This window comes from Nicotiana tabacum, chromosome 22 (genome assembly GCF_000715075.1).
Source record: "Nicotiana tabacum cultivar K326 chromosome 22, ASM71507v2, whole genome shotgun sequence".
Lineage (NCBI taxonomy): Eukaryota > Viridiplantae > Streptophyta > Magnoliopsida > Solanales > Solanaceae > Nicotiana > Nicotiana tabacum.
Genome location: NC_134101.1, coordinates 215,936,723 through 216,008,811, shown reverse-complemented (window position 1 = coordinate 216,008,811; position 72,089 = coordinate 215,936,723). Strand labels below are relative to the sequence as shown.

At 40.9% G+C, this 72,089-nt stretch overlaps 3 protein-coding genes across 4 annotated transcripts; all 3 read left to right on the top strand.

The window, feature by feature from the left end:
• Positions 1 to 14,700: 14,700 nt before the first annotated feature.
• On the top strand, positions 14,701 to 17,095 carry LOC107788853 (polyubiquitin). Its single transcript, XM_016610584.2, has 2 exons — positions 14,701 to 14,975; positions 15,503 to 17,095. The coding sequence occupies exon 2, from the start codon at positions 15,503 to 15,505 to the stop codon at positions 16,850 to 16,852; it is 1,350 nt and encodes a 449-aa protein (XP_016466070.1). The 5' UTR covers positions 14,701 to 14,975; the 3' UTR covers positions 16,853 to 17,095.
• Positions 17,096 to 26,133: 9,038 nt separating this feature from the next.
• On the top strand, positions 26,134 to 36,945 carry LOC107788854 (pentatricopeptide repeat-containing protein At5g66520-like). 2 transcript variants are annotated; one of them, XM_075244648.1, is made up of 3 exons: positions 26,134 to 26,781; positions 28,273 to 29,603; positions 35,800 to 36,945. In XM_075244648.1, the coding sequence occupies exons 1-2, from the start codon at positions 26,243 to 26,245 to the stop codon at positions 29,099 to 29,101; spliced, it is 1,368 nt and encodes a 455-aa protein (XP_075100749.1). In that variant the 5' UTR covers positions 26,134 to 26,242; the 3' UTR covers positions 29,102 to 29,603; positions 35,800 to 36,945. The 2 variants fall into 2 exon arrangements, with proteins under 2 accessions (XP_075100749.1, XP_075100750.1); XM_075244649.1 differs by having other exon boundaries at positions 26,141 to 26,781; positions 35,874 to 36,945.
• Positions 36,946 to 44,093: 7,148 nt separating this feature from the next.
• Positions 44,094 to 45,732, top strand: LOC107797736 (uncharacterized). Its single transcript, XM_016620660.2, has 2 exons — positions 44,094 to 44,272; positions 44,709 to 45,732. Exons 1-2 carry the CDS (start codon positions 44,130 to 44,132, stop codon positions 45,499 to 45,501), a joined length of 936 nt encoding a protein of 311 aa, XP_016476146.1. The 5' UTR covers positions 44,094 to 44,129; the 3' UTR covers positions 45,502 to 45,732.
• Positions 45,733 to 72,089: the final 26,357 nt, after the last annotated feature.

The window sequence follows — 72,089 nt, the reverse complement described above, 5'->3', positions numbered from 1 at the left end:
TCCCTGTACTATGTGTGCAGATCCAGGGGTTGCTGGATGTGCTAGCGAGCGTTGATTACATTCACCATGGATCTGTGGAGTTAGCAAGGTAGCTGAATAGCGATTGCAGCCTTGCTCTTCTCCCTCCTATCTTTCTTTAGATATTATTAGTTGTTTTCCAAACTGTATTAGTCTTAGTTTTTATTAGACAATCCTTGGTAGATGCTCATGACTTGTGACATCCCGATGTCGGGCTTTTCATTCCGCACTATGTTATTCGGGTTTATTTTATGAAGTTTTATTAATTAAATAGCTTGAAGAAATCCTTATTTTTAAATAATGGGTTGTTTTAATAATAGAATCGGCTTTCGTAGTTCCACGTTATGCGCCATCACGACATGGTAGATTTGGGTCGTGACAAGTTGGTATTAGAGCCTAAGTTTCATAGGTCGCATGGGTCATGAGCGAGTTTAGTAGAGTCTTGCTGATTGGTACGGAGAGGTCTGTACTAAACTTCAAGAGGCTGCAGAACCTTTAGGAAAACTTCACATCCTTGAATTCTTTTCGTGCGAATCTGTTGATTCTGGTAACTAAACTTTTATTATTCCATTCTCTTACAATTGGTGAGGACACATGCTACCGGTCTGGATGGACGGCCACCAGTTACTAGTTGGGGTCGCGAGAGGCCGAGGTCGAGGTCCAGGCCGTGGTAGGGGCAGAGATGTAGCCCCCACAGCATCTAGGGAAACACCTGCAAATCCACCAGCCGCCCCAGTTCATGATCAGGTCCCAATTGTGGACGCTCCAGCAGGACCAACTCAACACCGGTTATGCCTATTGTTATTCTAGGTCTTCAGGAGACCTTAGTTCAAATCTTGCCTATGTGCACCAGCCTTGATCAGACTGTTGTTGTTTCTACTACAGCAACTACTTCCAAGGCCGGGGGAGGGACTCAGACTCCCGCCTCCTGTACACCCGAGCAGGTTGTTTAGGGACTGCAGATACCGAAGGCACCACCAGCCCAGCTGGTTGCACTTGCTCAGGATTTTGTAGTACCAGTCATGCTTGATGACAAGCAGTGTAGATTGGAGATGTTTGGTAGAGTTCAGCCTCTAACTTTCAGTGGTACAAAGGGCATGGATGCCTAGGGTTTCTTGAACAAGTGTTAGAGAATTCTTCGTATGGCGGGTATTCTAGAGACCAATGGGGTCTCGATCACTACTTTTCAATTTTCTAGAGTTGTCTTTACTTGGTGGGAGGTTTATGAGAGGTATAGTCCTGTTGGTGCAACGCCCTTTACCTGGCATCAGTTTTCCGTTCGATTTCTGGAGAAGTACGTGCTGCAGTCTTGCAGAGAGGAGCTGCATAGATAGTTCGAGCAGTTGTGTTAGGATGATATGACTGTGATGTAGTATGAGATGAGGTTCTCCGAGTTAGCCCATCATGTTATTTGGTTGGTTCCCATAGACTGGGCAAGGATCAGGAGGTTCGTTAATGGCCTCTCATATCAGTTACAGATTCTTATGACCAAGGAGAGGGTGTTCGGTGCTTCTTTTGAGGAGGTGGTTAACATTGATCGAGAGATAGAGTCAGTTTGCCGCTAGGAACGGGTTGAGAGGGAGGCCTAGAGGCCTTGGGGATTTGGTAGTTTTGGTATTGTTCCTCCTGGAGGTCAGTTTCAGCATGGTAGAGGCCGTCCATTCAGGCATGCTCAGTCGGCTTGCCCAGTTCACCGTGGGGCATCATTAGGCCATGGTTCTCACAGTTCACATCAGGGCCACTCATTTCTCAATACCCTTCCAGCACAGAGCTCTCATCATGCCTCGTCTGCTCAGGTTTCTACGGGTAGTTCCACGGGGTATCAGGAGCAGTAGTTCCATGGGAGGAGGGGTTGTTTCGAGTGCGGGGATCTTGGTTATATCAAGAGAGACTGCCCCATCTTGTTGAGTGGGACTCCGCAGAAGAGAACTAGGCCATCGACTTCAGCACCAATTACTTTACCACCGCCCAGTCAGCTACGGGTATGGGACAATCAGCTAGGGGTCGCCCTAGAGGGGGAGGTCGATCAGGTGGTGGTCAAGCCCATTTCTTTGCACTCCTAGCCAGACCTGATGCTATTGCTTCAGATGCTATGATCACAGGTATTGTCTCAGTTTGCCACAGGGATGCCTCTGTAATATTTGATCCTGGTTCCACTTTTTCATATGTGTCATCATATTTTTCTCATTATTTGGATAAGCCCTGCCAGTCACTTATTTCATCTGTTAGTACATCTACTCCGGTGGGTGATACTACTGTTGTAGACCACATATATCGGTCATGTGTGGTGATTGGTGACTATTGAGGGCTTGGAGACCCGAGTGGACCTTTTATTTCTTAGTATGGTTGATTTTGATGTGTTATTAGGCATGGATTGGTTGTCTCCATATCATGCTATTTTGGGTTGTCATGCTAAGACAGTGACATTGGCTATGCCGGGGGTGCCACAAATTGAGTGGCAAGGTTCGACGGATTATGTTCCCAGTAGGGCGATTTCATTCTTGAAAGCCCAATGAATGGTTGGGAAGGGTTGTCTTTCTTATTTGGCTTTTTTAGGGATGTCAGTGAAGAGACTCCTTCCATTGATTCAGTTCCGGTAGTGAGGGACTTTCCGGATGTGTTTCTTGCAGACCTGTCGGACATGCCACCGAACAGGGATATTGACTTCAGTATTGATTTGGTGCCGGGCTCTTAGACCATTTCTATTTTACCGTACCATATGGCACCGGCGAAGTTAAAGGAATTGAAGGAGCAGCTTCAGGAACTCCTTGATAAGGGGTTTATTCGGCCTAGTGTGTCACCTTGGGGTGCGCATGTCCTATTTGTAAAGAAGAAGGATGGCACAATGAGGATGTGCATTAATTACAAGCAGTTGAACAAAGTCACAATCAAGAATAAGTATCATTTGTCGTATTGATAATTTATTTGACCAGCTTCAGGAAGTGAGGGTGTTCTCCAAGATTGACCTCAGGTCAGAGTATCACTAGTTGAAGATCAGGGACTCAAACATTCTTAAGACAACTTTCAGGACCCTATATGTTTATTATGAGTTCCTTCTGATGTCTTTTGGGCTAACCAATGCCCCAACAGCGTTCATGCATTTGATGAACAACGTATTTTAGCCTTATCTCGACTCGTTTGTTATTGTTTTCATTGATGATATTCTGGTGTAATCGCATAGCCAGGAGGAGCACGCTAAGCATTTGAGAGTGGTATTGCAGCGGTTGAGGGAGGAGAAGCTTTATGCAAAGTTCTCCAAGTGTGAGTTTTGGCTCAGTTCAGTGGCGTTCTTGGGGCACGTGGTGTCTAGTGAGGGTTGATGATAGACTATAATTACGTATTTTAGTAGCTTATTACACTCAAATTTACTGCACTTTAATTGATTTTGAGCCTTAATAGCTAGTGTCTTGCACTAATTGTATGTTTTACGCCTTGTAGGAGTGATTCCGAGCTATATAGATGTTATGGAATGAATTCAAGCGATTTGGAGCTTTGAAGTCTAAGTGAAAGCTCAAGAAATTAAGCTAGGATCATGTTCGGGGGTCAACGGATGATAGTTAGAACAAACGAAGAATCGAGTAGGAATATTACGCACTGTCTAGTAAAATGCACATAACATTTTACTCAGAACTCCATTTGGGATCCACAATATATTGTTGGAAAACTAACTCAAAGGGATACAACTTTCATGTTTTATGTTTCCAAATACCAAACGGAACAGGGTGAAAAGTGTGCCTCAATAGTGCAGCCGCGCTCATCAGGCAGAATACTGGGCAATATGTGCGGCCACTAAGCGGTGACGAGCGCGGCCGCGCTAGTCAAACCTGGAAAATGTGTCATTTTTCGCATAGAAGAAGGTGTAATTATTTGGGCCCAACCCTACTTGGTATATATACATGGAAAAACAGAATTTTGAAGACCTTTGACATACTTTTGACATATTTTCGACCTAAGGAGGCAAAGACACAATAGGAGCAAGGCGGGAAATTCTTCTACGAGTTTTTCCTTCCTCTTACTATTTTTCATTGTTGGTTATGACTTTTAGTATTGTAGTTTTACATATTATTATGAATAGCTAATTTATTATCTAGGGTTTTGATGGAACCTTTTGTGGGATAAATTCTTGTTATATTTTTTATATAATTGAGCCGTAGTATTTTCTCTATTTGTTCAACTATATTATTCTTGTAGTTGATTGAAGGCCCCTCAATTAGCTTGCCTATTTAGTATGTATTACTTAGGAGAGGGTGCATATTTAGGTAGTTGTTGAACAACATCACTCCCGACGTATGTGATGAATCAATAACCAAGGGTTTAAAGGTGGGATTAGGGATAACGAAACCTTGGGTGCGATATAAGTGAGCTGTAATTAAAGCTAGCTAGCGTAACTCAAGAGAGTATGTCTAGTTAATTATTGTAATTACTCGGGAGAGAATTATAACACACATAACGCTCATGATCGGTAGAGAATACTTAGGCGAAACTATAGAAGATATAGCGGGAAGGATTCCGACAATTGGGGAAATCATAACTCTAGACCTCATTAATCTTTTCTCTAACCTGTAGCATCCTTAGTGTTAATTTATTATTTTAATTTGTTAGTTAGTTAGTTAAATACAAGAATTTGAATATCTATAAGTTAGGAATTGTTCAAGCTTGTATTCTTGGTGATAGTAAACAACTGTAGCTAAGTCTTAGTTCTCTGTGGGATTCGACTCTGGACTTGTAAATCGGATTATATTTACAATGACCGCTTTATCCTTTTTATAAGGCATAGTTGGGCGTGATAAAGGGTATTCAGGTTGATCTGAAGAAGATAGAGGCAGTCCAGAGTTGACCGAGACCGTCCTCAGCCACAGAGATTTGTAGATTTCTTGGGTTGGTGGGTTATTACCGTCGGTTCATTCTGGGATTTTCATCTATTGCATCACCCTTGACCAAATTGACTCAAAAGGGTGCTCATTTCAGGTAGTCAGATGAGTGTGAGGCGAGCTTTCAGAAGCTTAAGACTGCCTTAACCACAGCTCCAGTGTTAGTATTGCCATCAGCTTCAGGTTCTTATACGGTATATTATGATGCTTCTTAGGTTGGTTTTGGGTGTGTGTTGATGCAGGAGGGAAGAGTGATTGCTTATGCTTCTCGTCAGTTGAAGCCCTATGAGAAGAACTACTATGTTCATGATTTAGAGTTGGTTGCCATTGTTCACGTGTTGAAGATTTGGAGGTATTATCTCTATGGTGTGTCTTGTGAGGTATTTACTAATCATCGTAGCCTCTAGCACTTGTTCAAGTAGAAGGATCTCAATTTGAGGTAGTGGAGATGGTTAGAGCTGCTAAAGGACTATGATATTACTATTTTGTACCATCCAAGAAAGGCCAATATAGTCGATGCCTTGAGTAGAAAGGCAATAAGTATGGGCAGTTTGGTATATATTCCTATTGGGAAGAGACCTCTTGCAGTTGATATTTAGGCCTTGGCCAATCGGTTTGTGAGGTTGGATATTTCGGAGCCCAATCGGATCCTAGCTTGTGTGGTTTCTCGATTTTCCTTGTTTGATCGTATCAGAGAGCGCTAGTACGATGATCCTCATATGCTTGTCCTCAAGGATAGAGTTCAGCACAGCGATGCTAGAGATGTGACTATTGGTGATGATAGGGTATTGAGGATGCAAGGCTGGATATGTGTGCCTGATGTAGATGAGCTTCGGGAGTTGATTCTGGAGAAGGCCCATAGCTCGCGGTATTCCATCCATCCGGGTGCCGTAAAGATGTACCAGGATTTGGGACAACACTGTTGGTGGAGGAGAATAAAGAAGGATATAGTGGGGTTTATAGCTCGGTGTCTGAATTGTTAGCAGGTAAAATATGAGCATCAGAGAGCAGGTGGCTTGCTTTAGTAGATGGATATTCCAGAGTGTAAGTGGGAGCAGATCACCATGGATTTTGTAGTGAGACTCCCACAGACTTTGAGGATGTTCGATGCTATTTGGATGATTGTGGATCGGCTGACCAAGTTTGCGTATTTCATTCCTATATGTACTACCTATTCTTCAGAGCGGTTAGCTGAGATTTATATCCGAGAGATTATTCGCCTATATGGTGTCCTGGATTCCATCATTTCAGATAGAGGTATTTAGTTTACATTGCAGTTTTGGAGGGCTGTGCAGCGAGATCTGGGTACTTAGGTGGGGTTGAGCACAACTTTTCACCCTCAGACGGACGGGCAGTCCGAGCGCACTATTCAGATATTGGAGGACATGTTGCGCACTTGTGTCGTTGATTTTGGGGGTTTATGGGACCAGTTTCTGCCTTTCGTAGAGTTTTCATATAACAACAATTATCAATCGAGTATTCAGATGGCTCCATATGAGGCTTTATATGAGAGACAGTATATATCTCCAGTAGGCTGGTTTAAGCTGGGCGAGGCTAGGTTTTTGGGTACAAACTTGGTTCAGGATGCATTAGACAAGGTGAAAGTGATTCAAGAGTGGCTTCGTACAACTCAGTCGAGACAAAAGAGTTATGCTGAAAAAAAGGTTCAGGATATGTCTTATATGGTTAGGGAGAAGGTTCTACTGAAGGTTTCACCCGTGAAGGGTGTTATGATATTTGGGAAGAAGGGCAAGTTGAGCCTCAGTTTATTGGGCCTTTTTAGGTGCTTCGGAGGATTGTGGAGGTAGCTTATGAGCTTGATTTGCCACCTAGCTTGTCGAGTGTGCATCTGGTATTTCATGTTTCCATGCTCCGGAAGTATATTGGCGATCCGTCTCATATTTTGGATTTCAGCACAGTTCAGTTGGACGATGATTTAACTTATAATGTGGAGCCAGTGGCTATTTTCGAGTGACAGGTCCGAAAGTTGAGATCAAAGGGTATAACATCAGTGAAAGTGCAGTGGAGAGGTCGGCCCATGGAGAAGGCTACTTCAGAGACCGAACGGGAGATGCGAAGCAGATATCCACACCTGTTTGAGGCTTCAGGTATGTTTCTAGACTCGTTCGAGGACGAACATTTATTTTAGAGGGGGATGATGTAACGACCTGGTCGATCGTTTCGTGAATTATAGTGCATTTTCCCCCATTTCTACTTCTTTATGTGTCCCTCAGCTGTATTTCATCGTATCATGTTGGTTGGTTCAGGTCCTGAGTGGTTTTGGTAAGGAATGAGATACTTAGTCTCCTATTTAGAAGTTTAAGTTGGACAAGTCAACCGGATGTTAACCTATGTGAAAATGATCTTGGATGTGAATTCTGATGGTTTGGTCAGCTTCATTAGGTGATTTTGGGCTTGGGAGCGCATCCAGAATGTGATTTGGAGGTCCGTGTAGATTTAGGCTTAAATTGGCAAAATTGAAAATTTGGCATTTCTCGATCGGCAGTGGAAATTTTGATATCGAGGTCGGAATGGGATTTTGGAAATTAGAGTAGGTCCGAAGTGTCATTTGTGGCGTGTATGCAAAATTTCAGGTCATTCGGAGGTGATTTGGTAGGTTTCGGCATCGTTTGCGAAAGTCGGAAGTTTAGAAGTTCTTAGGGTTGAATCCTAGGGTGATTGGGTGTTTTGATGTTAATTTGAGTGTTCTATAGGTTCGTATAAGTTTGAATGTTGATATGTGACTTGTTGGTATGTTTTTAGAGGTCCCAAGGGCCTCGGGTTGATTTCTGGTGGTTAGCGGATCAAGGATGGAATTTGGAGGAATGCGAAGATTTGCCTTCAGCTATCATAACTGCACCTGCAGAGTGGGAACCGCAGGTGCGAGCCCGCAGAAGCGAAATATCAACCGCAGAGGCTGCCATAGCTGAGAAAGGCAGGAGCTGCATGTGCGCATATGGGACCACACCTGCAAGATTGGAGATGCGGGAATTTGACCGCAGAAGCGAGTTCTGAGCTTTAAGTGAAAACAGCACATACGATGGATTTTCCGCAGGTGCGGGGTCGCAGAAGCGACATGAGGACTGCAGATGCGGAAAGTGCTGGGCAGAATGTATAAAAGGGGGACTTCGCGAATTTTTGGGTGTTCTCATCATTTCTATCCGGATTTTGGAGATTTGTGGAGGGTTCTGAAGAGGGAATCAAGGGGGTTTACATTGAGGTAAATTATTTGAGCTTAATAGTTGTGATTATGGTAATTTTCAGTTGTTTAAGCATGGAATTAGTAGAAAGTAGGGATGAAATTGAGAGGATTGGGGCTTGAAATTGGAGAGTTTGATTTGGGGATTTGAGGGACCATTTGATGTCGGATTTCGATGATTTTGGTATGTATAGACTCATGAGTGAAAAGAATTTCTAGTTTTGTGATTTATGTCGGATTCCGAAACGTGGGACAGGGGGCCAGGTTTGGCTGAATTTCGAGATGTTGGTCTAAATTGATAACTTTTCATATGGAATTGGTTCATTTGCCTATATTGATTACATTGTATTGCTTTTGGTCAGACTCGAGACGTTCGAAGGCCGATTCCAGAGGCAAGGGCATCGCGGAGTAGGGATTCGACCGATTTGAGGTAAATCATGATTGTAAATCTAGTCCTGAGGGTATGAAACCTAGGATTTCATTGTGTTTCACTATTTTGAGGTGACGCACATGCTAGGTGATGAGCGTGTGGGCATGCACCGTTGGGGATTGTGACTTGTTCCATCCCGTAGCAACTATAAAGGTATTTGACTGAAAACTATTTGATACTTATGTGTTTAGAAAGTACTACTATAAATTGGACTGAATGCCATATTTGGGCCATGTGCCAAAGCTGTTTGGACCTTTAGGGGCCTTTTCTTATTAGTCTCTCACTGTTTTGATTTAAGAGCTATACCTCAATCATGTTGTGTTTACTGATTTCATAACTCAGCCTTTATTACTTTCTTTTTATGCATAAAAATGATGTTTTGGGCTGAGCACCCTGTTTTTACTGATAGCCCGAGTAGCTTGAAAGGTTTATGACTAAGTAAGGCGGAGGGCCTGTAATTGTGAGGATATTGAGAGTATAGCATGTGAGTTGTCCATGCCGCAAGTGAGTTGTCAGTGTGTGTCATAGCGTTTGGGCTGTAGGAGCCTCTTCAAAGTCTGCATAACCCCAGTGAGCGCGGGTACCCTGGGTGAGTGATACGAGATATGCCCGAGGGGCTGTTTATGAGTGATGTTGTGCCTGAGGGGTTGTTTATGATTTGTATCACTTTTACTATCAATTGCACTAAGCCTCTGTTTAAAACTGTTGAAAGATATCTTCAATGATTTTTACCGAAAACTGGATTTAAAACGAGATGATTTGACTCACATACTAAATTGAAAGCATGTTGTACTTACTGAGATTTCATAATGTGGTTTTATGTGTTTCTTGTTGCTCAGTCTTTATTTACCTTTATTACTTACTGAGTTAGCGTACTCACATTACTTCATGCACCTTGTGTGCAGATCCAGGGGTTGCTGGACGTGCTAGCGAGCGTTGATTACATCCGCCGCGGATCTGTGGAGTTAAAAAGGTAGCTGCATGGCGATCGCAGCCTTGCTCTTCTCCCTCCTATCTTCCTTTAGATATTATTAGTTGTTTTCCAGACTGTATTAGTCTTAGTTTTTATCATACATTCCTTGGTAGATGCTCATGACTTATGACACTCCGATGTCAGACTTTTCATTCCGCACTATGTTATTCGGATTTATTTTATGAAGTTTTATTAATTAAATAGCTTGAAGAAATCCTTATTTTTTAAATACCAGGCTGTTTTGAGAAAAGAATCGGCTTGCCTAGTTCCATGTTAGGCACCATCACGATATGGTAGATTTGGGTCATAACAGAACCGAACTATTGACACCCCTAATCAGCACCGACATCTATCAAGGGAAACTTTTCGTAACATTTCTATAATTCTTGGATCTTTTTTGAGGTAGTGATGCAATAGCCTCTTCCCTTAAATTTTTAACTTGTGATTGATAAAGCTCTTGGTCATGATTGGTGGCCAAATGTATAAAAAAATAGTTATCTATCCATATTATTCATTAAAAATGTATTGAATAATGAACTTTTTAAAAACATGTCAAATATGGATAAAACTATATTATCCACTTAGAAAATGGATAACCAATAGATAACTGATATGTTTAACTTATATATTTGTAAAGTTTCAAATTGGGAGTTCCTCAAGTTTGGGGAACTAGGAATTCTCCCAAAAGTGATCATATTCAAGAAGTCGTGGATAATATGCATATCCATATTATCCGCCGGTTAACTCATTTTTTATCCGTATTAAATATGTGTCGGGTCAAATAATTTATCTTTTTTTACATGTTTTCCTTTGTTGCTATTAACATGCTATCTCGTGCCCTTGTTGCATGTCACGCCCCAAAACCAAGGAGCGCGACCGGCGCTCAACCGAGTAAACCCGACTGAGCAAGCCTGCTAGATTTCATTCTACCCAAAGTCATCCTTGAATAAAGATGAGATATACTCCATTATTCAAACTCTGAAATTAATTAATTAACAATTTCGTTCACAATTTTGAAGATATTACAAGTTTTATACCACATTGCCAAACATCAATATTTCTAATTTAATTCCAATACCCGACATTACCCACAACCTGTCTACGGAGCCTCTAAATACAACTAAAGAGTAATATGAAAATACCGGCAATAAGGCCCCGGCTATACCTTAAATACAATGTACATAATAAACAAATGAAACAGGACCCCGAAACAAAGTGGGGCTCACCAAGTCAGCTGAAAGGATGATGCGGCACTAGTTGCGACCAACACTGTCTGTTATAGAAACACCTACATCCATTTAAAGATATAACGCCCCCGGCAAAAGGGACGTTAGTGCCATCGAATAGCACTAGTATGTATAACTAACACCATCTAATTAGAAAGAACTATCATGCAAAAATAAGGAAATCACAAGTACAACTCAAAAGCTTTAAACGATCACAACATTATCAATATAAAAAAATCATACAATTTTCACATCATGTTCCCATAGCCTTTAGTTTGGGGCATTTCATACTGTTCAACATTGTTCACAATACCACCGCTATCTTGAGCGGAGTCCGATCTCGACCCGATCGGCTAGGTCGCCTCATTTGAGACATATACTTCAATTACAATCTCATTTTTCCTTTCTCCAGAATTTATTCACAATACCACCGCTATCTTGAGCGGAGTCCGATCTCGGCCCGATCGGCTAGGCCGCCTTACCAAGGCATTATTCCCTTCTCATTAATCATTTCATTTCACATATGTCATTTCATCGGCACTTGGGGCCACAACTCTTTACATCATTCTTGGCACTAGGCCGCATTTCATAACTCAATCTCTTCTTTCCCACATTTCACATCATTTTCACATATTTCACATCAATATCAATTTCAACAACAAGCCATTGAATTCCAGATGTCAAGTACACATGAGAGGAATCATGAATCTTGGGCATATACAATATTTCAGAAATCATATACCTCAAGTTATTAACAATGGAACTTTAAACACAACGAATTCTCCCAAAAAGGAGGGGATACACCAACCCGCAATAAAAACACACCTCAAAGGCATAAGCAAACAATTACACCAATTGTTCTTGAATTACTCTTTTACAATCATGACAATATAAAATTTCAACATCGAAGTATGTAACAACTCAGATCACATTGGATGTACTCATAAGGCAAGTCATTATCTCGAATAGCCACTTATGGCATAAATTAAGTATAAAGCTTTTACGCACTTTATTATTGAATTCATTTATGGAAAGTGAAGTCAAGGCTCATTTCATAATCTATTTCATATTTTCGCATGTCATAGGCATCACCAGGCACCATGATAATTCAAGTTCTCGGCACGTTGGCCATACTCTATTTCCCAATTCATTTTGATTTATTTCAAACATCTCTACCTATAGAGGATTTCACATAGTTTGGTATAACAATCTCAATTAAAACTTGACTTGAAATCTAGGCAATTTAGCATATACTTCCCATTCTTCACATATCCCCAATTTACCAAGAATAGCATATTGAACACATTGAGGTACATCTTTCACATATATTCTTGCAACACCCAAATTCTTTGAAATAATGAATACTACATAAATCAAATTCCGGACTTACAACGTATGCAGGGACACCATGGGAGCTCAATTTCTAAGAAGAGGGAGTTTTAGCCATACATACCTGAAATTTACCCCTTAATGATACTACAATGATCCAATACACTTAAGTAACTTCAATCTACAATACAACATTCAATAGGGCCAATATTAGTAATAAATTCCATAACTTAAGCCATTTAGGCATATTATCAAATACCTTGTAGGTATAGGCCTATACATCTCATAACTATAGTATTGGTTCATCCAACTATCACCATTAACCAACAATTCATCCCACCATTATTCTTTAACAATTTATACTCCTAACATCACATGTGTGATCAACCATTCACACCCAACCAACAAAATTCCATCAAATAATCACTTTTAAATCCCTACTATGACCATGTATTTAAATTGGGAATTTATGGCTTCCAATCACCATACCATAAGTTGTAATACTTGATTCATACTCATAATTTCATAATAACTCCATATATGTAAGTCTAAGGGTAAAAGTTTATCTCTTGTAGACCAAATCTTGAAAGACAACTTTGGGGTGTTCTTGAGATTTTGAAGAAATCCTATGAAATCCAATCAAAATCATGTTGTAACTAGTGATTGAGAAGTGAAATCACCATGAAAACACACTTAAAAACTCACCTTAGGTGTGCAATTGGATGCCTCGGTCGGATTGGGGATGGAGAGGATGCCCTAGTCTGGAAAAATGACTTAAATCCTCTAATTTTTCGTCCTTAGGTGTATTTAGAGGTCTGCTACTAGCGCGCTCGCACTAAGGCCACGCTAAGGAGGCAGAATACTTCGCAATATGCGCGGCCGCGCTAATGGCCGCGCTAAGGCCGCGCATATGACACATGCCCAGTAAAATGGTCGTAACTTTCTGTATATACCTCCAAATGACGAACGGTTTGATGCGCACCTACCGCTAAAGATCCCTTTCAGTTCCTAAGCAAGGCTATAATTATCCAAAGGTTGGATACTAGGGTATCAGAGTGACAACTTCCTATCACACAAGATGCATCTGCAAGTGCTTATCAGATAATTAGTTACTTCTTGTTAGATTTTTGGAAACTAGACTCAAAGGGCTTTAATTTGATAGGTTGTGCATCACACAACTCCTTATATAACTGGAGATATGATCATCCAAAGTGAGGTCTTGTGCGCACTCATTTACAACTTTAGTCTATTATGAAATTTTCCAACTTGGTTTAGACTTACGCCTCTCCTTAGACCCCAAATCACTTATAATATGACTTATACGCTTATTAACATATCCAATTGATATCCATTATATCATGAATCCTCATTTGCACACAAAATAAAATAATTAGCCTACCTTGACACCACAAAATCTTAAATTTCTTGGAAAAATTTTCCGGGGCCTTATATTGTATTTGATGATTTGGTTGTCAAGATGAGTTTTCTCTATGTTTGGTTGTTATCTCATGTTGTGGAGTTATTGATAGCGTATCAGATTGATGTGATAAGAAAGTTGTCATCATGAATTGATATATTGAATTTTTGTAAATTCTCATGAGCATATTGTTTGGCAATTAATATAAAATTGGGCATTTATTATGCACCGACACACCATGGTTATGTTGAGCATTTGAGCACATACTATTTGGTTTAAGTCCCTTATTGTGCGGGGTTAATACAAGTTGAAATTTCATGATCCGTGTAATTGACAGAACCCATTTATTATTGTTATCTTAGTTGTGCACTCTTACTTTTTGGTATCCGTTATTCTGTGAATGCTTTCTTGGATTCTTCTCAGTGTTATATATGTTTTTTAGCTGTACAGGTTATGTGAGTATCTTTTGGACTTAAAAATTTTGTCACTATTTCATCGAGATTAGTCAAGATACTTATTGAGTACATGAAGTCGGTTGTACTCATATTATACTTTTTCATAGATTTTAGAGTTAAGTAGCTGTGGAAGATGAGGCCTTGCATTGGAAACGTACCATTGTTTCAGATTCAAGCTATCTCTTATTCACGGTAGTTTAGGCATTTTCTGTTTATGTAAATTTCAAACAAATATCGTTATTTATTCTTTTATTAGTTTCGTAAATCTAAATCATAATGGCTAATGACTTGTAGTACCATTCCTTGGGATAATTGTATTGAATTTTTTTTGCATTTTTTATTATTAAAATTGATGATTTCTCAGTTGTAACTTATATTGTTTAGCTTACCCAAATAGTTGGGTTAGGTGTCATCACGACTTGGTGGGGTTTTAGGTTGTGACAAGTATGTATATTTAAAAATAAAAATGAATTAAAAAGTTATATAAGCTTATAATTAAATAGTATAATTACTACTAAACATTATCGTACCTCCATAAATTAATTTAATTTCAAGCTGATTAAGTAATTACTTAGCGAGATAACTATTTGAAACTATATAATTACGCTCAATTACACATAAATTTAATTCCTAAATTACTTTCCAAATATGCTCTAAAAGGTAATGGAGATGTCGGGAAAAAATAAAAAAAGGTAAAAGTGATAAGTAGTCCCCCCCCCCCCCCGACCCCCCAAGAAAGCATCTAATTTCAAACACCAAGGCTCTTCACCGTTCTAGAACCTACTTTTTTTCTCCCAAATTTTAGAACCTTCTTTCGTCTGACCAAAACAGGAAAAGAGAAATTCTAGAATCCCCTTTTGACGACTTGCCGTGTGGTTTTTCCATACCAGATATAGATTTCTTCGCCGTATACTTCTCCTAATTCGTCGCCAAAATTGATTTCCCTTAAATTCTATAAATACGCTGCATTGTCCCTCTTTTTCTCCATATACAAGCCATGTAGCTTTGTTATTGATACTGATACATTCCTCTGAAAATCAAGCAATCCATTCTCAAGGTACGATAACTTTTCTCCTCTCTTGAATTCCTTAAATTGATTGTTTTTCATATTTCAGTTGCTTCAAGTGAATCTAGCTGTGTTCGTTTGTTCAATATCGTCGAGTATGTTAGTTGATTCTTTGTTTATCTCTGAATTGCAAGGTTTTTCTTTGTTGTAATGGATTCCGTATGAAGAATCGATCAATAGGGATGAACGTTTTTTGAGGGAAAAGGAAAAGCCTTTATAGTAATGTGTGATCTATTGTGTTGATTTCCTTTTTACAGTAAATTTTAGTTTAAGATCCATCGCAAAACAGAATTTTGAAAAATTCACTCTGCAACTTAACCTAATCAGCAGAAAATTTAAGATATTTCGTAGTATATTAGGGTCGATTGATTTTTAATTAATGCATGAAATATGGATTTTGTTGAAGGAGAACAGAATTTCAAAGAATTGCTTAAAAAGGACTTATTTGTATAGAAGTTTGAGGAGCAGTTGTGATATTTCAAGGGATCTTATATAGGAGTTTGGTTTTATTAATACAGATGCAGATCTTTGTTAAAACCATAACTGGAAAAACCATCACACTGGAAGTTCAAAGCTCGGACACGATAGATAATGTTAAGGCGAAAATTCAAGACAAGGAGGGTATCCCGCCGGATCAGCAGAGGCTGATTTTTGCAGGGAAACAATTGGAAGATGGGCGTACTCTCGCAGATTATAACATTCAAAAGGAGTCAACCCTCCACCTAGTTCTCAGGCTAAGGGGTGGGATGCAAATTTCTGTTAAAACCTTGACTGGGAAAACAATCACATTGGAAGTCGAAAGCTCGGACACGATTGATAATGTTAAGGCCAAAATCCAAGATAAGGAAGGTATACCACCAGATCAACAACGTTTGATCTTTGCAGGAAAACAGCTCGAGGATGGACGGACTCTCGCGGATTACAATATTCAGAAGGAGTCAACACTCCACCTTGTTCTTCGTCTCCGTGGTGGAATGCAAATCTTTGTTAAAACCTTAACAGGGAAAACCATTACATTGGAAGTTGAGAGCTCGGACACAATTGATAATGTTAAGACGAAAATCCAAGATAAGGAAGGTATCCCGCCAGACCAGCAGAGGCTGATTTTTGCTGGGAAGCAATTAGAAGATGGAAGAACTCTGGCTGATTATAACATCCAGAAGGAATCCACTCTTCACCTTGTTCTCAGGTTGAGGGGTGGCATGCAGATCTTTGTGAAGACGTTGACGGGGAAGACGATCACGTTGGAGGTGGAGAGTTCTGATACCATTGACAATGTGAAGGCCAAGATACAGGATAAGGAGGGTATTCCACCAGACCAGCAGAGACTGATTTTTGCAGGGAAACAATTGGAAGATGGAAGGACTCTCGCAGATTATAATATTCAAAAGGAATCCACCCTTCACCTTGTTCTTAGGCTAAGGGGTGGAATGCAAATCTTTGTTAAGACCTTAACTGGAAAAACAATCACGTTGGAAGTTGAGAGCTCGGACACGATTGACAATGTTAAGGCCAAAATTCAAGATAAGGAAGGCATTCCACCGGATCAGCAGAGGCTGATTTTTGCTGGGAAACAATTGGAAGATGGGAGGACTCTTGCTGACTATAACATTCAAAAGGAGTCAACACTCCACCTAGTCCTTCGCCTTCGTGGTGGAATGCAAATCTTCGTTAAAACTTTAACAGGAAAGACCATCACACTGGAAGTTGAGAGCTCAGACACGATTGACAATGTGAAGGCGAAGATACAGGATAAGGAGGGAATTCCACCGGACCAGCAGAGGCTCATCTTTGCTGGAAAACAGTTGGAGGATGGTAGGACACTGGCCGACTACAATATCCAGAAGGAGTCTACGCTCCATCTCTGACTTATTCTTGATATATGTTTTAGTTTTATTACTTCTGCTACTGTGCAAAGGCATCTATAAGATGTCAATGCTGAGAAGTGGGAATGGATTATTGTTTCTTTAGTGGAATTTGATGTTGTTTCTTATAAAGTTTATTCCTTTATGACATTGCCTTTTTGAATTACTGGAGTCTGATTTGTAGCTACAAAATCCTATTATGAACATACAGCCTTCAGACTTATTGAACTATTTGAAATAGCTAAACGTTATACCTAATTCTGTGCTTATATACTGCAGAAGAGAAGGGCTGTGATAACGAGCCTGGATTTAAGTTTGTGGCTTTTATACCTTATTCTGGTTTCTTCATGGGCTTTTATTCAGGTAGTGGCCAACATATTATTATTTGTGAATTTGAACATTTGAAATAATTTAAAAACTTGTCTAAGGAGTATTACAAGTGAAATAATGTGTATTCAAATATTATTAGCCAGATAGTGCACCAACATGTTTGTACAATTGTTCATCATGTGATTTTCAATTTGAGGAGTATTTAAGGGAAATTCATGTTCAAATACATTTTCTCCAAATACTCTTTTTCTATTATAATTTCGACTACTTAACTCTTTTATGACTTCAATAAAAATTATTACTCATAATTCCTTGTTTCATAAATCTCTGAAGTAAGAATTTCGAGAAAACAAATTCTTGTTCAAGTACAATTAACGTTCAAATACTCTTCTATCTCGATTAAGTACTCTCTCTTTTCCAAATCTCAAACAATTATTGTCCAAATTCTACTTATTACTTTTGTATGGTTTCTTCTGTATTTTAGCATTCATGTTACTCTTATAAAATAATACATAAATTCTAGTATAAGTTACATAAGTGCTCCTCCGATCCCTTTTACTTGTTATGTTTGACTTTTGTACATCTCTTAAAAAAATATTAATTTAAAAAATAATATTACTAAATTCTTCTTATTTATTCTTTGATCTTAATTTATTATTCTTATTACTTTCATTATATTACTCTCTCTCCACATTTAGAGTAAGCATAAATGTGAAAAAAATTAATTCATGTTTTTTTTATTTTTCAAATGACAGGTATTTTTTCGACCAATTATTTTTAACAAGAATGAAAACTAAAACTAAATATTTTATTAGTGTATACGGGTAAAATCGGTCTCGTAGTACATCCTGGTCTCTGACATGATAAGCCAAGCTCGAGATATGGTAACAGGGGACCTAGACTGAATAGAGATCTCATCAATTCTGAGTTCGGACCATAACACCCACCCTCAAGGATATTGGGGAAGTGATTTGGGATCGGTCCTGGCCTTGTTCAACTTCGAAGAACATTGTCAGGTAGACAAGCTCGGCCAACAGAAGACAGTGATATCCTTGACCGACCGAATATCACAGAGAAGATCTCGGCATATATCGACATGAGATTGGCAATCAGTTAATTATGGGATTTTTACCTTTTATAGAGTTGTATCTAATATAGGACTCCCATACTATATAAAGGGGGTCTGATTACTTATAAAAGATATTGTAATGCGCATTCCAAAGCAATGCATTATTATTTTTCTCTTTAAGCTCTTATTTTATTGTATCTTAATACTGATCGAAGGGCATCCATTTCGAGGGTGACTGACCTTCCAAGACTGAATTATCCTATTCGTGTGGTTGTAATTTACTTTATCATTGTTTATTTCAATTGCAACTCAATTTATCGCTTTGTGTCAAGTTAATCCACATATCTCTTAAAACCACTTACAAATTCAATTGTTATCCAATTTTAATGGTAAACAGTTTGGGCCCCACAGTGGGCTAAGGATAATATTGGTTATTTGATACAGATTTCCATAACACACACTACTTTACACTTGTTCTTTGAAGTGTCTCTAATTTCAGGGTAAAACTCCAAAATGTCGAACTCTCAATTAGCACCCTTGCATGTTGACAATGAGTCCACTCATCACGATGAAAATAACAACATAGCGCCCGGTAATGAGGTATCGCCTGTTAATCCTGTCAGAATTCCAGTCGCGGACCCATTTGATGCTAACTCGCCTATGGATATTGACACAAATCTGCCTACCGACCCCGATAATAGCGTCCATGGTGGAGCCCGATCGGTAGTTCAAAATACTCAAAACGATGAAGGAGACAGGATCAATTTACACAAGCTCAACATGCGGCGATAGCTCATTTACAGAACCAAAGTCGAGCACCGAGCAAAATTGAACCTGATCAGTCCCGGAATGTCATCCGCAGGGACGAACCGGTCGTAGAAAGGTCGAATGAAAATGAATCGGGGACTAACTGAGATCATAAAAATACTCGAGGAGCTGACAAAGCGGGTAGAATTAGGGGAGAAGAAAATCGAAGTAAATGACAAAAAGGTAGAAACCTACAATTCCAGGGTGGACCAAATCCGGGAGTGAGCGCCACTGCTACTGAAAGGCCTGGATTCCAAGAAGTTTGTGCAAAATATTTCCCTCCGAGCGCAGCTCCAAAGCCGATCCCGAAGAAATTCCTCATGCCCGAGATTCCTAAGTACAACGGAATGACCGACCCAAATGAGCATGTTACCTCCTACACATGCGCCATCAAAGGGAACGACTTGGAGGATGATGAGATCGAGTCTGTCTTGTTAAAAAAATTCGGAGAGACCCTGTCAAAGGGAGCTATGATATGGTATCACAACTTACCTCTTAATTCTATTTACTCATTTGCTATTCTTGCAAACTCTTTCATGAAAGCACACGCCAGGGATATCAAGATCGAAACCAGGAAGTCGACCTTTTCAAAGTAAGATAGAAGGATAATGAGATGCTCAAAGAGTTTGTGTCCCAGTTTCAAATGGAACGGATGGACCTGCCACCGGTCGCTGATGATTGGGCCGTTGAAGCTTTCACCCAGGGACTCAATGTTTGAAGCTCGGTGGCTTCGTAGTAGTTGAAGCAAAATATGATAGAATATCCGGTTGTTACTTGGGCCAACATGCATAACCAGTATCAATCAAAAATCAGAGTTGAAGATAATCAACTTGGGGTCCCTTCCTGGTCCTTTTGATGCCGTCAGAACCATCGACAGAGTCAAGAGAGATATCAACCGTGAACCGAGGTCAAATAGGGATCAGTATCAACCATACAATAGAGACCGAAGAAGCAGTAGGTCCGGGCAAAATTCTGTGCGAAATGAAAGGAGAAGCGATCGAGGTCAGAGCAACCGAGGACTCTTAAGCAAGGGCAGTTTTGACAGGCCTATCGGGCCTAAAGAAGCAACGAGGTTATCAGAATACAACTTTAACGTCGATGTTGTCGCCATTGTATTAGCTATCGGACGCATAAATGACACCAAATGGCCCCCGACCTATACAATCTGATCCAGCCCAAAGGGATCCTAACCAGATGTGCAAATATCATGGCACTCACGGCCACATAACAGAGGATTGCCGACAGTTTAGAGAGGAAGTAGCTCGGTTATTCAACAATGGGCACCTTTGAGAATTCCTGAGTGACCAAGCAAAGAACCATTTCAGGAATAAGGATACAAGAAGAACATCAACACGTCATTAACATGATCATCAGTGGGGTTGATGTCCCTCAAAGGGTGATGTTGAAGCGCACCAGAGTATCTATCACAAGGAAAAAATGGACTCGAGATTACATACCAGAAGGAACCTTGTCTTTCAATGACGAGGACGCAGAAGGGATCGTGCAGCCCCACAACGATGCACTGGTAATATCTGTGCTCATAAATAAATCTCGAGTTAAGCGTGTGTTAATTGATCCAGGTAGCTCGGCCAACATCATCCGATCGAGGGTGGTAGAACAGCTCGGTCTAGAAGATCAAATCGTGCCTGCACTTTGAGTTCTAAACGGATTCAACATTGCATGTGAAACCACTCAGGGGGAGATAACATTACCAGTGAATGTCACCGGGACCATCCACACTTCTTAAAAATCCCATACTTATGTCTCTTCCTAAAATTGTAACGGTTAAGGCTCTCTATATTTTCCTTGCAAACCTTGAAAAAATTACTATGTGCCCTTTGGCACAACATTAATATTGAAAAACTCATCTCTTCCTGCTTCATTACGATCAACTTTGCAGAAGGAAAATATCATTATGGAGAAGAGAACGCGGAAAGCACATGAAAGTTGATACTGAATAAGGAAGCATTGATAAATCCTAGGGGGTAGGGAAATGAGGACTTACTACATTTTGAAAAAGTTGTTTGATCTAGAGTCTCCTTCAAATAGCTAGCCTATTCTGTTCTTGACTCTATCATGTAAGCAATACAAATTTAGTCACTTCCTCATTCACCAATTGATTTTTTCATTCCTTTTGCTGCCTATATTCGACTAGCGAGCATATTTTAGTTTGTGTTCAGAGCTCATATGGCACAAAGCTTGTACACATGTGTAAATATTACGCACAAGAATAAAAAGAAGTCTCTAACTTGTGGATAAATATTTTGTCCCTTAAAAATTTTCCATTTTTAATTTCTTATGGAATTGCCTACATCCGACCCCCTAAAGGTATCAAGCCTAAGGGTTGCCTTAATCCGAGTTCAAAAAATCACTCCCACTCAGGGATTACCATCCAAAGACAAACTCGGACGACCCGGGCTATCAGAGACTAGGGGCACAAGACCTATTAGGCAGCGCCTGAACCTTAAAGGCTACGACCATCCCTATTCGGGGACTGTTATCTTAGGTAAACCCAGATAACTCAGGGTAACAAACCCACTAGGAAACACCTGAAGTAAAAAGGATACGTCCATATTAAAATGACGCAGAGATGTCCGAGACCAGTAACAAAAACAAGCCCTTTGAAACTTCTTAACCGGTTCTAAAAGCTACCCTCGGCAAACTATAATTTTAAAAATTACAAGTACTTTGGGGAAAAGTTCTCGGTCATACCAAACCCTTATAATGCCTTAAATAAAATAATGTCGAAGGCAAGTCCTGTTCAAACCCCCGAACATGACCTAACTATTTCATTCTAAGGCATTTCGATCTTTGCAAATTTAAATAATAAAGCAAAGGAAAACAAAACTCAGAGATTGTCGAAGGGAAAAAGAAGCCTTGTGTTATATATACATATAGTCTTTACAAAGACCAAATGGCCTTGATAAAAGATACAGAAGTACACGAGTACAAAAATACAAAAAACAAAATAAAATGTACAAGGCACTTAAACGGCCTGGTCTTCATTGGGGGCCGCCTCATCTTCGGGACCATCGGGGTCCTCTCCACCTCCGGACCCGCCGGAACCCTCGAAATCTTCCTCTTATTCATCCTCGGGGTAATCCAAATTTTTGGCCTCGACCTCGAACCTCTTAGCGATCTCGATGTCAGCCGACAAATCAAAACCCCAAGCATGAACCTCTTTGAGGGCCTACCTTCGGTACTGCTACTTCTCATACTCGACAATGTCTTTCAAACGGTCCTGGGCTGTCTTGGTATTGGCTCTATACTGAGCTACCATCTTGTTGGCATCGGCCTTGGTTATTTCAGCCACCGACTTGGCCGCTTTAAGCTCCCTGGCAAGGGTTTCTCGATCGGCAACAACCAAGCCCAATTGATATTAGAGTTCTTCGGCTTTCCAGGACTGTGCCTCAGCCTTCTCCCTCATCATTCAAAGTTGAGCCTCCAAGAGCCCAATCACACCCGGGCAATTTCCTTTTACGAGGCCAAATGATCCATTTTGCCTTCCCACTCCTCAGCCTCGACCTTGATAACGTCCATCTTAGCCCGAAGTTGGTCGATCCGATCGATCTTCTATTGGACCTGCGGGTTTTGACTGTTAGTCACTGAGTCTAGCTCATCGTCGCTAACCTTAAAGACTTTTACCTATTCCACCAGGTCGGCATGATCTTTCTTCGCCGTATCCAACTCGGCCCGAAGACTCTTAGCCTCTTCCTCGCATTGCTCACTGAGAAGTTTATACATGTCTCTCTTCTCAGTAAGCTCTTTGGATTCGGCCTCGAGGAGGCTCAACTCTTCTAGGTATCAGAGGAAGGTCTCGTGGTGAAGCACCGACGCCTACGAATATATGGAGAAATATTAAAAATCACTAAGTAACCAAAGCTGGAAAATGAAAAGGTTAGTAACACCTTACCCGATTCAGCGCCTGTTGTGCTTCATTGAACAATCATGGGGAATCCACCTCGTTCATTTTAGCCTGGTCCTCCTCAGTCACCAGGCACCAGAGGTAACTAGCTACCAGAATGGGTGCGGAAAGGACCCGAGCGTCCTCCGGAATGGAGATAATAATCGATCGCTTACTACTGGGATCAGCACTATTGGCCAGTCTCTGGCTCGAACTAGACCCACCTACCCCCGAGGGCGAATCTTTTCCTTGGTACTTCTAAGTCACCTAATCCGGTGACATCCTTTGTGGCGGCATAGTCCACGCCATCAAAAAATCTTTGGAGGGAATTGTCCACTCCATGGACCCCCTCATTCGATCGCTCCTTTGTTGTTTGAGCTTCAACGAACATCGAGTCCGTGTACGAAGGCGATACCGTTATGTCGATAACATCGGGTGGGACAGAGTCGGCGTTTTGAGGGTCCTCGACCCCCACTGTTGCATCCACCTTTTGTATTTGTGAGGGATTGGCCTCTATTGTTCTCTCTTTGGATGGCACCTGTTCCTCGGGGACCGATGGCTCTCAAGCCACTAAAATTTCATCCTCCTCGGACTCGTCCCTGATCCGGTAGAGTAAGTTCGAGTCAAGCACTCAAGAGCTGGAGGTTTCCTTTGGCTTGCGGACTAGCCTCCTCCTCGATTTCTTTTTCTCCGAGCTTGGGGAACTCGGAGCCCTCCTCCTTTTCTTTTCTCCGACCAGCCCCAGAGCAGAAGACTCAATGGGCAAGTCCTCGTCGCAAGCGGAGGCCTAAGCTTGACATCCTTAGGCAAACCTGAGATAGAAAGTAAAGGGAATTAGGACTTGATAATAAAAGAAGAGGCCTAACACAACCCTTCAAGAAAAAAAAGGGATCTTACCATGGGAACGGGCCTCCCAACGGCCCATTGAGAGTATGCGCCATGAGCGCAGAGTAGGGCATATGAGAAACGATACCCTCGATCCACTTCTCAAGTCGAGGAATGGCATTTGGAACCCGAGCAACAGCTGCACCATCACGAATACTAATAAGAAAAAGGGAAGTAAATATAAAAATCAACATTCGAAGGAAAAGTTCCACTTAAGTTTTGTATACCACTTCTCCTGGAATGTCATACAGTCTACCAGAATTAATTTCGAAGTCCTCATCTCGACAAAACGCCCTTGCCAGCCTCGATCCCGGTCCTCATCGATACTAGAGAACGAGGCTTTGCTGGCCCGATGCACAAGCTTTATCAACCCTCCTCGGAATAGTCAGCGACTGTACAAGTGAAGCAGGTGATCCACGGTGAATCAACAGCCGTTGATTTTCTCACGAAAAATCAGAGGAGGATCACGATCCTCCACATAAAAGGATGGATCTACACACCTCGTACCTCTTCCATAAGTCTATAATGACTGGGTCCACCGGTCCCAATGTGAAAGGATAAGTATAAACACTCAAGTATCCCTCGACATGGGTGGTAATGGCCTCCTCGGGGTTAGGGGCCACTATCATTTTTTCGGCCCAGTGCAATTTATTCGGACCGAAAGGAAGACCTCTTCAGTATGCGAACATATTTACCTCGAGAAGTCTTCGCATCGGCCCAGTATGGAAGAGGGTTTTTCAACCTTAAAATCAGTATTTACCGAGCATCCTCCGGGGATGAACATTTTCAAAGGGGGTTCTTGTACTGGTTCATCGACGACAACATGTGAAACAGTTTTTTCGGCCTTAGTATCCAGTCGCGAAGCAGAAGGTTTTTCTTTTTGCGGAACGGCTTTTGAGGTCTTTGCCATTTCTTTGAAAAATGGACGGGAAATAGAGGAAGAGAGGAAGTCGAAGGCTTGAGATGGAGATGTATGAAAGTTCTTGCAAAAGATCCAAAATAAACCAGTGTATAATTGCTAGAGAGTATTGAAATTTCAAAGATATGAGGGTAGAAGGTTTGTATGTAAAGTTAAAATGAACAAATGAGGGGGTATTTATAGTTTTTCGACGACGGTTTGCATCCAGGAGTGGCCGACCGGCAACTGACGAGCATTTAATGCCATTAAGACTTGACTGGCGAGATGTTTCGTTCATTTTGTTGTTTGACGTGGGGTATCGAAGTGAGAATTGAAAGCTCATGTCGTTTCTCGTCGTCTACTCTCCGAAAAATGAGGGGACTATCTGTATACGGGTAAAACATGTCTCGTAGTACATCCCGGTCTCCGACATGATAAGCCAAGCTCGAGATATGGTAACAGGAGTCCTCGACCGAGGTAGAGATCTCATCAATTTTGAGTCTGGACCATAACACCCGCCCTCGAGGATATCAGAGCCGTGATTCAAGATCGGTCCTGGCCTTGTTCAACTTCGAAGAAACGTTGTTAGGTAGACAAGCTCGACCAATAGAAGGCCGTGATATCCGTGACCGACCGAATATCACGGCGGAGATCTCATCATATATCGACGTGAGATTGACAATCAGTTAATTAGGGAATTTTTACCTTTTATAGAGTTGTACCTAATATAGGACTCTCGTACTATATAAAATGGGTCTCATTACTCGTAAAAGACATTATAACGCGCATTCCAAAGCAATATATTACTCCCTCCGTTTCAAATTAGATGAGATACTTTCCTTTTTAGTTTGTTCCAAAATAAATGACACATTTCTAAATATGGAAATAATTCAACTTTAAACTCTTCATTTTACCCTTGATGAGAAACTTTTATAACCATACAAATGTCATGGCCCCACAAAGCTTTTACCCCTTAAGCTATTAAGAACACAAATTTCAAAAGTCTTCTTTTTATCCTTAAACTCTGTGCCGAGTCAAACTATCTCATCTAAATTGAAACGGAAGGAGTATTATTTCTCTCTTTAAGCTCTTATTCTATTTTATCTTTATATTGATCGAAGGGTATCCGGTTCGAGGGTGGCTGACCTTCCAAAACTGAAATTATCCCATTTGTGTGGTTTGAATTTACTTTATCATTGTTTATTTCAATTACAATTCAATTTATGGCTTTTGTGTCAAGTTAATCCACGTATCCTTAAAACGAGTTACGAATTCAATTGTTATCTAATTTTGAGGGTAAACAATTAGAACCATACGTTTAATTAATATTGCACTGTTCTATACTAAAAGTCTAACATCGTATTAGTAAGGCAGTAGTATTCCATCCGTATAATGTTTTTTCCCCTAATATTACAAATCAAACGACAAATCATGTTCCTTTGTGGAGCGGAGCTAAATCTTCCTCCCTTTAAATAATTTGCAATTAGAACACTCTTAGAAATGATTTCCCACCAAATTGAGGCACTTTTCCAACGGTCTAAAACGACTCTTCATCTTCTCCAACTTCATTCTCTAATAATCAAAATAGCTCTTGATCACGACGAATATCGTCTTTCCCAGTTCATATCCTTCTCATCTTCAATATCTCTCCAATTCTGTCGCACAATCTTCGATAGTTCTCCAATTACTCCACCAATCTTCGCTTGGAACACACTGATGAGAGAATATTCAAAAAGCTCCACGAAAATTGAGTCCGTGAAGCTCTTTAATCAGCTTCAAAGAACGGAATTAAAGCCAGATAAATTCACATTACCTATTGTGCTAAAATCTTGTGGGCATTGTTTGATGATTGGAACTGGTGGGTCGTTGCATTCAATGGCTTTCAAGTCCGGTTTCAGTTCGGACATACATGTGAGCAATACCCTAATGAGAATGTATGCAGTATTTGGTGCGATCGGGTATGCTCGGCGACTGTTTGATGAAATGCTTGAGAGGGATATAGTTTCTTGGAGTTCTATGATAGCCGCTTATGTTCATTGGTATGCGATATTTTTTTTCAGTAAGATCTGTTATTGCCTCATTCTTGGTAGACCATCTTAAGAAGATTGAAACCTTTTTGTATTAGGAAATTCTTAATCTTAATAATTTTTAGTTTGTCCTGAGGCTACTTAGGAGGTGGGGTCAAATATGCAGAGCAGATATGCACAACTTTTTGACATTTCAGGTACATTTGTAAACTTGTTGGAGGAAGATTGTTTCTTTAAGAGGTGGAGAATGTCACGACCCAACCGTTTATTTTGAGTTCGAGAACCTCATTTCCCTATTTGAGACTTTCCGTCGGTTCATCTGATATTTTATGACTTGTGCGTATAGGAGGTCCTTATCCTGAGAGGTTCGAGAATAATATGAAATGCATAGTTCCTAACTAGAGGTTTTACGTTAAGGGATTTTATGAAAGTCAACATTTTAGGTAAGATATGGGTGGCACAACCTAGTAGCTTGGGTCCACAACCCTATATATGTGTTAAGAAATTCATTAAATATATAAAAAAATCAAATTCAGAATCCTACTAGCAGTTGAGGTTGCTGTACTAGATTTCAAAACCCATAAAGTTCAAATCCTTGATCCGCCTCTAATGTTCACATAGGATTGTTATGGCGTGTTGAACACAACTAGATGTATAGGATATGGGCTTGTGATATATTTAGCTTATTTGTGAAAAGTCTTATTTCTTTCTAATAAACTCTGTTATACTCAAACATTATCAAATAAAATGAAGCTTAGAGTGTATGTGTATATTTTATTCTTAGATTTCAGTTTGTTCTTATTTCTCTTACTCAAATATTTCTTCTACATACTGAGGTAATTTTTTTTTCTTCATATTGCTTTGGATCGGGCTTTTTATTGTGTTATGTATTTATTTGTTTTCAGATTTTTCTTCTTCCTCCTCCTAAATATATTTCATATATCTATATATTACTCCGGAATCGGGCTTCTAGTTATGTTTTGTAATGTGGGTGAACACAGAACAAAAATAAAAGCTTTGGGTAAATTTTTGAGTGCCTCAAGTTTACTACTTCCAGAAAACAAGTTTAAGTATCATCTTATGAGAAACTTCTAAGGGCTAAACTTGTTTTGCTAGGTCTGACTGCTGACACATAATAGGTGTCAGTTTCCATGAATAATGTAATTTTGTTTCCATCATTCAGAAATTTGGCGCCCAAAGTATTTATGGTTCTCTTAAACAAATGTGGACCAATTCTACTTTTAATGAAGTAATAGAAGTTGAAATAGTGGTTTTTTTTGTCCAAATCATTTAGTGGACCAATTTAATGGTTTTCTGTATCCGACCCCTTTCTTTTGGCACGTGAATGAATATTTGCTACTTTTCCATCTCCTTGATGTTGGATATCTGATAATATGACTGTCTTGCTGCTTTCTTCTCCTGTTTAACTTTTAAACAGAGGTATTTTGCTTTATGTCCTGCTTTTCAAAATCATAATAATCAGCTTTTTCCTGGATGTCTCAGTAACCTGCCTTCAGATGCTCTGCTCCTGTTTCAAAGCATGAAGCTAGCAAATGAACAGCCAAATTCCATCACTTTGGTCAGCTTGCTTGGAGCATGTACTCATGTCCTGAATATCAGATTAGGTAGATGTATTCACTCACACATTGTCACCAGTGGTATTGAACTACATGTTGAACTGGAAACAGCCCTCCTGGGAATGTATGCAAAATGCGGGCATATAGAGCAGGCTTTCCACATCTTCAATTCAATGGCTGATAAAAATCTGCAGACCTGGACCATCATGATTTCTGGCCTTGCCGATAATGGTCATGGAGAAGAAGCTGTATCCTTGTTTACCAGCATGGAAGAAGCTGGCTTTAGACCGGACAGCTTGTCATTTTCTGTGATTCTATGTGCTTGTAGTCATAAAGGACTTGTTGATGTGGGTCGTAGATATTTTCATAAAATGGTAAGTATTTATAACATCAGGCCAACTATGGAACACTATGGATGCATGGTGGACATGTTTGGACGTGCTGGAGAATTAGAAGAAGCTTATGATCTTATAAAGAGCATGCCTATAGAGCCCAATTCTGTGATACTGAGGAGTTTCATTAGTGCTTGTAAGCATCATGGTATTCCTTGTGCAAACGAAAATATAAGAGATATTCTGCTCAAAGTAGAGCCTGAACTCGGATCAAACTATGTACTTGCTTCCAGTTTGTCTTTTCTTTTTAATTGCAATGATGCCAACAGCCTAAGATCGGCGATGAAAGAGAAAGGAGTAAAGAAACTTCCTGGTAGTAGTTGGGTGCAGCCGCTTGGTGGTTCTTCAGAGGACAGCATTTGAAGGATCTGGCGACGGTGTTCTGGTTTATGCCAATAAAAGAGGAGTGATTCAGAACCGAGTCACTGCTACATTCGAGTAAAAAGAATGAGCTACGGTGGAGGAAAATGAGTTCTTTCTTTTTTGATGATGCCATCAGGCTGATTTACAACTTTAGAGGAGCTAGTGCTTTGACCATTGGGAAGAGAGTTATGCTGGTATTCTGGTAATATAACATTTTTGCATAATTGAAAACCACTGAAAAGGATGTCATGGGAGATAATTTTTGAGAGGAACTCCACATAATTGGTAAAGTTGAAAGAGGACAAGTCGTGATCTGGACTAATTATGAAATGGGAGTCCTGGAAGGAAAGAGGCTGTTTATGCCAGTTCAGAGACACAAGTTGTCGTCTTCCTCGAATTACATAATGGCAATCAACTATACCTCAATCCCAACCTAGTTGTGATTGGTTGTGAGTCTCCTATATTCATTCTATCCTATTCGAGCCCAAGCTTTTCGATACTGGTAAATAATTTCTTGCCTCTTTAAACTACTGTCTTCTCAAAAAGGTGGTGAAGATGCTATATTAGAATGCTATTCAGAAATGAGTTTAACCTAAATGACACCTTTGCATGGGATGAAACTCTGGTTAAAAACTTTGAGGTGTTGCTGTGTCTTGGGCTGACAACACGGGAAACAAATTGAAAAAGCTTTTTGAGTGTCAAGAGTCATGCAAGCTTAAACTTTCTAATGTATGTCATCACTTTGGGCAAGCCGATTGTCACTGAACTTTAAAACTTTCATGTCATGCTGGGACTACGTCCTCTCCTAGAACCTCTGAAATGAAGGACAATCAAGGAGTGAACATGTCATTAAAGGCGGATTCAGAATTTAAACCTAATCGGTTTAACCTTGCACTGAACTCGTTGCACTGTTAAAATTATGGGTTCAGATCTAAACTTGTTGATATTTTAGGTTTTTAGTAGGTTTTTACATATATAATTATACTCCATGTCGAAAGTTTTGAATTGAGATGAACCCATAACCAAAAGGCTGCATTCGCCTCTGCATGTCATGCTGGTATATTTTTGTTGTATGTAATATTTGGAAAGTGAAGCTTTGGTAGTTTTATTACTCAAACTAGCAAAATTTATTTGGGTTGATATAACTCCTTTTCACAAGTTATCTACTTTTAAAGTATTTCTCCGAACGATCTGGAAGTTCCAATATGCATCACTTAGACAACCAGTTGCATGTGTAGTGTCATGGGCTGCTTTCCAGACACGCCCCATGACCCCTTGGCAGCGCCCCATGGCGGCCTAGCAAGCCTCACAATGCCTAGCGCCATGGTCGGCCCTGTGGTCTTGGCTGCGCCAAGTGACAAGCGCGCATGCGCCTCTGTCGCCCTACCGATGCCTCTCGCCAGCGCCCTAGGGCTGGCCAATGACAACAGCGCCGCGCGCCCTGACAATGCCGTGCGCGCAGATCCTGATGCCTCGCCAGCGCCCAGCTGCAGGCCCATTCCAGCAGCGCCTCGCGCACAAACCCTGATGCCAAGCACCAGCGCCCAGCCTCAGGCCAACACAGCAAGTGTCGCGCGCGCCCACAGCAACGCGCGCGCAGACCCTGACCCGCAAGACAAAGTTGCTGCCATCGGACTTAGTTCTACCTTGAAATAATCTAAGTCCTTTTCATTGTAATCATAGGCTAGTTTACATCATTTCCATTTCAGTGTGCTTCTACAGCTTTATTAGGACTAGTCATGTAATGTTGGTTTATTTTTTTTAAACATTATTATGGGGGACCAAACAATCAAACATTTTCAAGCAAGCATTTTCTGGTGCTCTCCCCCTCGACACCGCATCTTTGTAATCAACATTTTCATTCATCAATAAAATCATCATCATCATTCAAAACCCAATTCTCTCTCAGCTTCCGCAATTGCTCATGACATTGGTTTTCCCGCACGGCACTGACAATCTAGTCTAGCGTGCTGAGGGGACCTCATTGGCGGACAACAACCGCACTGACATCGGTTGCTTAGCCTTACGTTGCCATTCCAAAGAACATCAGGAAGGCGTTGCGTAATAGTTGGTATCAGAGCCTAGGCTCGACATCGGACGAGGGAACACATTTGCCATCATCACCATTTCTGACCATGGTGAATCATGGGGAGCGTCTAGCATCCCTAGAAGAGACGGTTGACCGATTACGACCCATCGTGGATACGGTGCCTGATCAAAACAACAACCTAGTGCAAAGGTTGGACGACCTGGACCGCCGAATGCGGCAGGCCGAAAATGACATTGCAAATATCAGTCGTGACTCTGACGAGGACCGACAAACGGCAGCCATCGAAACTACCAATATTCATGGCAAATTTGAGGACCTCCAACAGGAGCGTGCCGACGACTTAGCCCATCAGCAACAAGAGGCAGACAGACTAATTGCCATGCAACAAACCATAGACGACTTGACAGACAAGCTCAATGTTGTCAATGCTGCCTTACAGAGCCTACTTCGAGAAGGCGACAACCACATCAGGGGTGCAACAAACCTCACCCCCATTCCACAAAAGCTTAAGATACCGGAGCCAAAGCCATACGACGGATCCCGGGATGCTAAAGAAGTGGAAAACTTCATCTTCGACATCGAACAATACTTCGATGTCATGGGCCATTTGGAGGAATCCAAAAAGGTAGCGACTGCTGCCATGTATCTTCAGGGCGATGCCAAACTTTGGTGGCGGGTCAAATACGAAGCCATCAAGGCCGGTGAAGATACTCTTCAGACATGGGACGAATTGAAGGTAGCCATACGCATGCAGTTCTTCCTCGAAAATGTGGAATACAATGCAAGGAGAAAGCTACGGGACCTCCGCCACACCAAATCAGTGCGGGAGTACGTGCGCGAATTCTCCGCACTCATGCTAAACATACGCGACATGGGGGACAAATACAAACTCTTCGCATTCATAGAAGGTTTGAAACCTCATGCCCGTATGGAACTACAGAGACAACGGGTAGACACCCTGCCCAAGGCCATTCAAGCTGCAGAATGCCTTGGCGATTATCATTTGGGAACTCAGAACGACAGGCCCCAGCCGTCTGTCCGAGAGGGATTCAACGGGCACCATCCCAGCAATGGTGGCCCAAGCAAAAGTGGGGGAGATCGGAGTGCATCTAAAACTAAGACTCCTCCCTCCAACAGCAACAGTGCTGCATCCATCAACAACAATCAGGGGAGAAAGCCTCCCTCAAAATGCCGTCATTGCGGCGGGGCACATTGGAACAATGAATGCCCAAACATAAAGGTCAATGCTCATCAGACTGTCGAGGATGAGGCAGACGCATCAGACACATCAGAAGATGACCAGGTAGTTGCCTTCAGTGCAATTGTTGGCTCTATCCCGCATGCCTTAGCGGGGACCAGTGCATGTCCTCCTAAGAAAACATCAGTCCCAATCACCAAGAAAGGGAAGGAAAAGATGGACGAGAGGCCTCCTAAACAAGCAAGGACCCTAATGTTCGTCGAATTGAAAGTGAACAGCAAGCCCCTTCACGCCTTGATAGACACGGGTGCCACCCACAACTACTTGTCATCAACGCAAGTAGAGCGCCTAGGTCTTGTTGTGCAAAAAATAAAAGGCCGCGTCAAGGCTATCAACTCACCACCTCAGACATTGGGTGGAACAACTACAAATGTCCCAGTGAAACTTGGCCCATACAAAGGAAGCATCGACCCGCGCATCGCAATCATAGATGACTTCGACATCATAGTGGGTTTGGAGTTCATGAGGCAAACCAACACCATACCGGTACCATATGCCAACATGCTCCTGATGATGGGAGAAAATGGGGCCAAGCCCTGCACCATACCATGCTTTCCCATAAAGATGGCCGCTGAAAACATCTCGGCCATGCAGTTGGAGAAGGTAGTCGATAGACATGAACCCCTGGTTCCGGCTACCCTTCGCAGCAACAATCAGCCATCATGTCATCGGCCTCAAAAGACAGGTGACGCTCCTCATCGTGTGAAGACTTGTCAGCCATGCCACAAGGACAAGTCGGATCACTCATCACAGACGGGACCCTCGCAGCCATTACATGTCCCTCAGAGACCATGGGAAAGTGTTTCCCTCAGATTCATCACAGGATTGCCCCAAGTCGGTAATCTTGCATCCACCATAGTTGTCATAGATCAATTTTCAAACAATGCAACCTTCATAGCAGCCCCGCAAAATGCATCAGCAGAAGATACAACTCGACTCTTCTTCTCGCACATTGTCAAACATTGGGGCCTGCCGAAAGACATTGTTAGTAGGCGCGACTCACGCTTCACTAGCAACTTTTGGACCCATCTCTTCAGGTGCTTTGGGTCAACATTGAGTCACAACCTAGACATCCATCCACCATCGGATGGCCAGACAAACCGGTTCGATGACATGCTGGAGGAATATCTCCGCAACTTTGCAACCGGATCACAAAAGCATTGGGTGAAGCTCCTGGATGCTGCTCAACTGTGTTTCAATTCTCAAAAGAGCCATCATACAAACAAGAGCCCTTTTGAAATTGTTACCGGACAACAACCGCTTCTCCCGCAAACGGTGAATGCATCAACCATGCCGAAATCTCCTCGAGCTGCCAACTTCTCGAGCGAATGGGAGCGCAACATGGGGATAGTGCGGAGCTATCTCGTCAAAGCCCAAGAGCGGGCAAAAAGGTTCACCGAACAAAAGCTTTGCTTTGCCCAACATCAACCAGGCGACAAAGTAATGCTATGCATCCCAAAGCGGTGCTTGTTTGCAGAAAGGACCCATGACCCTCGCCTGCAACAAAAATACATCGTGCCCCTGCCCATTGAAAAACGCATTGGGTAGTCCACATACCAGGTGAAAACTCCATACTGGTGGAAGATCCATCCAGTCTTCCATGTCAGCCGCATGAAATCATTGCGTCGCTACAACATCAAGCTCACAGAATATAGGGGCGCAAACCTCCCATCCAACAACCATCAGAATCATCATCATCATCATCATCATCATAAGGCTCCGAGGACGGCGCCAACTCAGGTGGGGGAGAATGTCATGGGCTGCTTTCCAGACACGCCCCATGACCCCTTGGCCGCGCCCCATGGCGGCCTAGCAAGCCTCACAATGCCTAGCGCCATGGTCGGCCCCGTGGTCTTGGCTGCGCCAAGTGACAAGAGCGCATGCGCCTCTGTCGCCCCACCGATGCCTCTCGCCAGCGCCCAAGGGCTGGCCAATGACAATAGCGCCGCGCGCCCTGACAATGCCGCGCGCGCAGATCCTGATGCCTCGCCAGCGCCCAGCTGCAGGCCCATTCCAGCAGCGCCTCGCGCACAGACCCTGATGCCAAGCACCAACGCCCAGCCTCAGGCCAACACAGCAAGTGTCGCGCGCGCCCACAGCAACGCGCGCGCAGACCCTGACCCGCAAGACAAAGTTGCTGCCATCGGACTTAGTTCTACCTTGTAATAATCTAAGTCCTTTTATTGTAATCATAGGCTAGTTTACATCATTTCCATTTCAGTGTGCTTCTACAGCTTTATTAGGACTAGTCATGTAATGTTGGTTTATTTTTTTTAAGCATTATTAAGGGGGACCAAACAATCAAATATTTTCAAGCAAACATTTTCTGGTGTCTCTCCCCCTCGACACCGCATCTTTGTAATCAACATTTTCATTCATCAATAAAATCATCATCATCATTCAAAACCCAATTCTCTCTCAGCTTCCGCAATTGCTCATGACATTGGTTTTCCCGCACGGCACTGACAATCTAGTCTAGCGTGCTGAGGGGACCTCATTGGCGGACAACAACCGCACTGACATCGGTTGCTTAGCCTTACGTTGCCCTTCCAAAGAACATCAGGAAGGCGTTGCGTAACAGTAGTGTTGTGTAAAGCTTGACTTCAAGCCATCAGTGAAGGGGGATGCTCTGTATACTCACTATATGTTAATCATCTATGTTATTCACATTCTATGATTTTAGTATGATTAAGCTAATCTTCACCTAAATATCTTCATTATTATCGCACGAGCCCATGACAGTTGACTATCTTGGCTGATTGATGGTTACAGATTTCTTAAATAGATGATCTGCATATAGAACAACTTATTCTCCTGTTTTACAGTTTGTTTAATTCCTTGAACAATTAAAAATGTGCCGAGAAATCTCTAATCTACAATAACTTTTGTAGATATTTAATATTTTGTATTTGAAGAAGCGTCACAAAGCTTGCTTCAGTTTATTGATTTATTTTGATTTTATCCTTGGATTGTTGACTGCATTTTTGTTGACTCCTAAAAATTGATGGATTTTGCTCGCATCATGCAATATTTTAGTCTAATCTTTGTAGAGGATGATTTTTCTTAGATTATAAGATCTTTTATTTTTGATTTATGAAGTCTTGTCTACCCTTAGGGGATATTATGTGTACAATAACTGAATTGACTGATTAAATCTTTGTTTTCTCAACTTCTTTCTAAAGCACCCTTTTATGTGCTTTACCTTTTCCGCCTACATGATTATAGTCTTAGAGACAATTTCTTTGTTATAGTTTCCTGGTTTTCCTTATTTAACATGGTATAAATTCTGTTCTTTTACTATTTGTTATGCTGGTTCATTTGTCTCCAATCTGTATTAAGTTTTAGCTGTATGAGATACATTACATCATTGTTTGTCGTTTGTTTTGGCAGAGATAAGTAGATGTTGGAGATTGATTCATACAGGCGTCTGACGTTCCTAAATGGTTCGTGAGTTTCTTTTGCAGGAATTAAGGTTCTCTTTCCTTCACTGAGTTCCTTATCTGGATGTAGATCACTCACCTAATTGGAGAAATTTTGTCCTACGTTTACCTGTAAGTATTATAACCTTTCTTCTGGATATGGACTGGTTTTTGAAAATGGAACATGGAGTAGCATTTGCTCAAATATAAACTAAATTCTCAAAGTAATAACGAATTAACGAAAGGAAATTCCGATCTTTCCTTGGCATAGACATATTATAAAGCACTAGTATCAATGACCAACTATAGTCTCATTGCATTCTAAATTGATATTCCCTCCGTTTAATTTTACGTAACATTATTTTATAGGGCACAGAGTTAAAGATAGAAATAGAGGATCTTAAATATGATCTTAAATATGCCATTACATTTCTGTGACTAAAAAAGCATGTCACAGGGATAAAAAGAAATGTTGAACAACAATACCAAGATGGTCCTCGTTGTTGCCATATTATTATTTTTATTTTTCAACTAGAAAGTACTGTTTGATATGTGATGTCTTACCATAGTGATCAGAAACAAGATTCTTTTACTTGGGTGACTCGCTTGTGCTTTTATCATTGCCTTCTGAATTTGCTTCTCTCTCGTTTTCATCATAGAAAACATCAATCTGAGTGTGAAGGTAAAGAAAATGAGGTATTACCTTCTCCACTCACTTCCCGTATGTTGTTTATGCATCTTATGATTATTAAGCGGTTAGTAGGTCTGACTGTTGACAACTTATAATTACTTATTTGAAGTTAGATTAGATACTTATTGAGTACCGTGGTTTTGTACTCATATTACACTTCTATATATTTTGTGCTAATTCTAAGACTGGTTTTGGAGGTATTCACCTTTTCGTGGTATGCTGCTTACTTGATGCGATCCGCAGCACATGAGATCTTGTACTCTTATCAGATGCTTGTATCTGTCTTTGTATCTTCGTCATTTTCGGACAGACCTTGTATTTAGTGGAGATCTTGTACTCTTATTAGATGATTGTGAGTTGTGACTAGCTGTGACACCCATGTTTTGGGAGAGTTTATGAGACAATTTTGGTTTTGTGTGGACCCTATATGAGTTTTATGCACATTTGGTATTTGAGTTATAGTTTATTCGGCTTTGCTTTTATATTGTGAATCGGTTAATGGCTTCACAATTGAATTCTTTTATTGATGTGATTGTTGGCTTCTTTAGCAAGTGAATTAGACGGCATCACGACTTTAGTGGGATTTGGGGTTGTGACACAACCAAACACAAGAGACACCAAGATTATTTTATGTGGGACATCTCTTGAAGAGTGTCTATTATAAGTTTAGGAAAGAGCAACAGATATATGCTTTACAGTAAATGAAGTCCCCTTCAACAAGCGAATGCCCTGTTCTTTCCACCTCATGAAGCTCAAACTTGCACGTTAAGTTCATGCACAATCAAAACCACGAGAATTTAATACATCAAGGGCGGCCCTGCCCTAAAGCAGGTAAAACAACTACTTTAGGCCCCACATTTGTGGATGCCCCATTTTTTGTTACACCTAATATATTATATACTTTATATGTTTCAATTTAGATGAGTTTGTTTGACTCGCCACGGAGTTTAAGAAAAAAAACTTATGGTTTTGAAAGCTTAAGGGGTAAAAGGATTTGCAACTAGTATGATTTCTGCCAAGAAAATTGCATTTGAAATGAAAGTCAAACCCGAACTTCGTAAGAAACGTGTGATATATGTCATGGGCTGCTTTCCAGACACGCCCCACGACCCCTTGGCCGCGCCCCATGGCGGCCTAGCAAGCCTCACAATGCATAGCGCCATGGTCGGCCCCGTGGTCTTGGCTGCACCAAGTGACAAGCGCGCATGCGCCTCTGTCGCCCCACCGATTCCTCTCACCAGCGCCCAGTGGCTGGCCAATGGCAACAACGTCACGCGCCTTGACAATGCCGCGCGCGCAGATCCTGATGCCTCGCCAGCGCCCAGCTGCAAGCCCATTCCAGCAGCGCCTCGCGCACAGACCCTGATGCCAAGCGCCAGCGCCCAGCCTCAGGCCAACACAGCAAGTGTCGCACGCGCCCACAGCACCGCACGCGCAGACCCTGACCCGCAAGACAAAGTTGCTACCATCGGACTTAGTTCTACATTGTAATAAACTAAGTCCTTTTCATTGTAATTATAGGCTAGTTTACATCATTTTCATTCAGTGTGCTTCTACAGCTTTATTAGGACTAGTCTTGCAACTTTAGTTTATTTTTTTAAGCATTATTAGGGGGGATCAAACAATCAAACATTTTCAGCAATCAATTTTCTGTACTGGTGTCTCTCCCCCTCGACACCGCATCTTTTGTAATCAACATTTCAGTCATCAATAAAATCATCATCATCATCATCATTCAAAACCTAATTCTCTCTCAGCTTCCGCAATTGCTCGTGACATTAGTTTTCCCGCACGGCACTGACAATCTAGTCTAGCGTGCGGAGGGGACCACATTGGCGGACAACAACCGCACTGACATCGGTTGCTTAGCCTTACGTTGCCCTTCCAAAGAACATCAGGAAGGCGTTGTGTAACAGTTGGTATCAGAGCCTAGGCTCGACATCGGACGAGGGAACACATTTGCCATCATCACCATTTCTGACCATGGTGAATCATGGGGAGCATCTAGCATCCTTAGAAGAGACGGTTGACCGATTACGACCCATCGTGGATACGGTGTCTGATCAAATCAACAACTTAGTGCAAAGGTTGGACGACCTGGACCGCCGAATGCGGCAGGCAAAAAATGACATTGCAAACATCAGTCGTGACTCTGACGATGACCGACAAACGACAGCCATTGAAATTGCCAATATTCATGGCAAATTTGAGGACCTCCAACAGGAGCGTGCCGACGATTTATCCCATCGGCAACAAGAGGCAGACAGACTAACTGCCATGCAGCAAACCATAGACGACTTGACAGGCAAGCTCAATGTTGTCAATACTTCCCTACAGAGCCTACTTCGAGGAGGCGACAACCACATCAGGGGTGCAGCAAACCTCACCCCCATTCTACAAAATCTTAAAATACCGGAGCCAAAGCCATACGACGGATCTCGGGATGCTAAAGAAGTGGAAAACTTCATCTTCGACATTGAACAATACTTCGATGCCGTGGGCCATTTGGAAGAATCCAAAAAGGTAGCGACTGCTGCCATGTATCTTCAGGGCGATGCCAAACTTTGGTGGCGGGTCAAATACGAAGCCATCAAGGCCGGTGAAGATACTCTCCAAACATGGGATGAGCTGAAGGCAGCCCTAAGCCTGCAGTTCTTCCCCGAAAATGTGGAATACAATGCAAGGAGTAAGCTACGGGAGCTCCGCCATACCAGATCAGTGCGGGAGTACGTGCACGAATTCTCCGCACTCATGCTAAACATACGTGACATGGGGGACAAAGATAAACTCATCGCATTCATAGAAGGTTCGAAACCTCATGCCCGTATGGAACTACAGAGACAACGGGTAGACACCCTGCCCAAGGCCATTCAAGTTGCAGAATGCCTTGGCGATTATCATTTGGGAACTCAGAACGACAGGCCCCAGCCGTCTGTCCAAGGGGATTCAATGGGAACCATCCCAGCAATGGTGGCCCAAGCAAAAGTGGGGGAGATCGGAGTGCATCCAAAACTAAGACTCCTCCCTCCAGCAGCAACAGTGCTGCATCCATCAACAACAATCAGGGGAGAAATCCTCCCTCAGAATGCCGTCATTGCGGCGGGGCACATTGGAACAATGAATGCCCAAACATAAAGGCCAATGCTCATCAGACTGTCGAGAATGAGTTAGACGCATCAGAAGAAGACCAGGTAGGCGCCTTCAATGCAATTATTGGCTCTATCCCCCATGCCTTAGCGGGGACCAGTGGCTGTCCTCCTAAGAAAACATCAGTCCCAATCACCAAGAAAGGGAAGGAAAAGATGGGCGAGAGGCCTCCTAAACAAGCGAGGACCCTAATGTTTGTCGAATTGAAAGTGAACGGCAAGCCCCTTCACGAATTGATAGACACAGGTGCTACCTACAACTACTTGGCTTCAACCCAAGTAAAGCGCCTGGGTCTTGTCGTGCAAAAGAGCAAAGGCCGCGTCAAGGTTATCAACTCACCACCCCAGACATTGGGTGGAACAACTACAAATGTCCCAGTGAAACTTGACCCATACAAAGGAAGCATCGACCTGCACATCACAATCATATATGACTTCGACATCATAGTGTGTTTGGAGTTCATGAGGCAAACCAACACCATACCGGTACCATATGCCAACATGCTCCTGATGATGGGAAAAAACGGGGCCAAGCCCTTCACTATACCATGCTTTCCCATAAAGAGGGCCGCTGAAAACATCTCGCCATGTAGTTGGAGAAGGTAGTCAACAGACATGAACCCCTGGTTCCGGCTACACTTCGCTGCAACAATCAACCATCATGTCATCGGCCTCAAAGACTGGTGACACTCCTCATCGTGTGAAGACTTGTCAGCCATGCTACAAGGACAAGTCGGATCACTCATCACAGACGGGTCCCTTGCAGCCATTACATGTCCCTCAGAGACCATGGGAAAGTGTTTCCCTCAGATTCATCACGGGATTGCCCCAAGTCGGTAATCTTGCATCCATCATGGTTGTCATAGATCAGTTTTCAAACTATGCAACCTTCATAGCAGCCCCGCAAAATGCATCAGCAGAAGATACAACTCGACTCTTCTTCTCGCACATTGTCAAACATCGGGGCCTGCCGAAAGACATTGTTAGTAGGCGCGACTCACGCTTCACTAGCAACTTTTGGACCCATCTCTTCAGGTGCTTTAGGTCAACATTGAGTCACAACTCAGACATCCATCCACCATCGGATGGCTAGACAGACCGGTTCGATGACATGCTGGAGGAATATCTCCGCAACTTTGCAACCGGATCACAGAAGCATTGGGTGAAGCTCTTGGATGCTGCTCAACTGTGTTTCAATTCTCAAAAGAGCCATCATACAAACAAAAGCCCTTTTGAAATTGTTACCGGACAACAACCGCTTCTCCCGCAAACGGTGAATGCATCAACCATGCCGAAATCTCCTCAAGCTGCCAACTTCTCGAGCGAATGGGAGCGCAACATGGGATAGTGCGGAGCTATCTCATCAAAGCCCAAGAACGGGCAAAAAGATTCACCGAACAAAATCTTTGCTTTGCCCAACATCAAACAGGGGACAAAGTAATGCTATGCATCCCAAAGCGGTACTTGTTTGTAGAGAGGACCCATGACCCTCACCTGCAACAAAAATACAGCGGGCCCATGCCCATTGAAAAGCGCATTGGAAAATCCACATACCAAGGTGAAAACTCCATCTTGGTGGAAGATCCATCCAGTCTTCCATGTCAGCCGCATGGAATCATTGCGTCGCTACAACAACAAGCTCACAGAACAGAGGGGCGCAGACCTCCCATCAAACAACCACCAGAAGCATCATCATCATCATCATAAGGCTCCAAGGACGACTCTAACTCAGGTGGGGGAGAATGTCATGGGCTGCTTTCCAGACACGCCCCATGACCCCTTGGCCGCGCCCCATGGCGGCCTAGAAAGCCTCACAATGCCTAGCGCCATGGTCGACCCCGTGGTCTTGGCTGCGCCAAGTGACAAGCGCGCATGCGCCTCTGTCGCCCCACCGATGCCTCTCACCAGCGCCCAGTGGCTGGCCAATGACAACAGCGTCGCGCACCCTGATAATGCCGCGCGCGCAGATCTTGATGTCTTGCCAGCGCCCAGCTGCAGGCCCATTCCAGCAGCGCCTCGCGCACAGACCTTGATGCCAAGCGCCAGCGCCCAGCCTCAGGCCAACACAGCAAGTGTCGCACGTGCCCACAGCACCGCGCGCAGACCCTGACCCGCAAGACAAAGTTGCTGCCATCGGACTTAGTTCTACATTATAATAAACTAAGTCCTTTTCATTGTAATTATAGGCTAGTTTACATCATTTTCATTCAGTGTGCTTCTACAGCTTTATTAGGATTAGTCTTGCAACTTTAGTTTATTTTTTTAAGCATTATTAGGGGGTATCAAGCAATCATACATTTTTAGCAATCAATTTTTTGTACTGGTGTCTCTCCCCCTCGACACCGCATCTTTTGTAATCAGCATTTCAGTCATCAATAAAATCATCATCATCATTCAAAACCCAATTCTCTCTCAGCTTCCGCAATTGCTCGTGACATTGGTTTTCCCGCACGGCACTGATAATCTAGTCTAGCGTGCGGAGGGGACCTCATTGGCGGACAACAACCACACTGGCATCGGTTGCTTAGCCTTACGTTGCCCTTCCAAAGAACATCAGGAAGGCGTTGCGTAACAGATATAAAGAAAAAAATAATTTGACGAGAATATTTATATTGAAATCTCAAAATCTCTCGAAGAGCCCTTTAGAGTTAAATTATTTTTATACATAGAAGACAAGACAATTTTTCACTTCAAAATAAATTGAACAATTCGAAGCATATTAAAATATTTTTTGTTTTCTATTTAGCGTAAAAAACTGAGATCACTAGATGATGGAAATTTAGAATGCCTTAATCTTGAGTGTTCCTTGAAGCCTAATAATTAATCTGATATTGATGATGGTTTAGATTTATTTTCTAAATTAAAAGTGTTAAGAAAAATTGTACAACTAAAAGATAACAGTTTAATTGATATACTCAATCAAATAAAAAGATTTGATTCTTTTTCAGATGCTTATATTGCTTATAGAATAATGTTAATAACTCATGTTACTGTTAAAATTGATAAAATCTTAACTATAATGTCAATTAAGAAAGAATTATTAGAAAAATATGATTATAAAAAAAATTATTAATAACTGAGCATCTAAACAAAATTAGAAAAATGGATTTCAAATTAAAAAAAAAATTTAAAAAAAATTAAGGCCCCTCATAAAATTTGGCTTTAGGTCACAAAATTCGTCGGGCCGCCCTGTGCATGCATTCAACATATATATGAGTGAGATTTAGAGTTTTAATATAAAAGTAAGAATATTGTTACTATCAAACAACAGTTCATTTACTTGACTTTATAGTTTGATGCATATATCGAAGCATTAATTATGTACTAATTAATTGAACAACAATGGAAAGTAATTAAAGAAAGAAATGTGCATTAATATAATATTGCAGATCTAATTAATTGCTAAGTACTTGAGCTGGACGTGTATGTTATTCATATTGGTGAAAGGAGTGAAATTCCTTTCCCCTTCCTGTCTAAAGCAATGTTTAATTTACCTTTTAAATTACCAATTTCCTTTTTACGGGATTTTTTAAAATTATAATGTTTTAATTTGTTCTCTCAGCTTTAGTATTTTATCTATGATACAAATAATTATTAATGACATATTTTATTCAAGTTACGATATTCAAGGGCAATTGCTAAAGAGTTTCATTAAAATACTTAGAATTTGTTAATACTATTATTAATCTTTAATAAAAGTTCTTTTTCTGAAATATATTTTTACTCTCCAAAGCGTAAATATGGAAGTGTCATTCGAAAAGTCGTTTATTTTCCGTTATGCCAAACACATTTAACTTCTTTTTCTTTTTAATTCTTCAGCACTTTGTACCTCATTTAGAATAGACGTTTCCGTCTTTTCACCTATTCTATCCAACCTCCGAAATTTTTTTGCCACGAAATGTTAGAATCTTATGTGCTATTCTGGTACCTAGACTCTCCAATATTGGGAATTTTTGTAATTCAATTGGTCGGCTCCCTGAGCTTTTATCTTATGGGCGAGAGTTTGATTTTTCACCTTGTAATCCCCTCCCTACTTCCCCTTCCCGACCATCATATGTATAATAAAAATTTAAAAATAAATACGCAAAGAAAAAAAGATCTTCCCGTAGACATAATTAATAAGCCAGGAATATAAAAGATCCTTAAGATACTACAGAAAAAATAGTCTCATAACTTGTATATCAATTTAAAGTGACAAGACATGCCTTTGTTGTTGAGATTTAGACGAATAAAAGTTGCAGCTTGCAAGAAATTGTCATCTTTGTTGTTTTGGTTACTCCACATGATATGTTATTTTGTGATTTGCGGAAATTTCCTTAGTTTCTGTACGTCACATTCCGAATGTCATGACGTACTTTATTTCCATTTATTTTATTTTAAAAGATTTTTAGCCATCTATATAATCTACTCGCTTTTCCCTCATTTCAGCTCATCATAAATAAAGTATTTGTGATAACTCAAAAAATGGGCTCATTGATAGGGCACGTAATACCAGGTTTTGGTTTCTTTCTTATTGGTATTTGGCATTTGCTCAACCACATAAAATTACATGCTCTGCACCCAAAATCCTACACTTCTTTGCTATGGTTCCCAACACAAAAAAGCAGGTATTTAGAACTTTTCTTCATTATTCTGAGTAGTTTCAAGATTTTATTTGATGAGTTCGACTTTTAAGATTTGTAGTACTCAACTTATTATACTTTTGAACAAGATATATATTTACAACTTTTCTTGATTATTGAGAGCAATTTTAGGGTTTAAATTTGATGAGTTTGATTTGTAAATTTTTTAAGCATTTAACTCATTATACATTTGAATTAAATTAGGTATATAGAACATTTCTTGATTATTCAAAGCAATTTCAGGATTAAAATTTGATGAATTCAATCTTTAAAAGTTTTAGTGCACTTAACTCATTGTACATTTGAGGTCACGTATTTTAGAGCTTTTCTTGAATATTCATAGTGCAATTTCAGAATTTAATTTTGATGAGTTCATCTTTTATAATTTTTAGCACTTAACTCATTGTACTTTTAAAATCAGGTATGCCGAACTCTTCTTCATTATGGGTGGCACCCTAGCTTCCATATCAATGGAACTCTTCATTGGTCCATCAAAACACCAACCTCTAGATTCTGATGGAACCATTCCTTCTTATCATCTCCATAATTTTGAACATGCAAATATATCCCTTACTTTCTTTGTCTATGCAGTTTTTTCAATAATCTTTGACAAAATTAATATCCCTTCAACCACAGCCAAATATGGACTCACACAATTTCTTGCAACTGTTGCTTTTGGCCAAGAACTTCTTCTCTTCCATCTTCATTCTACTGACCATACAGGTCTTGAAGGACAATACCATTGGCTTCTCCAAATTGTCATTTTTGCATGTTTAGCCACTACCCTTTTGAGTATTCCTTTCCCCAACAGTTTCTTGAACAGTTTTGTGAGATCTTATAGTATTATGTTTCAAGGAATTTGGATGATGGTCATAGGTATCATGCTTTGGACTCCAGGTTTTATCCCAAAAGGTTGTTTTTTGAACTATGAAGATGGTCATAAAGTGGCTAGATGCCATAATAATGAAGCCCTAGAAAGAGCAAAGTCATTAGTAAATATCCAATTTAGTTGGTATTTAGTTGGGATCACAGTTTTTACCATCTCTCTTTATTTGCTTCTGGTCAAGAATTTTCGAGAAAATGTTGAGTACTTGTCATTAATAAACAAATTTGAGGACGAGGATTTTGAAGATGTTGAAGTTCAGAAGAGAAAACTTGGAAGTCAAGGTGAGCCAAAGATGTTTCTTGAAATGGGAAAACAAGAAAATAATTAGAGGGAATATGTGTCTGTCTGTCTGTATGAGTGAGGAGGGGGAATGAGAAAAATAAAAATGTATATATACTGTGGTTTGGTAAATTGTATTTTACTATTTTGATTAAGCCTAGTAAAAATAAAAAACTGCTACCTCAAGATTTATGTGGTTTGATGAGAGCAATGTTGATCATCGGGAGGAATTTGATTAATAAATCTTGTTCAATATGTAATTTAGTACTTGTTCGAAAAACTCGGTTTCATCTCGTGAAAAGGGATGGTCTTTATAACTTGCTTCTTCATTTTACAAAAGAAGAGTTAAATATCTATGCATTGTCTATAGTTGTTGCTCTCAAACGCACACGCAAATATACATGATCGTACAAGTAATATAAGATTGTAAGTTTAGATATCGTACCCACAAGGACTTGTGATTAGCTATAACTAAGACAATTAATCTATTCAAGCGATTTTCTAAACATTATTAACTACAACTAATCTAGAGTAGCAAACTAAGAGATTAAAAGAAAACAAGTTGGCGAATATTAGAGACTGATTCAATGAGAGACAATATTCTAGAGCTATGGGTTAGCTAACAGTCCCGTTGAATTTTCTACCTAAATTGTCTAATTAATTTATCTGGTTTATTCAATGACAAGGTTAATATTACTCGTAGCCTTCTCCCGAAATACTATTCGCCTATTCAAACTAACCTAACGCCTATATTCCTATAGAATTAGGATTAACAAAAACACATTAATTGTCACGACCCAAAACTCCAACCTGTCGTGATGGCACCTATCGATGGTACTAGGCCAGCCGATTTTCAAAAATACCTCGATATTTCATTAAAAGATAAACCAAAAGTCATTTTCATAACAGAAATCCATAAAGGGTTAAACTCAGAATAAAAATGCGAAAAAGATAGCCCGACATCGGGGTGTCACTAAGCCATAATCGTCTAAACATAACTGATTCAAACATACCACGACTAACAAAGTCTGAAATCCAAATACAACTAAAGGAAAGATAGTGAAGAAGAAAGCAAGGATGCGAATGGGGGGCAGCTACCTCGCTATCTCCAATAATCAGCTATGAGGACTATCGGCACCCTCTGCAACCAATAACTCCTGGATCTGCACACGGGGCATAGGGAGTAACGTGAGTACACCAACTCAGTAAGTAACAGAAATAAATAAGGAACTAAGAAGCAGTGACGAGCTAAATAATTACAGTTCATCTCATAGAGTTCAGTAGGGAATAGGCATGCTTTCAATCCAGAAGTTTAAGTCAAATCAATTTGATTAAGTCAAGTTCAAGTAAAACCAGATAAGAATATCTTTCAACAGTTTTCAAAACATGGATGTAAGGCAACTGTGTGCACCAATAATGAAATCATATACTGCCTCTTAGGCTCTCAGTCCTCCCAATCACTCCAACCTCACAATCACTCATTCCTCCCAGTCACTCATTCCTCACAATCGCTTAGCACTCGACACTCGCACTCAGTAGGTACATGCACTCACTGGGGGTGTGTATAGACTTCGGAGGGGCTCCTTCAGTCCAAGCGCTATATCAAGCCAATCATGGCAAAAATCAATGAACATGCTGCAACGTGCATCCCGATCCCATAAATATCCTCATAATTAGGCCCTCGACCTCACTCAGTCATCAATCTCTCCAGTCTCTCGGGCTCTCAGAAATCAAGAAAATCAGCCCAATAGCAATAACATGATGCATCAAATAGAATAACAGAGACTGAGATATGATATGCGAGTAAAAACTGCGACTGAGTGCAAATAGCATTTAGCAGGCAATTCAACATGTAACGCAGCCTCTGAGGGACCCAACATGAGTCTAACCATACTAAATTCATCAAAATCCGACATCATTTGCCCCTCCAAATCCCCAAAACTCACTCTCTAATTCTCAAGACCTAACCTCCCAAATTTCACCTCAAAACTCACCAATTAGGTGTAAAATCAGTGGGAAAACACCATTATTGAACATAAATAAGCATAAGGAACTCACCTCAGTGATTGCTTCGAAATGCCTCTCAAAAATCCCCAAAATCCGAGCTCAAAGGTGTGAAAATGGGGAAAATTCCCGAAGTGTTCTATTTATACCTTCTGTCTTGCAAAATTGCATCTGCGGTCACTTAGTCGCTTCTGCGATGCCGCATCTGCGGACCAATGAACCTCATCTGCTCTCATCGCAGGTGCAGAATTAACATCGCACCTGCGGACCAACACATGCACCTTTGCCCACACCCCGCTTCTGCGACCATCACAGGTGCGGCAAACCCCTCACACCTGCGAACTCTGCCAGTCTTTCTTCCTTTCACTTCTACGACCATCTCCCCGCTTCTCCGGTCTCACACTTGCGATGATACATCTACAGGTGCGTTTATGACAGCTGAGTTCAACTTCAGCAGCCTTCCAACTTCCAAACTTGATCCGTTAATCACCCGAAATCAACCTGAGGCCCTCGGGACCTCAACATATCCCACAACATCATACGAACTCAGTCAAATCATCAAATCACCTTGAACAACATCAAAAATACGAATTACACACGGATTCAAGCCTAATAAACTTCGAAACCTTCGAAACTTCCAAATTCTACATACAATGTCAAAACTTATCAAACCACGTCCGATTGACCTCAAAATTTTCACCCAAGTCATAAATGACACCACAGACCTAGTCCAACTTCCGAAAATCAAATCCTACACCGATATCAAAATTTCCACTACCGTCCAAAATTGCCAAAAATTCAACTTCCGCCAATCCAAGCCTAATTCTACTATAGACCTCCAAATCACATTCCGGATGTGCTCCTAAGTCCAAAATCACCTAATAGAGCTAACGAAACCGTCAAAATTCAAATCCGAGGTTGTTTACACATAATTCAACATCCGGTCAACTCTTCAAACTTAAGCTTTCAAATAAGAGACTAAGTGTCTCAATTCATTCCAAAACCACTTCGAACTTGACCCAACTAACCCGGTAAGTCATAATATAGTTGTAGAACACAAACGAAACAGGAAATGGGGGAACGAGGCTATAACTCTCAAAATGACCGACCGGGTCGTTTTATCCTCCCCTCTTAAACAAACGTTCGTCCTCCAACGGGTCAGAAACATACCTGGAGCATAAATAGGTGTGGATATCTGCTCCACATCTCACGCTCAGTATCCTAAGTAGCCTCATCCATGGGCTGACCTCTCTATTGCACTTTCACTGAAGCTATATCCTTTAATCTCAACTTTCGAACCTGCTGCTCCAAAATAGACACCTGCTCCACATCATAAGTCAAATCACCATCTAACTGAACCGTGTTGAAATCCAAGACATGAGATGGATCACCGATATACTTCCAGAGCATAGAAACATGAAATCCTGGATGCACCCTCGACAAACTAGGTGGCAAAGCAAGCTTGTAAGCCACATCTCCAATCCTCTGAAGTATCTCAAAAGGCCCAATGAACCGAGGGCTTAACTTTCGCTTCTTCCCGAATCTCATAACACCCTTCATGGGTGGGACTTTCAGCAGAACCTTCTCCCCAACCATGTAAGACACATCGCGGACCTTCCTGTCAGTATAACTCTTCTACTTCGACTGCTCTATGCAAAGCCGTTCCTAAATCAATTTCACCTTGTCCAAAGAAACCTGAACCAAGTTAGTACCCAATAGCCTAGCCTCGCCCGAATCAAACTTACCCACTGGGGATCTACACTGCCTCCTATATAAAGCCTCATATAGAGCCATCTGAGTGCTCGACTGATAACTGTTGTTGTAAGAAAACTCCATGAGCGGTAGAAACTGGTCCCATGCACCACCAAAATTAATGACACACGCATGTAACATGTCTTCTAAGATCTGAATAATGCGCTCGGACTGTCCGTTCGTATGAGGATGAAATGCTGTGCTCAAGTCAACCTGAGTGCCTAACTCTCACTGTACGACTCTCCAAAACTACGATGTAAACTGCGTGCCTCAGTCTGAAATGATGGAAAATAGCACACCGTGCAGGCAAACAATCTCTCTAATGTAAATCTCAACCAACCGATCTGAAGAATAGGTAATACTCATAGGAATGAAGTGTGCGGACTTGGTTAGCTGATCCACAATCCCCTAGATAGCGTCGAACTTCCTCGAAGTCCATGGAAGCCCAACTACGAAGTCCATGGTGATCCGCTACCACTTCCACTCTAGAATCTCTATCTACTAAAGCAAGCCACCTGGTCTCTGATGCTCATATTTCAACTGTTAATAGTTGAGACACCGAGATACAAATCCAATTATATCTTTCTACGTCCTCCTCCACTAGTAGTGGTGTCTCAAATCCTAGTATATCTTTCCAACACCTAGATGGATGGAATACCACGAGCTGTGGGCCTCCTTCAAAATCAACTCCCGAAGCCCATCTACATTGGGCACACATATCCGTCCCTGCATCCTCAACACCCTATCATCTCCAAGACTCACATCTCTGGCATCATCGTGCTGAACCTTGTCCTTGAGGACAAGCAAATGAGGATCAACATATTGGCGCTCTCTAATACGATCAAACAAGGAAGACCGAGAAACCACACAAGCTAGGACTTGACTGGGCTCCGAAATATCCAATCTCACAAGCTAGTTGGCCAAAGCCTGGACATCAACCACAAGAGGTTTCTTCTCAACAGGAATAAATGCAAGACTGCCTATACTCACCGCCTTCCTACTCAAGGCATCGACCACCACATTGGCATTTCTTGGATGATACAGAATAGTAATATCATAGTTCTGTAGCAGCTCCAACCATCTCCGCTACCTCAAATTGAGATCCTTCTATTTGAACAAGTGCTGAAGGCTATGATGATCAGTAAACACCTCACAAGACACACCATAGAGATAGTGCCTCCAATCTTCAACGCATGAACTATGGCAGCTAACTCCAAATCATGAACAAGGTAGTTCTTCTCATGGAGCTTAAACTGGCACGAAGTATAAGCAATAACTCTACCCTCCTACATCAAAACACACCCAATGCTGATCCGAGAAGAATCACAATATACGGTATAAGAACCAGAAGCTGAGGGTAGAACTAGAACTGGAGCTGTAGTCAAGTTAGTCTTGAGCTTCTAAAAGCTCGCCTTACACTCATTCGACCACCTGAAAAGAGCACCATTTAGGGTCAATTTGGTCAAGGGCGATTCAATAAATGAGAAACCCTGCATGAACCGACAATAGTAGCCAGCCAAACCAAGAAAGCTCCGAATCTCTGTAGCTGAGGACGACGTGGGCCAACTCTGGATCGCCTCTATCTTTTTTGGATCAACCTGAATACCCTCCCTGGACACCATGTTCCCCAAGAACACCACTGAACCGAGCCAGAACTCACACTTGGAGAACTTAGCATAAAGCTTCTCCTCCTTCAACCGCTGCAACACAATCCGCAAATGCTGGGCATGCTCCTCCTGGCTACGAGAGTACACCAGAATATCATCAATGAATACAATAACAAACGAGTCGAGATAAGGCTGAAACATGTTGTTCATCAAATGCATGAACGCTGCTGGGGCATTGGTCTACCCAAAAGACATCACAAGAAACCCATAATGACCGTATCGGGTCCTGAAAGTTGTCTTAAGAATATTCGAGTCCCGAATCTTTAACTGATGATACCCTGACCTAAAATCAATCTTGGAGAACATCCTCGCTCCTTGAAGCTGGTCAAATAGGTCATTAATACGAGGCAAAGGATACTTGTTCTTGATTGTGACTTTGTTAAACTGCCTATAATCAATGCACATTCTCATAGTGCCATACTTCTTCTTCACAAATAGAATAGGTGCACCCCAAGGTGACATGCTAGGACTAATAAACCCTTTCTCAAGGAGCTCCTAAAGCTACTCCTTCAACTCCTTTAACTCGGTCAGTGCCATACAATACAGTGGAATAGAAATAGGCTGAGTGCCCGGAACCAAATCAATACCGAAGTCAATATCCTTGTCTGGCGGCATGCCCGATAGGTCTGCAGGAAACACATCCAAAAAATCTTGCACCACCTGAACATAATCAATAGTAGGGGTCTCTGCACTAACATCCCTCACAAAATCCAAATAAGATAAACATCCCTTCCCAACCATTCGCCGGGCCTTCAAGTATGAAATCACTCTACTAGGGACATAATTTATGACCCTCACCACTCGATCCGAGGTAACCCCAACATTGCCAATGTTATGGCCTTAGTGTGGCAGTAAAAATAGCATGACAGGGAGACAACCAATCCATACCAAATATCACATCAAAATCAACCATACTAAGCAGCAAAAGGTCGACTCTAGTCTCTAATCCCCCCAATAGTCACCAAACACGACCGGTACAAATGGTCTACAACAACAGTATCACCCACTGGAATAGGTATATGAACAGATGAAGCTAAAGACTCATGGGGAATATATAGATAATGAATAAAATGCGAGGATACATATGAATAGGTGAAACTAGGGTTAAATAATACAGAAGCATCTTAGTGTCATATTGAGATGATACATGTGATCACTGTGTCTGAAGCAATATCATCTGGTCTGATAGGGAGTGCATAGAAATAGGAATGACCACCGCCTAATCGGCCTCCCCCTCTAGGGCGACCCCTAGCTGACTAAGCTCCACCCTAAGCTGGCTGGGCGGGTGGTGAAGTAACTGGAGTTGAAGATGCATCCTGACTCCTCTACTGTGCTAGACCTCCATGATGACGAGGACACTGCCGCCACATATTCATAAACTCCCCACACTCAAAACAACTCCCTAGAGTTAGTGATGTGGACTGAAGTGAGCCTCGAGCACTGAGATAACTGGTAGAAGAACCTAACATTGAGGAGCCTTGGACCGATGGAGCATGGGATAAACTCTGGGATGGAAGGGCATTGAGAGATGAGTAGCCCTGATAGGAACTGTGAGAACCATGGCTAGATTCTACACCACAGTGAACTGGACAAGCCGTCTGAGAATGTCTGAATGGAAGACCCCTAACGTGGTAAAACTAACCTCTAGAAGGAACACCACCAAAACTATCTGCTCTATGAGGCCTCTTGGACTCCCTCTCAACCTGCTCCTGGCGGCGAACATGCTCTATCTCCCGAGCAATGTCAACAACCTTCTCAAAAGTAGCACCAGATACCCTCTCTCTAGTCATAAGTATTCGCAGCTGATATGCGATGCCATCCACAAACCTTCTGATCCTCTCCCTGTCTGTAGGAACCAACCAAATGGCATGACGGGCTAACTCAGAAAAATTTCATCTCATACTATGTCACAGTAATATCATCTTGAACGCAACTGCTCAAACTATCTGCGCAAATCCTCTTTGCGGAACTGCAACACATACTTCTCCAGGAAGAGACATAGAACTGCTGCCACGTAAGGGGCGCTGCATCAACAGGCCTACACTTCTCATAAGACTCTCACCAAGTGAAGGCAGCTCCAGAAAACTAAAAGGCCCCACTAGTCTCCAGAATACCGACTGTATAGAGAATCCTCTAACACTTATCCAAGAAACCCTAGGCATCCTCGCCCTCTGCACAGCTAAAAGTCGGAAATTAAACTCTACCAAACCTCTCCAATCTATGCTGCTCATCGTCAGGCATGACAAAAACCACAAAGTCCTGAGCAGGTGCAACCGGCTGGGCTGGTGGTGCCCCCGGTGTCTGAAGTCCATGTACCACCTGCTTTGGTGTACGGGCGGCAGGAGTCTGGGCACCTCCCCGGACTTGAGAAGTAGCTGCTGTGGCCGAAACAGAGACTTCCTGAGCAAGACTGGTGTACACGGTCAATATTTGAGCTAAGGCCTCATAAAGGCCTGGGAAAACAATAGGCACAGTTGGTGCCTGAGCTAGTCCTGCTGGTGTATCTATGACGAGGACCTGACCCTGGACTGGGGCAATTGGTGGGTCTATAGGTGCTGCCCTACCTGTTGCGCGGCTGCACCCCTGCCCCTGCTACATCCTCTTGTGGCCCTAACTGGTAGTGCTGGTGGTTGTCCGTCCTGACGGGTAGCACGTGTCCTCACCATCTGTGAAAGAATAGAATAACTGAAGTTTAGTTACTAGAATTAACATATTCGCATGACAAGAATTCAAGTATGTGATGTTTCCTAAGGGTTCTGCAGCCTCTCGAAGATAAGTACAAATGTCTCCATACTGATCCGCCAGACTCTACTAAACCCGCTCATGACTGGTGAGACCTATGTAACCTACGCTCTGATACCAACTTGTCACGACCCAAAACTCCAACCTGTTATGATGGCGGCTATCGATGGTACTAGGCCAGCCGACTTTCAAAAATACCTCGATATTTCATTAAAAGATAAAACAAAAGTTGTTTTCATAATAGAAGTCTCATATAGAGTTAAACTCAGAATAAAATTGTGGAAAAGATAGCCCGACATCGGGGTGTCACTAAGTCATGAGCGTCTAAACATAACTAATCCAAACATAACACGACTAACAAAGTCTGAAATCCAAATACAACTAAAGGAAAGATAGGGAAGAAGAAAGAAAGGTCGCGAGCGCCGGGCAACTACCTCGCTATCTCAAATAATTAGCTATGAGGACTATCAGCACCCTCCGCGACCAACAACTCCTGGATTTGCACACGAGGCACATGGACTAATGTGAGTACACCAGCTCGGTAAGTAACAGAAATAAATAATGTATTGAGAAGTAGTGACGAGCTAAATAATTGCAGTTCATCTCATAGAGTTCAATAAGGAATAGGCATGTAGAAGTTTAAGTCAAATAAGTTTGATTATGTCAAGTTCAAGTAAAACCAGATAAGGACATGTTTCAACAATTTTCAAAACATGGATGTAAGGCAACTGTGTTCACCAATAATGAAATCATATATTGCCTCTTAGGAAATCATCTCAATCCTCCCAATCACTCCAACCTCACAATCACTCATTCCTCCTAGTCACTCATTCCTCACAATTTATTAGCACTCGACACTCGTACTCAGTAGGTAATGCACTCACTGGGGGTGTGTACAGACTCCGGAGGGGCTCCTTCATTCCAAGCACTATATCAAGCCAATCATGGCAAAAATCAATGAACATGCTGCAAGTGTAGACCGATCCCATAAATATCCTCATAATCAGGCCCTCGGCCTCACTCAGTCATCAATCTCTCCAGTCTCCCGGGCTCTCAGAAATCAGGAAAATCAGTCCAATAGCAATAACATGATGCATCAAATAGAATAACAAAGATTGAGATATGATATGTGTTGATACCCAATCTTTCCCTATATATTTTCTAAATATGTAAAATATCTTCAAAAGGGCATATATATGCATATATAAACATGTCCACATATTTTATTATTTTTTCCCATAATTTTAAAGCTTTAAATTGGTTTATTTTATCCCTTTTTACCCATAAAATCACCAATAAGTATTTACAAAATTATTATTTTTATAATTCATCTATTAAAATTTTATATTTATGCCAAATTATGGTTAAGATAATTTTTACAATTTTATTTAGTATTTTTAAAGCTAAATTGCACATAATTGTAATATTAACCTTTTTAAGGTTTAATTATATTTTACATGCATAAAATTGGATCCTGTATTTTTAAATTGTTAATTATCTATTATAAATCATTTTAGCCTTTTAAATTAGTTTTCAGAAACCATTTACTACTTTTATAATTTAAATAGGGAAAAATGGCTATTTTTATAGCCAAATTTGGCTTTTAATTATAGCCAAATCAAACCCCAATTTCCCAGCCCAATTTCTAATTAAAACCCGACCCTAACCCAATTAAATCCTACCCGACCCAGACCCCTTTCTCATCCTGGCCGTTGATCACAGAGATCAACGGCCACCGTTCACTCTTACCTTTTTAAACCCAAACGAAACCCCCTCCCCCCAAAACCCTCTCAATTCGCCGCCCTTGAATCCTCTCTACTCTCCAACTTTATCTGAAACCTAAAGCTAACCCTAGTCGCCACCACCTAAACTAGCCCTAATCCCCTTCGATCCTCGCTCAATCCATGGACTCCCATGGCTGTTTGAGACGTATACCCGTCTCCTATGTCTCCTGGTTGCCCATTTTTGTGATCTCGTGGAAAGATCTCGAAGAGATCTAGTCCAGACATTGCTCAACTTCTATCCATGGTCTTTTATTCAACTTTCCGGCCATCCATGGCTGTTCGAGTCAGATCCATGGCCTTTCCAACTAAAACCGGTAACGATCTAATGTTTTCTCATCTTTTTTGGGTTCTCTGAAACCCTAACCCTTGAGATTTTCCATTTTCTTTAGATCTGCCTTCGATCTAGGTGTATCCATGAGTTTTAACCGATCTGTTCTTTGTCGTTTATTTTCTGAAAAAACCTAGCTAAAATCCTCCGATCGTTTTAGATTTGTGATGGATCTAGGGGTTTCTTAAGGTTTTCACTTGTTTTCCTCAAAATATTTCTCTGACTTCAAACAGTTTCTTCATTTTCCAAACTAGGGTTTCAAAACCCTTTTTGCAAAAAAAATGATTTCTTTCTGATTACTGTGATTTTTAGCATGTTTAAACATTACCTGAGTCTTTCCTTTTGGATCGATTCATTTTTTGTCAAGAAACCCTAATACTTCACGGTTCAATTCGAAGTTGAATTTGTTTGCGGTGTGTTTGCATGACTATTGTGAACCTTCTGGGCTTTTTGTGTGTTCTATATGCTCTTGTGCTTCCTGTTTTGATTTGTTCTTAAGGTTTCTTTGATTTTGTGCAAACCCGTTTCATTTATGGGTCCGACCATTTATTTTACTGATTGTTCCCATAATTTATGTTGATTCTGTGTAATCTCCTTAAACCTACAGGTTTGGTTTTCTGCATTTTCCTTGTAATTCTGTACTGACTTTTCGAAATTGCTTTCTTACTTTTGTGATACTTTCCTTAGTTAGTGCTAATTTCCTATGATTTTCAATCTCATTTGTGATTCTCTCAACTAATTATCAGAATCAAATTGTACTCTACCCTGTTTATGTGCACAATATGTTGTTATTATACTTTCCTTACTTGAAAATATTCTGTACTTAGTCCTTATTACATGCTACATGCTTTTACTATTCCTATTATGGTAAAATCAGTCTTACGAGCAATTCTTTTCCTTCTTTTATACAACTGGTACCCGTTTGAACTGTGACTCCCTAATTGAAGGGAGTCCGGGTCTTTAATTGATTCTAATTTGTATTATTTCTATAATTATGATAAGTCAGTACTTGTTACCTTATTTTCTTGCCTGTTTTCAAAAACTATAAATACTCTACCCCTCTTCTTGAAACACACAAACAAAAATAGTTCAGAACATACACATACATACTCAAACTCTCTTTTCTTTCTCTACTACTTGTGTTACTGCTTTGTCTAGCCGGCTGAAAGCCAAGGCTAGACTGTGGAACTCTGATTGCTTTACTTTTTCTACACTTTGCTTCTTCAACTGGTATGTTCCTAGTTCAAATTCTGCAACTCAACTCTATGTGTTCCCTTGTTTGTCAATCCTTGTCTCTTTCTACACTGATTTAATGGCTCATGTCAAATTGCGCTTCTTGTTTACTGCTTTATTCAGCATGCTTAAAATTCTGCCCTCCCTTGTTCAAAATGTAATCAACATGTCTACTTGTTCCTATTTATGTCCCTCAACTAGTATGTCTCATAATGTACTTGATTAACACTAATTCATGACTAATTATGTGTTTCTGATTTGGATCCTCTATGTCCCCAACCCCTACTTCCCCGTTTGTAACTGCTGGAGATGTACTACTCTCTGAACTTGTTCTATGTGTGTTATTGCTCCTATCCCCTTTCCCTTTCAAAAAACTATTTTCACTAAGCAACTCTTCTGCTGTTTTACAAACTTATTTCAAACATGCTGTTTTCAAAACTATTTTCCAACTCAACTCCTTTAAATCTATGTTAAGCACTCTCACATATACTCTTAGACTACTAGGTTCTGCCCTATTTGTGTGAGCTTTACTTTGGGACCCTAGAGCTCCCTCTGAACTTGGACACATAATAGCTGGCCCTTCCATACTGCACTCACTCTGTTTGGTTATGCAATCTGGGTGTGAGCACTGCCCGGGATCCCTTGAGGTCCTTAGGGAACTCTAACATACCCAGATATAAGAGAGGCTATGGAACAACATTGACATTTGAGGTGGTTTATTACATAACTCAGAGAGGAAGTCCAAATCAGGCTTCCTATAGTTGTAACTTCTTATTTTTCATTTCTACTTATGTAATTTAATCACATGGTCTGTAATAATTTGTAGACAAGTATTGGGGTGGTTATTAAAAAGGGATAGGGTAAATATACATGCTATAATTTGTTAAGGGTAGAAGATATGTTATTAGGTTTATATTCCTAATTGTGTAATAGAAACCATGCTTAGGATTCATATAATGCATTAGAAATCATGTTCTTAGGGCCTATGTTTCTTGCTTCAACACCTCATTCATTGATCCATGTTCTATGTATATGCACTTAGAAATCCCGCTCTTAGGGAAATTCTGCAATCCTACCATGTCCATTTAGAAATCCTACTCTTAGAAAATTCTGCAATCCAGCCATGTGCATTTAGAAATCCTGCTCTTAGGAAATTCTACAATCCTGTCATATGCATTTAGAAATCCTGCTCTTAGGAAATTCTGCAATCCTACCATAAGCATTTAGAAATCCTGCGTCATGAGTTTTATACATGCACCTTAGACACCATGTTTTAGGATCTTATTTGCACTTGCATTAACACTTAGTGTAAATTGCTGATTATAAAAGAGGTAAAAATAGCTTCACACTTGATTCTCCCATTTAAAATAACTGGTAATAATCTCTGCATCTGACTAGAACAACATGCTCTTAGGGTAAAAAATAAGCTCCAAACCGTCTTTCAATAATTCTGAATAACTACTGCATCTTGCTTTACGCCTAGGCAAGACTTAGGTAATAATTGGAAATGCCTTTGTTTAATTATCAACTCTTAAAATCAGTAGGCAACCCTGATTCAGACTTCTTTTCCGAGTCAAGTGATAAATCTGCTCCTGCTGTTATCACTTAAACACCCTGCTTTAGGATTTTAAATTCAGACCTTAATTGTGTATAAGTCATGCGATCTCTGTGCATTATTTGTGAAGGTATATCTGAGCCTTCTGCTTGTTTCTGTGTTTTCCCCTAAATGCAGTCTTATATGTTCTTGTTTGTCGCTTAGTATTTGGCCTTTAAACTTGAGGGTCTGCCTAGATCCTCCTCCTTATAGTATAGTAGTTCCAAATTCCACCGGAACTGATAGGAAGGTATGGGTAACAGCATGCAGTAGGGGTTGAGACCAACCCCCACTTTAATTACCTTCATGGGCGGGAAATGGTAGATATGGATATGATGACCGGTGCGCTAATACCACGTGTAGCCCCTCTTTTGAGGAGTGTCATATCGACACTGTATTGATGTGATCCATATTACATAGAAACCTAGGACACCCCCTTTACATTCGTAAGCATGCTTTAGATTGTAATTGTTTTTTCATAATTTTGCCTTTCGCTAATTGCTTTCAAACACTTGAGTACTTGAACTTAAATCCCCTATTATTTGAGCCCTACTTGTTTATTTGCTAATTGCATAAATTCACAAAAACTGTTGGGCTGGGAACCATACTAGTGGATCCTGAGAGGTGACTAACACCTTCTCCTTAGGATAATTTCAAGCACTTACCCTATCTCTGGTTACCAAATTGTAGTTATAAATGAACCCCATAGGTGTCCTAGTGCACCTTAAATCGTTAGGTGACGACTCTCCAAAATTGCAAGAACCCCTTCCCAAAAGGAAAGAGTTATCCCAACCAAAAATGTTATGAACCCGATTCCGCGGAGGAAAAATGGGGCACGATAGCATGGCGACTCTGCTGGGGATTTTTATGCTTTTACCATTTCATACAATTTTTGTGAATTCGTACCCCTCCATATGTGCAATTACTTGTTTAATTTCTTCTTCAAAAGCAAAACTAACACATCTTTTTGTTTCCTTCCTTTAACTGCTTTAAATTATGAAACTGCTGTATTTATCGCTTTCTTAACGTGCAAATACATGACAACATTCTTTTAATTATTGCATAATCATGCTCAACATCATACTCCACTAATGCCAAACAAATACTATAGTAACGCTTGATGAGTGGTTGCGCTTTTCCTATATCATTACCCCTTTAATTCGGAAAGGCGTATTTACGGTAAAACTAGTCGATCAGCGATGCAGTCGACAGTTCCGTGCCTTCCCCCTTGAGTTGTCCGCTCAAGGGTACCAGTCTAAAACCCCATAGAAACCTTACTCTATTTAAATTATGCATGCATCATGGTCAAGCCTAGCCGAGTCAGTTATATTGTCCACATTATGATCCTTTAAGATAGCCTTGTCCAAAAGTCCACTGGGTTTCCCTATACCCAAGCGGATATCATCATGTTCTATGCATTTATTTGGAGAACTAAATGCTTCATACTAATTGTTGATGCTAAATAGTCGAGTCTGGTGGGGGTAAGGGCCTAACCTTGTTTAACTTGCAAAAATATGAGGCACGAAGTCCCTAGATTCGGCATGGTCACCAATATCCATCCAAGGTTGCTAAGTTGGTAGGAAGATTTACATTCTAGTGACAAAACCCTCATCAGAAAATACCTGGGTAATCTACCACCCCTCTTAGAGATCCAGCCTAACAACATGATCATAGAAGCTGCCATCTTATTTTGGGATTGTAAAAGAGCCTTGTTCCACTTTGGGGACATCGAAATGACACCTTTGCTAGAGGAGATAGGGGGACTTGCCGGCCTAGTGTGGGAAACTCTGGGTTTGCTAATGCCTGAGAACTGCACAGTAAGGGCTTCCTTAAAATGATGGGTTTGAAGAAGAATGCAGAATTGACACGCCTGAAGGAATCATACATCCCTTTTGACTACTTGTATGAAAGGTACGATCACAGAAAATCATACCATACCTACCCTGACGAATTTGCCATCACGTCCTTGAGACACATCTATCGTAGGGTGTTCGTCTTCATGTTTTGCTTCCTGGGTCTGATCGTGTTTCCAATGAAGAAAGGGAGAATCCATATTAGGCTGGCTATGGTGACCAAGACCCTAATGGAGGGAATTGGTGGGCAGACATTTAGCATTGTGCCCATGATCATCGCAGATATATACCGAGCCTTAGAGAAGTGTCAACGATGAGCAAGACATTTCGAAGGATGCAATCTACTACTTCAACTTTGGCTCATGGAACATCTCCAAAAGGGCGAATACCGATAAGAAATTCAGCGGAGGGACTTGGATGACAACATCTCTTTCCACCATCCAAAGCGAATGAATTACATCCCCGACATGTTCGCTCAGCCTGAGAATGCCAAATGATGGGTTGAGCTCTTTGATAATCTTACTGAAGAACAGGTTCAATGGATGTTCGAGTGGTTTCTAACAGAGAAGTTCATCGCCCGATCCAGAGATGCACCTTTCCTGATACCGATTGGTCTAAGAGGAACATAACCTTACATTCCACTTAGAGTGATGAGGCAAACGGGTAGGAAACAAGTTATACCCAGGATCGACAATGAGCCATTTCAGAGCCGACTTCCAAAATGATGGTAGTCCTTACAAGTGCCAAGCCCAACACATGTGGCACTGCAAGATCGTAATGGGGAAAGACACCATCGAGCCAGACATATATCATGACGGTTGTACTCCTTTCTATTCAGGTTGGTTGGAAGATAATTGGGATGGTCTAGGCCAGCCAGGGTTCGTTCGAGGTCACATAATCATTGATGAAAAGGCCGAGGAGCAAGTCAAGTACAACCAGCTGCACAAAAGGATCCGTGAATGCGAGAGCAAACACCACGAGATACAAGAGTCCAACCAGAAGCTGATTGAGGAATGGAAAGACATGGCTATCAGTGCCAACAAAAGGTTAGGATACTTGGAGCGAGGCATAGTAGAACGGGAAATAAAATTTCTCAAAAGGGTTGAAGATTGTCAAAAGACTGAAGGGACCGAAGGTGGGCATTTAGCCATAGCATACCTGTTGCTAGGACTTCGCGAGTTGGGGAAGCTGTTCGACGGAGCCAAGGATGCCGAATCTGGGGAAGGTCCTTTTGGGACCAAATAGATAGGAATTTACTTTTCCGTTTTATGAATGTAATAAGGCCAATAGCCATTAGTGACCTTTCTTTCTTGCTTATTATCATTTTGGGATTCATCTATTTTATCAATAAAATGAGGCATTTAGCATTTTAAGTTCTCCAAATCAATTTGTCGCTAGACCTACCTCGGGCACAAAGAGGTTCCCAAATTAGGACACGCTTTACATTCCCGCACTATGTGTTTAAATATTGCAATACTTTTTATAATCCTCACTAACTTAATTACCTTTTGTTTTATTTTTGTTATTCCCCCTCCCCAAAGGTTAGTTCATGCACTCTGGCATCATCATCTTATTTCACAAGATCTAGGGGCCCTCTACCCACTCCTTCTCTTAGTCCTATTAAAGGCAAGAACAGAGGCAAAATGGAAGATTTAAACAACATCAGGAAGGAGAACACAACTGAACGGGTAGAGGTCACTGATGGCCAGGGTATTTGGGTTCCTAATGAGAATGTGTCACAACTAGAACATAAACTGTTAAAATTTTAGGAAGAACTCGATCAGGTTTGAAATCTAGCAAACTTGTCATTTTACCTCAGCACCCCAGATACCAACTTCCCCAACACTCAAAACCCTACACCTTCTCAAAATCTCCCAAAACAATAGAATCATCCCGCTTCTCACCATTACGTTGCTCCAACAAAGAACTAATATAACATTTTCCATACCCCAAACAATGCTCTACTACTCATCCCAGAACCTCAAAACTCCACAAATTACCACTTCTACACCCATATACCAGGCCACCATAACACTCCTATCTACGTGGAGACCATGCACACCCCACCCAACCTATCTCAGGCATACCTGAATCTGATGAAAACGATTTACTTATCAGGAACTTGGCCGAGGAACTTAAGAAATTGACCAGTCGGATTCAGGGCATCGAGAGAAGCAAAGGAATTGAGGGGCTGAGCTATGAGGACCTTTGCATATAGCCTGATGTCGAATTGCCTGAGGGGTACAAACCTCCTAAGTTCGAAATGTTTGATGGTACGGGTGATCCAATGGTCCATCTGAGGACATATTGCAACAAGCTGGTTGGAGTAGGGAAGGATGAAAGAATCTGTATAAAGCTGTTCATGAGGAGTTTGAAAGGAGACACATTATCTTGGTACATCAGCCAAGATCCTATGAAGTGGTCAAGCTGGGTAGGTATGTCATCTGACTTTATGGACAGATTCAGGTTTAATATAGAGAACACGCTAGACGTGTTCTATATCAAGAATTTGAAGAAGAATCCCATAGAGACATTTTGCGAGTATGCTACTCGCTGGAGGTCCGAAGCTGCTAAGGTCAGACCTGCCTTATAAGATGAGCAAATGAACACGTTCTTTGTCCGGGATCAGGACCCGCAGTACTATGAACGGTTGATGATGATTGTCACACCTCCTTTTCCGCCCCGCGCGAGGGGTAAAGGAGTTTTTCCAATTAAAGGACAATCAAAACGGGATTTGTTTGTTTATTTCAGAGTCGCCACTTGGGAGATTTAGGGTGTCCCAAGTCACCAATTTTAATCCCGAATCGAGGAAAAGAATGACTTCATATTACAGTCTGCGAACCAGAAATCTGGATAAGGAATTCTGTTAACCTGGGAGAAGGTGTTAGGCATTCCCGAATTCCGTGGTTCTAGCACGGTCGCTCAACTGTCATATTCGGCTTGTTTATCTGATTTTATACATTTATGCGCTGTTGTGCAAGTTTTATTTCTTTACTGCTTTTATTATTATATTTTAAAAGAATGGGAACATCGTTTAAAAACATGTCTTTGGATTGCGTCACATGAAATGCACCCACAATCCGGAACACAGTTTTATTCAATATTTTGGGATTTGGATTTGGGTCGCATGAAATGCGCACTCGAGTTTAAGAAGGTAAGATTAATTAAATCGTGCCTAAAGAGTCTAATGCATTATTGTCTTTGGAGAAGGCAGTGAAATTCACTAAACAGTCCATCCCAAATTCTAAGTATTTATTATGACCAATTATTGAGGGCCCCACAGCTTGCATTTTTATTTGGCGAGGCTCATCTCATTATTTTTAAAAGGATAAACCTATAGTGACTACATTTTTTCTATTAAGTTCGTTTTCTAAAATAAATGAATAAAAAGGTCCTACTTTATTTACATACTTTCGAGTTATTATAGTTAAGTTTCGAAAGTGAGTTGTTTAAAGAGTTTACGTGGCAACACATAGAACATTCTACATACAGACAGTAAAAGAAAGAAAAGACTACATTAAATTACAACTTTAAATCTTTCTCATTTTTGCATTCATGCTTCGAGTGGCTTACAAGATGAACCAGTGTATCAGTTGTGTACCTAGTATTTGGAAAGCAAGGAAAGAAGATGAAGATCAGTAGAAGCAGCAGTAGTGTAAATACACAGCAACAGCAGCAACCCAACAGCAACAAATTCGAACCAGATTCAAGGCCCAGAAAACTTTGAAGAAAAACCGAACAACTCAATAGAACAAACCCAAAAGTTTGTAAACAAACCAAACAGCAACGACCCACGCATGTATTAAACTTGAAAACTAAACACGTTTCTCACTTTGTTTTTTTTTTTCTTTTTAAACTCTCCAACACTCTCTTAGGATTTTCAGAATGTCTTCCTCTCTTTCTAAGTAAGTCCTTTTTAGTTCAAGTCTTTTCTCTCAAGTCTTAAAGCTCTCTCTCAAGTCTTAATGCTCAAGTGTAAAAGTCCTCTCTTGTAAAAATATCCTCAAGAATGTGTCAAATGACTCTATTTATAACAAGACTCTTGTCTTGAATTCCCAACCCGAAATATTCCCCAATGGCATGCTTTGTCTCCACTAGTTAATGTTTTCTTTATTTTAAATCTTGTCCCTCATGCCTACATGCTTTTGTCCCCCACTACATTAAATAAATATATCAACCCAACCCATTACATCGTGTCCCCCACGCCTAACATAAACAATTACAATATTCCCCCCACTACATTATGTCTTGTCCCCCATTATATTAAACAATTATTATCAACCCCACCCCATTACATCTTGTCCCCCATGCTTAACATAAAGAATTATTCAAAATGTTCAATTACCAAACTACCCCTCCGACCTTATTGCAACTACCATTTTACCCCTGAATGTACTGTAATTTACCAAACTACCCCATCAGCTATAACCAATTCACCTAATCAATCTCAACCAAAATATAGCCAATATGACCAATTTCTAAACAGATTCAACAACAAATCATATGAACACAGATGAATCATACAACTTCAAATTAATGGAAATAAATTAACCATATTGGGAACCAATCCTGGTTAACTTAGACCAAAAAATGAATGACCTAAAGAGACAACAATATTAACAACAAAGATACATGATTCAAACTAAATCAACAAATCAAAACCCAAAACATAAACTCACATTACATCACTGGATTAAAAACGAACTTCAAACAAAGATGAACATGAATTAAATCTATTTTAAACAACACACATGACAGATTCAAATGATTTAACCAACATTAACAATTTCTGAAAAAATACATAACACATGAAACAAACTGAAGAAATAATTAATTAAACTTCAATTTGAATCTAACAAACATTAAACTAACAATTTCACATGAACAAACTGAAAAATTAACAAAACAATGAACATGAACAAAACAAAAATCAAACATTTACCGATTTTAGATTCGAGAATATCAAAAGCAAAATACGGACAAAAAGTGAAACTCAAAACCCACTAACCGGATCGAAACCACGAAGAACTTGGATGAAAACAAATCTGCCCGATAACTTTGAAACTAACATAACTCGAATTTGCCCGGCAAATATCTTGGCGAGCAGGAACGGGGTTTGTTTCGAATCAAATGCCTGACGAAGAAGCAGCAACACAGCAGAAGCGATGGGGTTTGGGTTTAGGCGTGATGGAGATGGTTGGACATCGCAGAAGCAGCAGATGCAACAACGTCAGTAGCCATGGTAGAAGGAAGAGAAGCAGCGGCGACAAGCCTCGATGAAGCGGGAAGATGCATCATCAATGGAGAAGAACGTGCAGCCACGCAGCTGTGAAGCAGCTGAAGGATCTTGGTTTTAGGAGTAGTCGCGATGACACAGGAGGGCGTTTGGTTGGGAGCAGCTGCTCGACATGGCTGGATCGTAGTAGAAGCAGCAAGAAGCAGAAACAAGAGCAACTTGGCCATGAAGACGATGAAGCATCAGCGAATGGGTTTCGAAGAAGACGCAGCAGCGATGGATGTTGGTCGGAGCTAAGGCATCAGCAACGCAGCGGGTGCAGCGGTGAACGAGCGGGGTCGTTCATGTTGCTGGGTTTTGCTGGAGATGAACGACAAAGCAGAAGGCGAGGTGCTAGGGTGTTGTTCGTCGAGGAAGGCAGCCGTGGGAGCTCGAGCTCGAGCTCGACGACGAAGAAGAAAGCAGCCAGCTTGGCTTTTGGTTTGGAGCTGTGTGTGTGTGTGCATTTGTGTCGAAGAAGACGATGCAAGGGCAGCCATGGATGGGGCGTGAGGAAGCTTGGAGAAGATGGAGAGAAAGAGAGGGGGGGGGGGAGGCGGATCTCTTTAGGTTTTTTAGGGTTTTTTTTTGAAATGCAAGATAGGGGGGTGTTGGGTCTTTGGGGTTATGGACCGGGTCGACCTGGTTTGAAATGGACCGGGTCATGGAGAAGGTTGGGCAATTTTTTGGGCCTGTGGTTCGAAATTGAAGAAGAGGCCCAATTCTGATTTTCTTTTTATTTTTGCTCTCTTTTCTTCTTTTATTTTCTAAAACTAAATTCTAAAAATCCTTAAATTATTATATAGAACTAAATTAAGTTATAAAAGCGCAAATTAAACTCCCAATAACAATTAACGCACAATTAAGTAATAATTAAGCATAAAATTGTATAATTGGACATTAAATGCTAAAAATGCAAAAAATGCCTATTTTTGTAATTTTCAATTTTTTTGTAAAACAAACTTAATTACTAACAATTGTAGAATTAAATCCTACATGCAAAATGCGACATATTTTTGTATTTTTTATTAATTTAACAAATAAACATGCACAGACAAATACAAATAATTATCCAAAAATGTCACAAAAATTCTCAAAATTGCACACCAAGGAAAATTATTTTATTTTGAATCTTTTGGGAGTAATTCTTTCAAAGGGCAAAAATCACGTGCTTACAGCTGCCCCTCTTTGTTCGAAGACACGAAGGGTTTTCGTGCAAAGATAAAGTGAGCGATTTTTGCCCATCCGAGTACTCCGTGTGAAGCATTTTTTGAAAAAGATTTAACCGAACCTTTGCTTCAAAGGTTTCCTACATATCCCTGGCTAAAGGGGAATCAGGTTAATGTAGTTCGGGAAGTTTTGGTAGCTGGGACTACCGTGGGACTGCAATGTTACTGCTGTTGCATGCTGTTATCACTGCTTACCGATCTCCTTGTTACACCGTGCTTAAAAGAAAACAAGAAGCTAGGCTAGACTGCAACTTGTTCTTGTTGTCTTGCTTTTTTGTCGGCTTGTGTTTCCTCCGGTGCTTTTCTTCCGCGAATTTGGGGATGACACTGGCCCTTTGCTTTTCTGAATACCAGTTTTCATCATTTTGTTCGGTCCGCTGGGGACATGGCTTTCTTCATTAAGCTTTTCGGCGGTTCCTCTGGGGATACGACTTTCTTCATCAAATTTGTTATGCTGGGCATAATTTAATTTTCACAGGCCGCTTCTTTCAAGACGCGTCTTTTCTTCCTTTTGACTCACGCGCTTGAATTTGTGCTGAGACCTCTTGTTGCCACCTTCTGCTTCCCGGTACTGGGGATTTTTATTGTTTCCTACTGGGGATTCCTGTTGTAACCTTCTGCCTTCCGGTGGGGTTATTGCTTTCAAGATCTGTAGTATAAGACTCAACAACAACTTTGAAAAATAAACGCCTTTCCTCTCTTTAGGCGGGCTCCTGAATTCAACAACTTTGAAAATAAAATGCCATTCCTTTCTTTAGGCTGGCGAGATTTCAACAACTTTTTTGAAAATAAAAACGCCATTCCTCTCTTCAGGCGGGCTCCTGACTTCAACAACAACTTTAAAAGACGCCATTCCTATGGGTAAAACAAACTTAGGAGGAAATGTCTCTCTTATGGGTAAAACTAAACTTAGGAGGAAATGCCTCTCCTATGGGTGAAAATAAACTTTAGGAGGAAATGCATCTCCTATGGGTAAAAATAAACTTAGGAGGAAATGCATCTCCTATGGGAAAAACAAACTTAGGAGGAAATGCATCTCCTATGGGTAAAAACAAACTTAGGAGGAAATACATCTCCTATGGGTAAAATAACTTAGGAGGAAATGCCTCTCCTATGGGTAAAACAAACTTAGGAGGAAATGCCTCTCCTATGGGTAAAACAAACTTAGGAGGAAGTGCATCTCCTATGGGTAAAATAAACTTAGGAGGAAATGCATCTCCTATGGGCAAAATAACTTAGGAAGTGTGTCTCTTATTGGTAAAACTAAACTTAGGAAGTGCGTCTCCTATTGGTAAAACTAAACTTATGAAGTGCGTCTCCTATTGGTAAAACTAAACTTAGGAAGTGTGTCTCCTAGGGGTAAAACTAAACTTAGGAAGTGTGTCTCCTATCGGTAAAACTTTAATGATTTTAAACTAGGAAGTGCGTATCCTATTAATGAAATCTTAACTTATGAAGTGCGTCTCCTATGCGTGAACCATTTCCTTTTTCCTGAATTATTTACTTACCTGTGTTGTCTTCCCTCGAAACTGCTGGGGATTATTTTGCTGGGGATGAATTTTTCTTTTCTTCCTTACCCACTCTGGTTTGTCCGACCCTCTTGAAACTTGGTCGAAACTCTGTCGAGGATGCTTCTACATCTCGACGATCCGCTGGGGATAACACTGCGAACTGCTGAGTAACCCTGCTGGGGATAACACTGCTGAGGATAATTCTGCTGAGTAAATATGTTATCTTACTCCTTCCAAAACTACTTCCTTTTAAGTAGGATGTTTCATTCCTCCGCAAACTACTTACCTTTTTTTTTTTGCTAGCTTCTTCCTTCGAAGACTATCTCCCTTAAGACTCGTTTTGCCTTTCCCCGAAAGGAACCGCTGAGGATACCGATTTTCACCAAACTTGTGTTGGACTCCTCGAAACTGCTGGGGATAACACTGTTGGGGAATTATTAACTTACCTGTTGGGGGATAAAATGTTATCAGCTGGGGATAACGCTGTCGAGGATAACACTGCTGGGGGATTTTGATTCCTTCAAAACTAGTGTTTCACTCTTCTGAAGGCTGCTAGGAATGATACTGGCCTTTTGCTTTTTCCGAGCACAAGTTTCATCCTTTTGTTCTGTCTGCTTGGGAACAACTTCCTCCATTGAAACTTATTATGCTGGGGGCAACACTGGTTCAAAGGCCACTTCTCTTGAGACTGGTACTATCCTTATTCTTCCCCAAATGGGTGCCTAACTCCCAGAAAATTTTCTAAATGAAAGGAAAATATTCTGCCCCAGTTTGATAATATCCCTTGTGGCATGCATTTCCTTCATCAATGCCATTTCCTCTACCTGTTTCAAATCAAACAAAATTTGTTAGTTTAAAACGCGGTGGTTGGTCATGATACTCCTACTGGGAGGGCTTTTCCCTTTCTCCTTCCCTGCTCTACGTTCCAAAATTTGTTGGGGATAATCCCTTTCTGCTGGGGATATCCCTCTTCTTTCGTGGCATAGCTCGGAAACTGGCATTTCCCCGACCTTTTAGGCTAGTATGAATTTCCCACACCATGCTCATTGCTCTCCTTGCTTTGTCCACAGGCCTCGGCCTTGAGGTTTATAACCTTTGATTTCGGCAAAGATATCCCTCTTGACACTCGTCAATCCTTTTGTCAATTCCCTTTTGCTGGGGATATCTTTTTTTGACACTGGTCTCGCGCTTGTTCCTTGCTGACTATACCACTTGGATGTACTAGTGAGATCTCATCTTGCATGATTGGAAAGTTGATGGCCTATTTTGAAGTCATTTCTCACTTGTTCTGACCAAACAGACTCTACTGGGGAATTTTTCTATGAAAGGGGAAAGATAAACAAAAAGGGAACCGAATAAAAGACAAAGTAAAAAGATGACTCTTTAACAAGCGAGACTATAAATAAAAACCTATCAAATGCAGATATCGACTCTAATGGTCATGACATGCGCATATGGCCTATCCTCTGTCGTCAATCGTCTTTCAAGATATTCGCTTGGCGATTCCCCATCTGATTCTCAATCTTATTCGACTTGTAGTGCCCGAAAGGTTTTCACTATCAAGCCTCTCTCATTTTGGTTTTCTCTCAGCTTTTATCGCCTTATGGTGTCTGTGAAGATTTTCACCGATAAGACTCTCTCATTTGTATCACTTTCCAGCTGGTGATTTGGAGTGTTGCCGGTATGACTCTCTCTGATGGGGATTAGAGTCCTTTCTGTTGCGGAACAAAGTGTTATGTTCACCGGTAAGACTCTCATTTGTCAGACTTAGCATCTTTTGAAGACTGATCAGAAGGTCTTTCTTTGGACCGTAATGTGGGTTTTGGATAGGCTAGAAAGAAAGGGTATTAAAGGCTCAAAAAACAAATCAATTTGGGGTTCAAAATTACAACCTTCGGAACCATATTTGTTTACAGCAAGCGCAACCCTTGCCCCAATTTCTTGCTTGGGGATTATTTATTTTTTTTTTAAATTTTTTTTTAATTTTTATTACACCATGACCGAGCCGTGAGGCGCCTACGTATCCTCTTTGAGGAATCAGGTCGAACGTAGTTCCCAATTCCTCTTTTTTCATTTGACTTTCTTTTTTTCTCTTTTTTTTTGTTATCATTTTTCTTTTCTTTTCTCTTTTTTTTGTCGTTTTTTTTCTTTACCTGCCATGCTTGTGTTTTCTAGCCGTTGCTAATGATTCTGAACGAGGGGTATGAAAGAAAAATAAATAAGGCTCAAAAGGGGTAACGAAGGATAAAGTGTTTAGGTAGCAGAACAAAATGCCTTCGTCATTCCAGTTTTCAAAACATGCCAAGTGCAAACAACACAATTTAAACAAAGATTTGTAGCCTCGTCTGACGGTGCTGGACTTGACAATTATATTCACATATTTGCTTTTTCATTTGTCATTTCTAAAGCACCGTTTGGGCGACACTCTCACTCTCATTATCATGAACGACCCTCATGCCAATTTGGCGAATCTTGCTTTTAAACGGTTTTCTTTGTGTTTTACTTGCCCTAGTTCCACATGACTCGAGCTCCAAATAATCTCAAACCGTCCTTATTTCCTTTAAAAGTTCTGATCACCTTTCCGGGGTTTTATGATTAACTTTTAAGATTAGGCCCAAACTGTGTGCGTATGTCATGCCACTAGAATCGGCGTTGAATAAAAATGATAAAAGGACTAAACAAAAAGATGACTGGAAATAATAAAAGACCGGATTTGCTTTAGACTACCGGTGGAATGGTTTGAATAACAAGACAAACAAAACAAACCAGAATAAAATCCTAAAACAAACTGGACAAAACTTAAACTGCTATGACAAAATGGAAAGATAAGAAAGTTTGACACAAGACAACATCCGGATTATAACCCTAAAAATAATCCGGACAACAGAAATGACAACAAAATAAGCCACCAAAAGCTTCTCTCTTGCTAACCAAGGAACAGAGCGTCCTCCGACTTTATCAAAACTGGCATCTTAGCCACTGAGCTTCGCATCAGTATCACCCAGACCATTGCCAACTTCAATATCATCAACCTTAGTCAACAAGTTCCCAATAGGACTCGAATGCTTCTGTCAACAGACCTGATCCCCGCAAAGTGTGCTTTTGGATCTTGTATTTCCGGCTTACCACAAACCAACCACCTTCTTTCTTTGTGATTCAAAACAAAACAGGTTAGAATGGACTCAGTCGGTCCTCATTATTAACAACATCTTTTCCTTTTTTTTCTCTTTTTTCATTTTTCTTTCTTTTTTCGATTTTTCCCCATTTTTTTTTCATTTTATTTTTCATTTTTTTTCTTTTTTTTGTTGTTGTGGTCGAATCTTATGGAGATTGCCTACGTATCATGACCCCGCATGAATCAGACCTTGCGTAGTTCGGCCCAATAAACGATAAAAAATAATAAATATTTTTTTTCAATTTTCATATTAAAACAAACTGGGCTTCAAAGGTTTGAAGATGACCTACAAACTCGAAAATCAAACAACCCACATATTCTAATCAAAAGATTTACAAACTCCAAAAACAAATGGCCAGCTTCCTTTCTCCGTTTTGGCAAATGTAACCAAACGGTTATTTTTGCAAATGTGTCCCCTTCCAAATTTCACATGAATTTTGAGGCCGGGGAGGATTATTTTATGACACTTTACAAATCTGTCCGTTCTTTT

Excerpts from the sequence above, each read along its gene's own strand:
- LOC107788853 (XM_016610584.2), top strand. The coding sequence starts at position 15,503 with ATGCAGATCTTTGTTAAAACCATAACTGGAAAAACCATCACACTGGAA.
- LOC107788854 (XM_075244648.1), top strand. The coding sequence starts at position 26,243 with ATGATTTCCCACCAAATTGAGGCACTTTTCCAACGGTCTAAAACGACT. Across the intron at positions 26,782-28,272 it reads ATAGCCGCTTATGTTCATTG|TAACCTGCCTTCAGATGCTC; the intron begins GTATGCGATATT and ends TGGATGTCTCAG.
- LOC107797736 (XM_016620660.2), top strand. The coding sequence starts at position 44,130 with ATGGGCTCATTGATAGGGCACGTAATACCAGGTTTTGGTTTCTTTCTT. Across the intron at positions 44,273-44,708 it reads TTCCCAACACAAAAAAGCAG|GTATGCCGAACTCTTCTTCA; the intron begins GTATTTAGAACT and ends TTTTAAAATCAG.